Source organism: Zea mays, chromosome 10, assembly GCF_902167145.1.
Source record: "Zea mays cultivar B73 chromosome 10, Zm-B73-REFERENCE-NAM-5.0, whole genome shotgun sequence".
Lineage (NCBI taxonomy): Eukaryota > Viridiplantae > Streptophyta > Magnoliopsida > Poales > Poaceae > Zea > Zea mays.
The window spans coordinates 26,229,686-26,301,420 of NC_050105.1; the positions used below are offsets into that span (position 1 = coordinate 26,229,686).

Below are 71,735 nucleotides of genomic sequence, written 5' to 3' on the forward strand. Positions count from 1 at the left end.
AATCCATTGGTGATCCTAGCTATACATATAAATTTTGTTATTTTAATCTACCTGTTTCACCACTACATTGCAACCATCAATATCATGCAGACCTATATATATGATAGTTGGGTTGATTTGGAGTTGAAACAAAGAAGTTATGGATTTCACAAGATTTAGTAGACTTATTTCTATACCCATATTCATTATCTTTTATTTGTTTTGAATACCCTGTTCAGTCTGGACTGCGGACAATATTTTGAAGACTCCCAGGGTGCACTGTGAAAATTTTAGGACCCAAACGTGTTAATCTTTACAAAGCGCGCCCGTGGCCATTATCGAACCGGTACGCACCCGTGGCCAGAGGATCAGAGATCCACGGCCAACATATGCCACACCCAGAACACGTTTACCGGTGGCGGCGCTTCTTCTTGATTTCCTGCGTGCTTGGTGGCTCATGCTGTGTGGCTCACGGAATTGGGTGAGCAGAAGGGCAATGGGCTCGATCCTTTATATACCCGGCACTGCAGGTCGAAGGTCGACGCAGATTGTTGGGCAACGGTGGTGTCCGCGTGGAGTAAGGGGGAGGGTAGAGCGCCGACACTCCGGGCCCACAGGCAGCGAGGCGCGCACGCAGCAAGGCCAATAGCCGAGTCGCTGACCAAGCAGCCCCACGAGTCAGCGTAAAGGATCACACGACTCGGGAGTATGGGCTGAGCGTGCGGAAGGGGGAAGTGGGCCGACGGAGCACATTGGGCCCAGACGTAGGTTTGACCTTTCCTTTTCTTTTCTTTCCCATTTTCTTTTCTTTTTTAAAAAAATTTCAATATTCAAACTAAATTCTAACTTCTGTTTTGAATTTCAGATGCACAAAATAAAACTTTAGTCCGATGTGCACTTATTTGTTTATATTTATTTATTAGTGCTATTTTATTTAGGTAATGACACCATATTTTCATAAGTATGAGATGTCCACTCTTTTATGTGACTTTTTAATATCTTTAATAGGTGAGTGCCCGTGCGTTGCAACATAAACATATAATACTATAATAATGTATGTACAAATGTGTGTTATACTATTAAGATGGAGGACGACGTCCGCGACCCATCTGAGATGATGTTGAAGTGAAACTCGAGTCGCGGTCGAGCGCATCGGCGCCGTGACATGAGGTCGCCTGTCCGTGAGGAGCTCGGACTTTCATTTCTCATCATTTCGAGAAAAAAAGTCATTTCATAAAGATTCGTAACATGTGCTTGTTTACAACAAGGCACTGCATGACAATAGCAGTAGGGGTGTGCTGTTACTGTACAGCTATAGTGAATCGAGCCTTTTCTTTCCGTGAGAGATTTTTCAGTACTCGAAAACGAAGAACCATTTTCAAGTTTTTGTTTCAACTATTCTTTACTCAAAATTTGTCTGCTTGTTCTGTTCAGTGGCTGATGCAGGCGTTCTCATCCACCTCGAGAGGAAGCCTCTTCCCTTCGGTGACCTCTTCCTTCACATAATGAATAAAGAGTAAAGAAAGATTTACTAACGACAATGCTGAATGAGTGCACACGAGATGAGTCAATTAATTTCATACCTTTGCAGCAATGAGATATTTCTTGTGCGTGGCTTTAAGATTCCTGAGGCTCATGCTACTATAATCATGCGGTTGCTGCTTTTGCATCTCCTTTGATTCTACCTCTTCATCCAGGGACTTCACAACATTGTCAACCGCTTCCATTGCTTTTTCAGTAGCATCAGCCTCTTCAGGACCCTCCTCCTGCTGCCCTGTTTTTAAGGCAAACCCATCCAGGGACTTTGCAGTTTTTGTTGCAGATACAAAAGCATCCTTGTATTAAGTATTAAAAGGAAAAATGGAAGCATGAAGGCACTAACCAAATCTTTTGTTGAACAATATAGAGCTGCAAAGATGGGTGCAGGAATTGAGGCGAACACGACTCTGAATTTCCCTGGGTAGTCAAAATGAGACATGAATACATGATTAGTATAGAAAACATAAGTATTCACATTCTAAATTTTCATAGCAATGCCAAACTAAGATGACACAACTGCTATACAAAGATGACACTTTATTTATTTGACTATATTACATTTTAAAAGTACTCCTATATCACATACATGAGGTTTACACAAGTATTGCCATTAGAAGTGCAGATGCATACCCGTTCACATCTCCATGGGACATGAAACATAGTGTTGTACACCCGCTGCCGCTTCTTCTCATTGCCCACTGCAATTGTGCTTCCCAGTGAATTGCCACCATATAGTTCCCCAAGAAAGTATCTGAATGGTGATTTGTCAAGGCACTCAAATTCTGCAACAGCAAATGGTTTATAGAGGTGTGAATATGCATATCTAGGGCTTGTTAACTCAATATATAATAGCATGGTATTAAATCAGAATTCAATTTGAATCTACCAGTGCAATGAAAATTGGTCCACTAAATCCATTATTCTGTTTTGTGATCAGATCTCCCAAATTTAGTCAGATATCAAAATCCGCCAAGAATGGACCAGCAATTAGTATTTCAGACTGTGACGGTCTTTCCAGCCTAATGCTCTAATTCTAGGATGCAACAAACTTCACAGGCAGCGTGTCATGTAATACTTTGTTCATATCACAGAAATGAAACAAGACCATCTAAGAAATTCAGGGGTTCTCTAGAACGAGGAGTGGTGAAAGGACCATCAAATTATCACAATAAAAGGCATGTGGCTCTGCAGAATTACAGTGAACAGTGAGATCTGAACCTCCGAGAATTTTGTTATTGTCCTTCATGTACTTCTCCCAGTCCAGCGACGACTCCTCGAATCAGCTTCTTCTTCATGCCGCCATTTGCCACAGGTCGCCACGCCATGGTCGCCACATCCGCCACAGCCGCAGCAGCTGCGGCGCTCTCCCACGTGCTGCTTCCGCAGCTGCTGGTCCCATCATCCGCGGACGCTGCCACCACCCTCCTGCCCCTGGAGACGCTTTCGTGTTGTTGCTCCTCCGCCGCCTCGGCGGATCCACCGGCTGCGGGGCCATGCCGTGCGCCAGCGACGTGGAGGCATCGGGTGACACGTCGTCGATGTCCATGGTGGCAGATCGGGGCTGGTTCGGCAGCGGGGAGGTGTGGGGGTGGGGGTAGAGATTCGAGGATGGATGCCTAAGTGGGCCAGTGATGGGGAGACGTCGAGCAACACGTCGTCGTCATCCATGGCGGCAGATCGAGGCTGATTCGAGGAGGCGTGGGGGCGGGGGATCTCGGCCATTGCGGCAGTCCGAGCAGCGTCGTCGTCGAGGCGGGGAGCTTTGTTCTGCGGGCTTCCCTCCGCCTCCTCCCCTTCAGCAGCGTCTTCCCCGTCGGTCTCGGTGCCGACGCCACAGGAAGCGTAGTCCGAGCAGCGTCGTCGAGGCGGGGGGCTTTGTTCCACGGGCTTCCCTCTGCCTCCTCCCCTTCAGCGGTGTCTTCCCCGTTGGTCTCGGTGCCGACGCCACAGGAACCGTAGTCGGCAACTAAATGTACAGCCTTGACGGAAATATAGCGAATAACAGAATACTTGAGAACAGCGAAGATGACTAAGGCTAGAACCAATTTTTGTGTTCTAATATGCCCAAAGGTGTCTTGAACACCCACCCAAGGCACGAGGCTCGTCCAAGATGAGGTTTGAAATGGATTAAGTAATTGCTGAAATGTTCTAGAGCAAAGACGAGAGAGCATCCGAGCACACAATCAAGGCGGAAAACAAGGTGGATAGGGAAGCGATCCTGGGCTCTAAGCAAAAAAAACACAAAGTCCAAACTCCCAATCATCGATCGAGCTGGAGTAAGTTTCCCCGTCCGCAGATAGCTTGAAATCCAAATCCCATAGCAACCTGAGAAATGTAACCAGGTTGTAACCGGAAATCTGGAACCATTGCCACCTACCGGAGGACCTCAGCGTAAGCGTAACCGACCAGCAGGGCAAGCCCACGCGGAGCCTCATACTAACCCTTCGGCGGAGGAGCTTTGTTCAGCGGGCTTCCCTCCGCGAGAGAACACCAAATCCGGAGCAAGTAGGACTGGATCTGCACTTAGAGGCCTCGGATCCACACAACCACTGACCAGATGCCGCTAATGCTACAGGATGATCTAGAGCGGTGGGGGCTGATAAGCCTCTCCATGGCTGGCGCTGCGAAGGGTTTAGGGCGGTGGCAGATGGCTGGCACTGCAATGCCCTTTGCCTGAACAGATGGAGGGAAGCAGCGAGAAAGACGGGGAGGGAGCAGTGGAGCGCGGTGTGCGGAGGTGGGATCCATGAGCGGGCGCGGGAGGTGCGGCGCAGGCGACGCGATGCAGCAGCTCCTCGCGTCGATGGCGGCGAGTCATGCGGGCGGGCGAGGATGGATCACGGGGCGGGGGCACGCGAATCACGGGAGCGGAGCCACGGTAGCTGGTGGACGCCTACTTTGCTATCTTATAGAGTAGTAAAGATATATATATATTCCTTTGTTTGCAGCCTTGCAGGAGCTCTAATACTTGGCTGAGCAGAGAGGTTGCCCTCGGGCCCAAGCCATTGGTTATTAGGTGTTAGAGAAATAGACATTTTCAGTTTTAATTTAATCCAGAAAATCACAGTGATGTATGTGACGACATGTATGTGTATATGTGTATCACTACTCACATAGACAGTAAACAACAATAAAATATGCACAAATACAAAGAACAGGTTGTACCCTGCGGAGGGACTGATGCTCAAGGCATCAGTGGCTCCATTCACACGAGACATCTCGTGTGTATGTTCGATGTAGTCGTACGCAGTCGACGCAGGCAGATGTACGCAGTGCAGTCCCTCGAACAGCGCCGGCGACGAGGAACTTGATCAACGCTGGACGAGCGGACGAAGCGAGCAGTCGCGAGACGCTCCCCAAAAACCTGATCGTCCGCAAACCCGTGCAAGTGTCTCTCTGTGGACGGCAATTTCAGAGGCCTGCTCTCCCACACTGTCTGTGCTCGCAGAAGGTGGAATTGGGATGGGCTGTACGCAACGCGTTTGAGAATGTCATGTGTTCTCTCGTACTCTTGTCGTGACCAGAAGCAGCCTCCCCTCCTCGTATATATACACACGCAGAGGGAGGCCAACAGACAGTAACGATCGCAATCAGTGACGTCCGTTAATGGCTGCCATCAATGACAGTAACGGTCGCCATCAGTGGCGTCCGTTAATAGCTGCCATCAATGACAGTAACGATCGCCATCAGTGACGTCCGTTAATAGTTGCCATCAATGACAGTAATGGTCGCCATCAGTGACGTCTGTTACTCTAGGCAAAATGTGCAACCATTAGGACGAAATATTCAGACCAAGGTCAGATCTACCACGGCCACGACCTCGGCCCGGCCGGCGGCGCGCGCTCGTGTGGCAGTCCTTCATCCTTTTCTCAGCTTCTCAATAGATGCACCAATAGTCCACCTATTTAAGTTGAGTGAATTGTCCCTTGAACTTCTAGTATGATACTAAAGTACTAGTACATAGTAGCATTAAAGTGGGCCTCTAGCATTGACTATTATTGAATATTAATATGGGCCAGACCCACATTAATTCAATAATCCCCACCAAATGCTAAGTCACACTTAAATGATCTCATCATCTCAAATGTTTGATATACTGGTGTTTCGATGGATACTGTTAAGTTGAACATCCACCTAGAATCAAGACTACACTTGACCACAATTGCACAATGGACTAGGCCTTAAATTGGCAGTTTTGCATGGAATAAGTTTAATCTAAACTCTTTACCAGTACTAGGTTGCCGAGCGCATCCCCTCTGGTTGGAGCATATAAGTCAAACTCCATAGCCTTTCATGGGTATCTAGAGACCACCCAGATCTCATAAACTGTGACTAGCAGTTAACCCATATAGGTATGTTCCTCTAAAGATGTTCTATAGGACAACATCTTTGCTTCACAAAGCCACTTGGAACATATTAAGGTGTACACACCAACCTACCTTACAATAAGGAAAGATGTGCATCTAAAATGAACCTTATTAAGGGTCTTTCCTCTCAGTCTACCACTAGCTTGTTTCACCATTCTAATTCACACGATCTCCGATCACATAGAACAGGTTACCACTATGATAAACTTTAGGTGGGTCTCAGGCCCATCTCACTCGATGCACTATCTATCACACTGCGTGACAACCCCTTAGTAAATTGATCTGCCAGATTTTTAGACGTATGGACATAGTCCAACGCTATTACTCTGGAGTTTCTCAATTGCCTGACAGATTTTAAACGCCTCTTTATGTGCCTTGTCGACTTCATATTATCCTTAGAATTGTTTATCTTCATTATCACAGTCTGATTATCACGGTTCATAGAAATAGCCAGCACAGGTTTTTCACCCACCGGTAAATCCATAAGGAGTTCACGAAGCCACTCAGCCTCAACTGAAGCGGTATCTAATGCTGTGAGTTATGCTTCCATAGTCGACCTCGTTAAGATGGTCTGCTTGCAAGACTTCCATGAAACAGTGCCACCTCGAAGTGAAAACACATATCCACTTGTGGCATATATCTCATCAGCATCAGATATCCAATTTGCTTCACAATAACCCTCTAGTACTGTTGGGTACCCAGTATAATGGATGACTAAACTCATAGTACCTTTAGATAGCGCAGAACTCTCTTAAGAGCATGCCAGTGATCATCTCCTAGATTTGAATCAAACCGGCTAAGTTTGCTCACAGCAAACGAGATGTCAGGCCTCGTAGCGCTAGCTAAGTACATGAGTGAACCAATTATTTGAGAATATCTCAATTGATCCCTAGATATCCTTCGATTTTTCTTCAAAAGCTTACTAGGATCATAAGGTGTTGGAGCAGGTTCACATTCGCTATAACCAAAGCGACTCAAAACCTTTTCCACATAGTGGGATTGCACAAGTGTGACCCCACCATTGCCTTCTCTCAGTAGCTTAATGTTAAGAATAACATCAGCTTCTCCCAAATCTTTCATTTCAAAATTATTGGACAGGAAGTCTTTTGTCTCTTTAATCACATCAAGACTCGTCCCCAAGATTAGAATGTCATCAACATATAGGCATAAGATTACTCCCTCGCTCCCACCATACCGATAATATACACATTTGTCTGCTTCGTTCACAACAAAGTCGGCAGATGTCAAAGTTCTATCGAACTTTTCATGCCATTGCTTAGGTGCTTGTTTTAGGCCATATAAAGATTTCAATAACTTACACACCATGCCTTCTTGACCGTTTGCTACAAACCCAGCTGGCTGCTCCATGTAGATTTACTCATCTAGCTCTCCATTTAGGAATGATGTCTTAACATCCATTTGATGGACGATAAGACCATGAGAGGCAGCCAGAGAAAGTAGCACACGAATTATGGTCAATCGGGCCACGGGTGAATAAGTATCAAAGAAATCTTCACCTTCTTTATGTGAATAGCCTTTAATTACAAGCCTCGCCTTGTACCTTTCAATAGTACCATCAGGCCTAAGCTTTTTCTTGAACACCCATTTACTCCTAATGGGCTTACACCCATAAGGACGCTCAACGACTTCCCAAGTTTCATTAGACATAATAGAATCCATCTCACTCCTTATTGCTTCCTTCCAAAAGTCAGCGTCAGGAGAGGAATATCCCTCTTCAATGGTACTTGGGGTGTCATCCACAAGATATACAATGTAATCATCACCAAAAGACTTTGCAATCCTTGGTCTCTTACTCTTTCGAGTTGATACATTATCATCTTCCACATGATTATGTATATGGGATTCCTCATTGTGTTCTACCGGAATAAAATGCTCATGGGGTATCGTTGGTTCATCACTAGACATATTATGTGTAACTTTCATGGGAAATTCGTCCTCAAAGAACGTAGCATCTCTGGACTCCATAATAGTACCAACCAACATGTTCTGTACTCTAGAGTTTATAATTAAGAACCTATATCCAATGCTGTGAAAAGCATACCCGAGGAAAACACAATCAACATTTTTTGGACCTAATTTGCGCTTCTTGTTAATTGGCACATTCACTTTAGCCAAACAACCCCAGGTGCGCAAATAGGAGATGTTTAATTTCCTCTTTTCCCATTCCTCGAATGGTGTGATTTCTTTATTCTTTGTGGGAACTTTATTCAGGACATGACAAGCTGTCAAGATCGCCTCGCCCCACCATTCCTTAGATAGCCCCAAAGTATCTAACATGGTGTTAACCAAATCAGTTAGAGTACGGTTCTTTCTCTCAGCAACCCCATTGGATTGTGGTGAGTATGACAGTATCCTCTCATGAATAATACCATGTTCTACACAAAAAATAGAAAAATCACCTGAAAAATATGCTCCACCACGATCAGACCTTAACCGTTTAATTTTCCTCTCGAGTTGATTTTCCACTTCAGCTTTGTAGGTCTTAAAATAATGCAAAGCTTCATCTTTTGACTTTAAGAGATACACATAACAAAATCTAGTAGAATCATCGATAAAAGTAATAAAATATTGTTTGCCTTCCTTAGTCAATATTCCGTTCATCTCACATAAATTGGAATGTATTAAATCTAGTGGTGCCAAGTTCCTCACCTCCGCAGCCTTATGAGGCTTGCGAGGTTGATTAGATTGCACGCACACCTGACACTTAGAACCTTTGACTAAAGCAAACTTAGGGATTAAATTTAAATTTGCTAACCACGACACACAACCAAAATTGATGTGACAAAGTCGTGAATACCAAATATACGACTCGTTTGAAATCACATTGTTCACAGACTTATTACAAACATCATGCAAAGATAAGCGGAACAAGCCTCCACGTCATAGCATTTTCCAACAAATGTCCCATACTTTGATAGTATACATTTATTGGACACGAAAAACACAAGTTTATAGCCATCTCGACATAGCAACGAGCCACTAACAAGATTCTTTTTGATGGAGGGACATGCTGCACGTTCTTCAATAGCACTGTCTTTCCCAAAGTAAACTTCAGAATGACTGTACCAACACCAAAACATGCGCATGTGATCCGTTCCACATTAGCAAGTCTCTAGCCCCTTTGCACTGATAAGAAGAAAACAAAGAAATATCAGCACACACATGAATGTTAGCACCAGTGTCAGCCAACCACTCAGGGGATTGACACACTGAAAGAACAGTAGGTAAAAGATTACCATACCCCGATGTTCCTTCTGCGGTCTCGCTAACAACCATATTTGTTGTTTTCTTCTCTTGAACTGGTTTTTTTCTCTTGCTAGAATTTGCGGTCTGGAGAAGCGCTTGTCCAGTTATCAGTACTCCTGCAAACAAAGCAACCAGCTCCTTTATTTTTCTTTTATTATTATGTGACGCATTGGAGTTGTTCTTTTGTACCATATTGGCACTAGAAGTATCAACTCCTTTTCCACGAGTGTCTTTTGCTCTCACTCTCTCTTCAACATCAAGAAACCCAATAAGCTCAGCCACGCTAAACTCTTGTCTCTTATGTTTTAGAGTGGTAGCAAAATTCGTCCAAGAAGGTGGCAGCTTAGCGATAATACCGGCAGCCACGAACTTGTCAGGCAAGACACATGACAATTGTTCGAGTTCCTTAGCCTGTACCTGTATTTCATGAGCCTATTCAACTACAGGACGGTTCTCAACCATCTTGTAGTCAAACAACTGCTCCATGATGTACAGCTCGCTACCAGCATCAGAAACACCAAACTTCTCATCTAACGCATTCGATAACTCTTTTGCAGATGTGCACGTTAGATAAGAATCAACATACTTGTTGGCAAGAGTGCCAATCATGGCGCCTCGAAACAGGTTATCGGCAACGTCGAACATTATCTCCTCCTCAGGAGTGAACTGTTCGGGTTTCCCCTGTGCGGCGTGATAGCAGTTCATTGCAGTCAACCACAGTATCATCTTACTACACCACCTCTTCTAAAATGTCCCATCAAAAGGTTCACTTGGTTTTAACGCGGCAGCAAAGCCACTAACAGAAAAATGCCTAATATCATGTTTTTGGATTATTAGAGAAATAGGCATTTTCAGTTTTAATTTAGTCCAGAAAATCACAGTGATGTATGTGACGATATGTATGTGCATATGTGTATCACTACTCACATAAGCAGTAAACAACAATAAAATATGCGCAAATACAAAGAACATATTGTACCCTACGGAGGGATCGATGCTCAAGGCATCAGTGGCTCCATTCACACGAGACATCTCGTGTGTATGTTCGATGTAGTCGTACGCAGTCGACGCAGGCAGATGTACGTAGTGCAGTCCCTCAAACGACACCGACGACGAGGAACTTGATCAGCGCTGGATAGGTGGACAAAGCGAGCAGTCGCGAGTACGCTCCCCAAAAACCAGATTGCCCACACACCCGTGCAAGTGTCTCTCTACGGACGGCGATTTCGGAGGCATGCTCTCCCACACTGTCTGTGCTCGCAGAAGGTGGGACGAGGATGGGCCGTACGCAACGCGTCTGAGAATGTTGTGTGTTCTCTCGTACTTTTGTCGTGACCAGAAGTAGCCCGCCTCCTCGTATATATACACACACGCAGAGGGAGGCCAACGGACAATAACGGTCGCCATAAGTGACGTCCATTAATAGCTTCCATCAATGACAGTAGCGGTCGCCATCAGTGACGTCTGTTAATAGCTGCCATCAATGACAGTAGCGGTCGCCATCAGTGACGTCCGTTAATAGCTACCATCAATGACAATAACGATCACCATCAGTGATGTCCGTTACTCTAGGAAAAATGTGCAACTATTAGGAAGGAATATTCGGAGCAAGGTCCAATCTACCACGGCCACGACCTCAGCCCGACCCGACCGGCAGCGCACGCGTATGGCAGTCCTTCATCCTTTTCTTAGTTTCTCAATAGATGCACCAATAGTCCACCTATTTAAGTTAAGTGAATTGTTCCTTGAACTTCTGGTGTGGTACTAAAGTACTAGTACACCGTAGCATTAAAGTGGGCCTCTATTATTGAATATTAATATGGGTCAGGCCCACATTAATTCAACAGGAGGGATCCAAGGCCAGGGGCCTTGAAGGTCTAGGAATGACTAGGAGCGTCCTAGAAGTCCTAGAGTGCCATAAAGTCTCAAGAACCCTAGGGCCATGGAGACCCCAAATCTCATTCGTTCTGGCAGTCGCAAGAGGCTAGAAGAGCCTCAGAGATATGGTGGCCTCGAGATTGGGTCCTGTGGCATCATGGGCCCAAACCTTAGTTCTTTGTAAGGTGTCTTGGCAGCATCCGAGGGTATGGTGTTCATTGGACACTAACAGGGGCCATAGGATAATCATCGGCCTAGTGCGGCATGTAGATGGGCCTAAATTTCTCGCAAACTATGATGGAAATGGGGGTGCCCAAATGTTTCTCAAGTGGTGGATAACTCAATTTGATGGCACAAAACACACACGATTTGACTTCTAATTGACATATCATAACCCCACAATAACACCACCACATGCCCTCTAGTTATCAACTAGCACAACTTGGTTGACCTCATCAAGAAGGCTAATCCCTAAAAGTGAAATCAAGAACATGATGCAACTTAATTGGCAATTAAAGATGAAGCTCACAAGTTGGGGTCTCACAAACCGATGAACAACGACATTGTTCAATGACAGGATTATATCTCAACAAAACCTATCTTTTCCCTAGCAGTGGCTATTGTTTATATTAGCTAAGGGGTGTGCTATCAACCCTAGACGCGTCTGTGATGGACTCACACATGATACATGGCCCAACAGGCCAAATTGGTAATACAACATTGTGGGCAGATTTTATCTGCTAACTTGCGACCCGATTTCACACCGACTTCAAAGTCTAAAAGGTCCCAAACCAACGCCATTGTAAGCATTATATTTTTTATCTTTACAGGAATATGCGGATCATCAAAATTGGAGCCTATTTGTGGCCTTGGCATCAAAATTGGTGCACATTGGTCATGAAGGCCAAGGTGACTGACTCCAAGATGAATTAGGCCCCTAATTTGACTTGGACGCCTCTTTGCCTCCCTCCTTGTGCTTGCTAATTCCCAATGTCTTCGTGATCCTCTCTGAAGTTCCTAAGTACAATATAATCAACAATTTCATTAGGTACCAATGCTATTCTCATAAGTACATGCACTATTGAAAGGGAAATAAGGTCAAACCTTTTCCTAAATGATTTTGGTGGTTGAATTGCCCAACACAAATAATTGGACTAACTAGTTTGCTCTAGATTATAAGTTCTACAGGTGCCAAAGGTTCACAACAAACCAATACAAAGTTAAAAGAAAGGGTTCAAATCAAAGGAGCAAAGAAAACCGAAGGCTGCCCTGGTCTGGCGCACCGGACTGTCCGGTGTGCCACCAGACAGTGTCCGGTGCACCAGGGTGGATCAACTCCAACTTGCTAGCTTAGGGTTTTCGGAGAGCCACTCCGCTATAATTCACCGGACTGTCCGGTGTAGCACCGGACTGTCCGGTGTGCCAGCGGAGTAACGGCTACAACGCCAACGGTCGACTGCAAAAGTGTACAGTGAATAGTGAACAGTGCGGACTGCGTGCGCAGAGTCAGAGCAGGCGCCAGAAGGCGCACCGGACAGTGAACAGTGACTGTCCAGTGCACCACCGGACTGTCCGGTGGCCCCACTTGTCAGAGCTCCAACAGTCGAACCCTAACGGTTGGGTGACGTGGCTGGCGCACCGGACAGTGTCCGGTGGCGCATTAGACTGTCTGGTGCACCCTTCGACAGCAGCCTTCCCCAACGGCCACTTTGGTGGTTGGGGCTATAAATACCCCCCAACCACCACACTTCAAGGCATCCTTGTTTTCAGCCAACACATTCAATACAAGAGCTAGTGCATTCAATACAAGACACAATTAGAGTGAATCAAAATCTCTCCAAGTCCCAATTCCACTCAAAGCAATAGTGACTAGAAGAGAGAGTTTTGCCGTGTTCTTTTGAGCTCTTGCGCTTGGATCGCTTTTCTTCTTCCCCATTTCTTGTTCCCAAGTTCTTTGTAATCAAAGCAAGAGACACCAATTGTGTGGTAGTCCTTGTGGGGACTAAGTGTCCCAATTGATTGAGAAGAGAAGCTCACTCGGTCTAAGTAACCGTTTGAGAGAGGGTAAGGGTTGAAAGAGACCCGGTCTTTGTGACCACCTCAACGGGGAGTAGGTTTGCAAGAACCGAACCTCGGTAAAACAAATCACCGTGTCATTCGCCTTATTCGCTTGTGATTTGTTTTCGCCCTCTCTTTCGGACTCGACTTTATTTCTAACGCTAACCTCGGCTTGTAGTTGTGCTTAAAGTTTATAAATTTCAGATTTTTTCTATTCACCCCCCTCTAGGCGACTTTCAATTGGTATGAGAGCCCGGTACTTCATTAGAGCCTAACCACTCGAAGTGATGTCGGGAGATCACACCAAGAAGGAGATGGTGACCGGCGAGAAGCCCGCCACAAGCCACGGGAAGGCTCCATCAAGACAGTCGGGCAACAAGATGAAGGGATCCCCTTCACACAACAAGTCACATCGGAGCGGCGAGAAGAAAAAGAAAATGAAGAAGGTGGTCTACTACGAGACCGATTCTTCATCACCTTCGACATCCGGCTCCGACGCGCCGTCCATCACTTCTATGCGCCATGAGCGCAAGAAGTTTAGTAAGATCCCCCTACGCTATCCTCGCATTCCTAAACACACTCCTTTACTTTCCGTTCCATTAGGGAAACCACCGGTTTTTTAGGGTGAAGATTATTATATGTGGAGTGCTAGAATGAAAGGTCATCTAACCTCACTCCACAAAAGTATATGAGATGTTGTTGAGTATGGAGCGCAGGTACCACAGGTGGGGGATAAGGACTATGACTCGGATGAGGCCGACCAAATACGACACTTTAACTCCCAAGCAACAACTATACTCCTCGCCTCTTTAAGTCGAGAGGAGTATAACAAAGTGCATGGGTTAGAAACCGCCAAAGATATTTGGGACGTGCTCAAGACCGCGCACGAAGGAGATGAGGTGACAAAGATCACCAAGCTAGAGACGATCGAGGGGGAGCTCGGTCGATTCATGCTCAACCAAGGGGAGGAGCCACAAGCCATGTACAACCGGCTCAAGACCTTGGTGAACCAAGTGTGCAACCTCGGGAGCACAAAATGGGATGACCATGAAATGGTCAAGGTTATTCTTAGATCACTCGTTTTTCTTAGCCCTACTCAAGTTCAATTAATTCGTGGTGATCCTAGATATAAACTAATGTCTCCCGAGGAAGTGATAGGAAAGTTTGTGAGCTTTGAGTTAATTATCAAAGGCTCCAAACAAATCATCGAGCGAGGCGCCACCTCCACACCCGAGGTGCAACCCGTCGCCTTCAAAGCGACGGAGGAGAAGAAGGAAGAGTCTACATCGAGTAGGCTTCCCATCGACGCCTCCAAGCTCGGCAATGAGGAGATGGCTTTAATCATCAAAAGCTTTCGCCAAATCCTCAAGCAAAGGAAGGGGAGAGATTACAAGCCCCGTTCCAAAAAGGTTTGCTACAAGTGTGGTAAGCCTGATCACTTTATAGCAAAATGTCCTATTTCTAGTGATAGTGACAGGGGCGATGACAAGAAGGGAAGAAGGAAGGAGAAGAAGAAGTATTACAAAAAGAAGGGCGGCGATGCCCATGTTTGTCGGAAGTGGGACTCCGACGAGAGCTCCACCGACTCCTCCTCTGACGAGGACACCGCCAACATCGCCGTCGACAAGGGTCTCCTCTTCCCCAACATCGGCCACAAGTGCCTCATGGCAAGGGGCGGCAAAAAGAAGGTAAAATCTAGAGCCTCCACTAAATATGCAACATCTAGTGATGAGGAAAACTCTAGTGATGATGAAGATAATTTGCTTGCCCTTTTTGCCAACCTAAACATGCAACAAAAGGAAAAATTAAATGAATTGATAGGAGCCATTCATGAGAAGGATGAACTCTTGGACAGCCAAGAGGACTTCCTTATTAAAGAAAACAAAAAGCATGTTAAGGTTAAAAATACCTATGCTCAGGAAGTAGAAAAATGTGAAAAATTAACTTGTGAGCTAAGAACTTGCCATGATACTATTTCCAACCTTAGAAATGAAAATGCAAAATTAATTGCTAAGGTTGAGAAGTTAGATGTTTGTGATGATTCAATTGTTAGTCTTAGAAATGATAATACTAGTTTGATTACTAAGATTGACAAGTTGAATGCATCACTCTCTAGCCTTAAAATTGAGAATGAAAAATTAATTGCTAAGTCTAAAGACTTAAATGTTTGCAATGTTTCTATTTCCAATCTTAGATATGAGAATGCTATTTTACATGCTAAGATTGATGAATTAAATACTTGCAAACCCTCTACATCTAGTGTTGATCATGTTACTATTTGTACTAGATGTAGAGACATTAATGTTGATGCTATCCATGATCACCTAGCTTTAATTAAACAACAAAATGATCACATAGCTCAACTTAGTGCTAAAATTAATGAGCATGACTTAGAAAATGAGAAATTTAAATTTGCTAGAAGCATGCTCTATAATGGGAGACGCCCTTGGATTAAGGATGGCATTGGCTTCCAACAGGGAGACAATGTCAAGTTTAAAACCCCTAAAAGATTGTCTAATTTTGTTAAGGGCAAGGCTCCCATGGCTCAGGATAACGAGGGTTACATTTTATACCCTGTTGGTTATCCCGAGCACAAGATTAGGAGAATTCACTCTAGGAAGTCTCACTCTGGCTCTCAACATGCTTTTATGTATAAGACTGAGGCATCTAGCTCTAGGCAATCCACTCATGTTAAATTGCCTAAAAAGAAAACTCCTATTGCATCAAATGAGCCTATTGTTTCATTTAAGACTTTTGATGCTTCATATGTTTTAACTAACAAATCAGGTAAAGTAGTTGCCAAATATGTTGGGGCCAAACACAAGGGCTCAAAGACTTGTGTTTGGGTACCCAAGGTGCTTGTTTCTAATGTCAAAGGACCCAAGACCGTTTGGGTACCTAAGAACAAGGCCCAAACTTGTTTAGTAGGTTTATGCATCCGGGGGCTTAAGTTGGATCATTGATAGCGGGTGCACAAACCACATGACTGGGGAGAAAAGGATGTTCTCCTCCTATGAGAAAACCCATGATCCCCAACGAGCTATTACATTCGGAGATGGAAATCAAGGTTTGGTCAAAGGACTTGGTAAAATTGCTATATCACCTGACCATTCTATTTCCAATGTTTTTCTTGTAGATTATTTAGATTACAACTTGCTTTCTGTTTCTCAATTATGTAAAATGGGTTACAACTGTCTTTTTACGGATATAGATGTTACTGTCTTTAGAAGAAGTGATGATTCAGTAGCATTTAAGGGAGTATTAGAGGGTCAGCTATACTTAGTTGATTTTAATAGAGCTGAACTCGATACTTGCTTAATTGCTAAGACTAATATGGGTTGGCTCTGGCATCGCCGACTAGCCCATGTTGGGATGAAGAATCTTCACAAGCTTCTAAAGGGAGAACACATTTTGGGACTAACAAATGTTCATTTTGAGAAAGACAGAGTTTGTAGCGCATGTCAAGCAGGGAAGCAAGTTGGTGTTCATCATCCACACAAGAACATCATGACGACCGACAGGTCGCTTGAGCTACTCCACATGGATCTATTCGGACCGATCACTTACATAAGCATCGACGGGAGTAAGTATTGTCTTGTAATTGTGGATGATTATTCTCGCTTCACTTGGGTGTTCTTTTTGCAGGAAAAATCACAAACCCAAGAGGCCTTAAAGGGATTCTTGAGATGGACTCAAAATGAGTTCAGCTTAAGGATCAAAAAGATTAGAAGCGATAATGGGACGGAGTTCAAGAATTCACAAATAGAAGGCTTCCTTGAGGATGAGGGCATCAAGCATGAGTTCTCTTCTCCCTACACACCACAAAAAAATGGTGTAGTGGAGAGGAAGAATAGAACTCTACTTGACATGGCGAGGACCATGTTTGATGAGTACAAGACTTTGGACCGGTTTTGGGCAGAAGCAGTCAACACCGCTTGCTACGCCATCAACCGTCTCTACCTTCACCGAATCCTCAAGAAGACATCGTATGAACTCCTCACCGGTAAAAAGCCCAATGTTTTATATTTTAGAGTCTTTGGTAGCAAATGCTTTATTCTTGTTAAAAGAGGTAGAAAATCTAAATTTGCTCCTAAAGTTGTAGAAGGCTTTTTACTTGGTTATGATTCAAACACAAGGGCATATAGAGTCTTTAACAAGTCCACTGGACTAGTTGAAGTTTCTTGTGACATTGTGTTTGATGAGACTAACGGCTCTCAAGTAGACCAAGTTGATCTTGATGAGCTAGATGATGAAGAGGCTCCGTGCGTCGCGCTAAGGAACATGTCCATTGGGGATGTGTGTCCTAAGGAATCCGAAGAGCCTCCACATGCACAAGATCAACCATTATCTTCAAATCAAGCATCTCCACCAACCCAAGATGAGGATCAAGCTCAAGATGGTGAAAATAAAGATCAAGAAGAGCCACCTCAAGAGGAGGACAATGATCATGGGGAAGATGCCAATGATCAAGACAAGGAAGATGATGAGGGTCCAAGACCACCACACCCAAGAGTCCACCAAGCGATACAACGAGATCACCCCGTGAACTCCATCCTTGGTGATATTCATAAGGGGGTAACCACTCGATCTCGTGTCGCTCATTTTTGTGAACATTACTCCTTTGTGTCTTCTATTGAGCCATACAGGGTGGAAGACGCATTAAGGGATTCAGATTGGGTGTTGGCAATGCAAGAGGAACTCAACAACTTCACGAGGAATGAGGTATGGAATCTTGTTCCACGTCCTAATCAAAATGTTGTAGGAACCAAGTGGGTCTTCCACAACAAGCAAGATGAGCATGGTGTGGTGACAAGGAACAAAGCCCGACTTGTGGCCAAGGGATATTCACAAGTCGAAGGTTTGGATTTCGGTGAAACCTATGCACCCGTAGCTAGGCTTGAGTCAATTCGTATATTACTTGCCTATGCTACTTACCATGGCTTTAAGCTTTACCAAATGGACGTGAAAAGTGCCTTCCTCAATGGACCAATCAAGGAGGAGGTCTATGTTGAGCAACCTCTCGGCTTTGAAGATAGTGAGTATCCTAACCATGTTTATAAACTCTCTAAGGCGCTTTATGGGCTCAAGCAAGCCCCAAGAGCATGGTATGAATGCCTAAGAGATTTTCTTATTGCTAATGGCTTCAAAGTCGGAAAAGCCGATCCTACTCTCTTTACTAAAACAATTGCAAATGATTTGTTTGTATGCCAAATTTATGTTGATGATATCATATTTGGGTCTACTAACAAATCTACTTGTGAAGAGTTTAGTAGGATCATGGTTCAAAAATTCGAGATGTCTATGATGGGGGAGTTGAAGTATTTCCTAGGATTTCAAGTCAAGCAACTCCAAGAGGGCACCTTCATCAGCCAAACGAAGTACATTCAAGACATACTCACCAAGTTTGGGATGAAGGATGATAAGCCCATCAAGACACCCATGGGCACCAATGGGCATCTCGACCTCGACACGGGAGGTAAATCCATAGATCAAAAGGTATACCGGTCGATGATAGGATCTTTACTCTATTTATGTGCATCTCGACCAGATATTATGTTTTCAGTATGCATGTGTGCAAGATTCCAAGCCGATCCTAAGGAAGTTCACCTTAGGGCCGTAAAACGAATCTTGAGATATTTAGTTCATACTCCTAAGTTTGGCCTTTGGTACCCCAAGGGATCCACTTTTGATTTAATGGGTTACTCAGATGCTGATTGGACAGGGTGTAAAATTGATAGAAAGAGCACATCAGGGACTTGTCAGTTCTTAGGAAGATCCTTGGTGTCTTGAGCTTTAAAGAAACAAAATTCAGTAGCCCTTTCTACCGCTGAAGCCGAGTACATTGCCGCAGGTCATTGTTGTGCGCAATTGCATTGGATGAGGAAAACTCTTAGGGACTATGGTTACAAATTAACCAAAGTCCCTCTCCTATGTGATAATGAGAGTGCAATCCGCATGACGGATAATCCCGTTGAGCACAGCCGCACTAAGCACATAGCCATTCGGTATCACTTTTTGAGGGATCATCAACAACGTGGGGATATCGAGATTGCATATGTTAGCACCAAAGAACAACTAGCCGATATCTTTACCAAGCCATTAGATGAGAAAACTTTTACCAAACTTAGGCATGAGCTAAACATTCTTGATTCTAGGAATTTTGATTGATACTTTGCACACATAGCTCATTTATATACCTTTGATCATCTCTTTCATTTGCTATGACTAATGTATTGTCAAGTGTATCTTATACCAAGTCATAGATTGAAAGGGAAATGGAGTCTTCGGCGAAGACAAGGCTTCCACTCCACTCCATCGTATTATTTATCCTTCGCCGACACTCCGCATCGCTCTCCAATTTGGTATCATCTTCACTCATATATTGTTTGCCAAAGGGGGAGAGAAAGTAAAAGGGCTTATATTTCACTCACAAAGTATCCGTTTTTGGCGATTCATGCCAAAGGGGGAGAAAGTATTAGCCCAAAGCAAAAGGACCGCACCACCACCAATTTCAAAAATGTAGTCTTTCAATTTGTATTAAAGAAGTTTTTTTAATTGGTAACTTATTTTTCATATAATTTCAAATTGGTTTGACCTCCTTCAAAATTAATATCTAAAACTCTCTTGAACACTAAGAGGAGAATTTCATTTAGGGGGAGTTTTGTTTAGTCAAAGGAAAAGCATTTGAAACAGGGGGAGAAAATTTCAAATCTTGAAAATGCTTCTCGAAATCTTATTCATATATCCTTGACTATTTGCAAAAGAACTTTGAAAAGAATTTCCAAAAACATTTGCAAAAACAAAACAAGTGGTGCAAGCGTCGTCCAAAATATTAAATATGAAGAAAGCAATCCATGCATATCTTATGAAAATGTAAATTGGTTTAATTTCAAGCAACCTTTGCACTTACCTTATGCAAACTAGTTCAATTCTGCACTTGTACATTTGCTTTGGTTTGTGTTGGCATCAATCACCAAAAAGGGGGAGATTGAAAGGGAAATAGGGTCAAACCTTTTCCTAAATGATTTTGGTGGTTGAATTGCCCAACACAAATAATTGGACTAACTAGTTTGCTCTAGATTATAAGTTCTACAGGTGCCAAAGGTTCACAACAAACCAATACAAAGTTAAAAGAAAGGGTTCAAATCAAAGGAGCAAAGAAAACCGAAGGCTGCCCTAGTCTGGCGCACCGGACTGTCCGGTGCACCAGGGTGGATCAACTCCAACTTGCTAGCTTCGGGTTTTCGGAGAGCCACTCCGCTATAACTCATCGGACTGTCCGGTGTAGCACCGGACTGTCCGGTGTGCCAGCGGAGTAACGGCTACAACGCCAACGGTCGACTGCAAAAGTGTACAGTGAATAGTGAACAGTGCGGACTGCGCGTGCAGAGTCAGAGCAGGCGCCAGAAGGCGCACCGGACAGTGAACAATGACTGTTCGGTGCACCACCGGACTGTCCGGTGGCCCCACTTGTCAGAGCTCCAACGGTCGAACCCTAACGGTTGGTTGACGTGGCTGGCGCACCGGACTGTCTGGTGCGCCCTTCGACAGCAGCCTTCCCCAACGACCACTTTGGTGGTTGGGGCTATAAATACCCCCCGACCACCACACTTCAAGGCATCCAAGTTTTCAGCCAACACATTCAATACAAGAGCTAGTGCATTCAATGCAAGACACAATTAGAGTGAATCAAAATCTCTCCAAGTCCCAATTCCACTCAAAGCAATAGTGACTAGAAGAGAGAGTTTTGTCGTGTTCTTTTGAGCTCTTGCGCTTGGATCGCTTTTCTTTTTCCCCATTTCTTGTTCCCAAGTTATTTGTAATCAAAGCAAGAGACACCAATTGTGTGGTGGTCCTTGTGGGGACTAAGTGTCCCAATTGATTGAGAAGAGAAGCTCACTCGGTCTAAGTGACCGTTTGAGAGAGGGTAAGGGTTGAAAGAGACCCTGTCTTTGTGACCACCTCAACGGGGAGTAGGTTTGCAAGAATCGAACCTCGGTAAAACAAATCACCGTGTCATTCGCTTTATTCGCTTGTGATTTGTTTTCACCCTCTCTTTCGGACTCGACTTTATTTCTAACGCTAACCCTGGCTTGTAGTTGTGCTTAAAGTTTATAAATTTAAGATTTGCCTATTCACCCCCCTCTAGGCAACTTTCAACTATAACTTAGGAATGAGCTCACCTGTTGATTCAATTGTCGTGCTCATGCTCTTGTAATTGGACGAGCTGGATGAGTCTCGAACATATGCATAGGAGTGATGTCCTCATCGTCCTCCTCCTCTTGAAGTGGAGTTGTCCTCGACTCAAGCTTACCTTGACCTGCCAGGTCACAATCCAGAAGAAAAAGGAAATTACTGAAGCCAAGGCGCGACAAAATCAACCGAAGCAAGTCCTCCATACTGCTTCGTGCTATTCTCCATACATCCCAGAATACGTAGGCAATCAACAGTCTACGACTTCTGCAGCTTCAGTAAGTCACCCCCAAGCTTCCTGGGCCCAGTTGCCGCCACCCCCACCAATGGCACCTACCCCAAGCCATAATCAGTAGCCAGAAGGGCACCTTCGTCCCCCAACAACAACGTGATCTTCGGGAGCAGTCTGAGGCTCGCACAGTTAACAACACTATGCCTGAGTCCAGGCATATCTACTGAAGATAACACATCGTTTTAGTCAAAAGAAAGTCTTGATATGCCTAATTTCTACTATTGTTTTCATATTTCTGTTGCAAAAAACAATATAGTAAGGTTTAACCTTCAATTTGATGTAATAGATCTGTCGTTACACCGTCGAGGGTGACAAAACTAAGTTCCGAAGCTCCAAAGGCGTTCCTAAGGGAGCGCAGAGTAAGTACCGAAGCTCCAAAGACGTTCCTAAGGGAGCGCAGAGTAAGTTTCGAATCTCAAAAGTCGTTTCTAAGGGAATGCAGAGCCAAAATACCACCTAAGTAAAAGGTGAAGAAGCTACAAAGTCGTTCCTAAGGGGATGCAGAGCTTGAATGCCACCTAAATAAAAGGTGAAGAAGCTCAAAAGTCGTTCCTAAGGGGATGTAGAGCTTAGCTCCAAAGTCGTTCATAAGGGGATGAAGAGCTGAAATACCACCTAAATAAAAGGTGAAGAGACTCCAAAGTCGTTCCTAAGGGGATGCAGAGTCTGGGTGTGTATTCGCCTGGGTTTTTTATCTTCAGCATAAACATCATTTTGCATCATACCATCATAACATATCGCATAACATCGCATCATATATCATCTTGCATCAACAAAAGGCTGTGGAGAAGAAGGGAAATTGCTCCTTCAAAAATACTTGTCGAATTGCAAAAGAATGTAATATGCCACAACATATATCTTTGACAGATATAATTTATTATACGAAGCTAACCTTCGTCAACATTGGCATAAGGAAAATTCTCTTTGCGAAGCATGAAAAGAAGTGAAGGTGTTTTTTGCCAAAGGCTCAAAAATGGTACGCACACAGATTTCATGCATCACAAAGAAATATATTACATTAGTATACATACAAATATTTGATGTTTGTTCCGTATATATGACGATGACCATACACAAGCATTACATTTCCTAGCACACAAGAATTTAATCTTCCTTCAGTATTTTTTCAGCGGCTTCATGTAATAGTCTGTCGACGACTTCGTCAACGACTTTGTTAGCGACATTACATCCAAAGCTTCTTTCATGACCGGGTCAGCTTCGGGGTTGTATGGCTCCGGTGGTGGAGAAAGGCCGGCTGTAATAAAGTATATGATGGTAAATTTCGAAGCTAGAAACGAACAACGAAGCAAAAAGTTTTAAATAAAAATACCTATAATCATGACGCGTTCAGCAGATTCTTCAGCTTGCTTAACTTCTTCTCGGGCGTCGTGAGATTCTTTCTCGTTCTTTTTAATGGCTTCATCAGTCATCTCACGACCACCCTTCATCCACACATCGAAGTAGAATTTACCGCCCAATGTAGAGGCCTCAGTCGAAGGGTCTCTAGTGTCATCAACTGAGAGAATGGATTCTACCTGGGCTACGACCTTAACATGTTCACACCGGCTTTTTCTAAAATTGCCGCGGCCCCTCGGGCACCGGCAAAAGCACAAAAATCCCCACAATCGCTAAGTATCTCATCAAAAGCTTCAGCCTCTTCGCCTATCCACTGGACAACACCTTCGGGATCACCACGAATAAATTTCTGCTCCGAAGAATAAGCTCCCACGTTTGCAAAGCTATCTTTCAGTTTCTTCGTGCATTTCATGGATACTTCGTAGCATTTTTCCTTGGAATCCCGAAGTTCTTCAATGTTCTTCTGCACTCTGACTCTTTCCATTTCACTTATTTCTTGCTTAGCCTTCGCAAGTTCAAAATTTTCATTCATTTCGGCAAGCTTTTTTTTAAAATCTTCAACCTCGGCTTTGTAAGCTTTGGCTTGTGCGTTAAGCTTGGCTTCGCTGGTTTTCAGCCTATCCACTAAGGAGAGCAGTATTTTGTCTTTTTCAAAAGCAGAATATTCCTGGAGCAGCTTTTTTCCTTTGGCGAGCAAATCACGGAGAGAAACGAAATCGAGGCTATTTTCCTTGCTGAGCAAACCACCAGGAGATGTTGGCCCTATTAGGTTTAGTTTTTTTCTGATCAGCTTTTTTGACAATCTAGCTATGAGGAGAATGTAGCTATGGGAAGAATCTAAGTATTGTGAGGATTACGTGCGAAAAAAGATAAAGATGTTCATAAGGCTCAGGGTCTTGAAAGTGCAACGATTTGATAAATTCTCTGTTCACGTTAACTTTAAATGATTTTTATCGAATCGATTCTTATAAAACAGTGCTGAAAATCTGAGTATTTGACTGTCCGTAGTAGATTCTAGTTGACACAAGTTAAAAAAAAGCTGAAACAAAAGAGCCGTTGTGTCTTCGCATGGGCTCATGGCCCCGTTCTTTTTCGTCCTTTGGTGATTTGGTGGCACCGACAGAGCAGACCTCCATATGTATTCCTTCTGCGATTAGCTCATTTAGAATACAAATTTCTTGGTCGAGCAAACCAGCACTCTGCCCAATTCTTGGTCCTTTTCTATGCCCCTTCTGCGATTAACTCTGATGGTTGTATAGATGCGTCATGTTTATACATCTCATAATCTTTATTTATAATTGTCATTTTAAGATATAATAAATGGTTGTATGAATGTATGATGTTAGAAAATTATCTAGTTGCACTCATCAACTAAACACATAGAGTCGTCACATTCTATTTCAATATAGAACCAAACATAGAATTAAACCACTCCATTTTACTCTACTCTAAAATCAAACAAAAATAGAATGACTTTATTCTAACTGACAAACACAGAACAAAAATGTTGTCAAAGATTTTGCATTTTAGCCGTATAAACAAAATGTTGTCAAAGATTTTGCAAGTTGCTGCGCTGCTAAAGAACAGACATTTTTTTTTTACTTCTGGGTAATTCCTCCGAGAAATTGACGAACCACTTCGGTTTCATCGCAGAATTTAGGATCTTTTTGACCATTTCATCGCGCATTTCGACGCCGTGCCCATGTGTTCCGTGCACCTACAACCCAAACCAGTCAAGACGGGCCACGTCGTATTCCGCCGCCCAGCAGTGCGAACGATAGTCCACCTCCACCAGTACTACCACCAACCAAAACCTCCACTCTTCCTCCCACCAAGGCACCAACCCGACGCAAAGCCGCCGGCTTTCCCCGATGGCGACGGCGATGTCAGTTTCGGCGGTGTCCCCGCCCGCCGCGGCGGTCACGCGGCCGCGGACGATGGTCTGCGTGCCGGCGACGGCGCGGGCGCCGCGGGAGATGGCGGCGGAGCTGGCCGCCGCCGCCGCGCTCGGCGCTGACGTGGCGGAGCTTCGCCTCGACTGCCTCGCCGGGTTCGCGCCGCGCAGGGACCTGCCCGTCATCCTCGCCAAGCCCCGCCCGCTCCCCGCCCTCGTCACCTACAGGTGAGTTCGTTTCGTCAGCGCCTGGTTTCCCTGCCACAGGGTTGGTGGGCGTGCGGGGGATTAGGTTCTTCCTTCTCGGAGACACCTTTTTGGCGCATTCCGGTTCCAGATTCGATAGGCAATTCCAGAGGTTTAGTTTAGATGTTTAGCATAATTCAGTGGAGCAAAATGGGGGCTAGTTTTGGTATCAACATTTAAACTGTTAGTGTTACTAAGCTAAGTGACTGTTGCTTGATTTTTGTTGCACAGGCCCAAGTGGGAAGGAGGCGAATACGAAGGCGATGACGAATCACGGTTTGAGGCTCTGCTATTGGCAATGGAGCTGGGAGCTGAATATGTGGATGTCGAGCTTAAGGTTGGGTCCTTCCCTATTTTTCACTTCATCAAGTCAATATTTTATTGCACTGCTGTTCTTTGTGGCTTATTGTCTAAGCCTCTAAGGATAAACCCAAGGCTATAGGCTCTCACTTGAGTAGGGTCGAAGGAAAAGATAAACCGAGACAAGACCTTCTTCGTGGCTCAGTGTCGATGAATATAATCTTGTAATCTGGATGTAGTGCAATACTAGTTCATTAAGTATGTGAGAATTTGATATTCTTGCAACTTTCAACAGTAAGGGCGTCTCCAATGATCTAGCTCAGGGAATCAATTTTTTAATCACTGAATAGTGCATAGTGCAGAAAAGCAAGAGACTAGCACGGACTCAAGACATAATCTTGCACATTTCACGATGTATCCATTTCTCACAGCGTGATTTTGAAGGTTGCTTGCTGTGGTCTCTTTGCCCTCCATATTTATCAGCTTAGAAATTAGATCTAGTGCTAGCTCATACTGTTGGAGACACCCTAAGTGACACTGCCACTGATTTGGATCCTTGTCAGAGCCGATCAATTGTGAAGCTTGATTAGTTATCATGTATCATTTACAATAATATTCTTCTCATAACCATGATAACTACTTGAAAAAAAGTAATGATATAAAATATGTACTACAATATTAGTAAAAGAAGCTCGCTATTTATGTACTGGTAGTGTCAATTAGCCCTGTCCTTTAAATTAGTGAGGGTGAGTCTGGAGTTGATCACTGAATTGTATTGTGCAGGTGGCTGACAAATTTATGAAACTTATTTCTGGGAGGAAACCTGATAACTGTAAACTTATAGTTTCATCCCACAACTATGAGACCACTCCATCGTCCGAGGAACTTGCAAATTTGGTGGCTCAGATTCAAGCAACGGGGGCTGATATCGTGAAAATAGCTACAACCGCTACTGAAATTGTTGATGTGGCAAAAATGTTTCAAATACTTGTTCACTGCCAGGTGATTTAGCACGTTACTATTCTTTATCGCTCCATCACATGTGATTTGTTGCCGATAATTTGGTGTCATATTATATTGTTTGTTGTCGACAAATACATACTATTCATAACCTCCTAGAATTCTGCTACTTTGAGAAAAAAGGTTGTTAAGTAACATTTTTATCAAGTGAGTTGTACTATAAAAAACTCGTCCGGGGAGAGAAAGACCGCTCTCCCGGTATTATATTAAGAAGAGACCGAAACATGGTCCTGGCTGAGAAAATCCCTGAACCCTGGCTCATCACTAGCGGGCTGTCACTGCCCACTCTGCGACGATCCAGCCGGAGGGAGGCGCGCAAGACGTAACCCGGGAGCGGGCGGCGTACAACGAGGGAATTTTTTTAACCAAGCCAGAAATTTGCCCCCGACTGGGATCGAATCTAGGACCTGAAAGTGCTACTCAGAAGCCTTAACCATTATGCTAGAGGTCCTTTCGCAAGTAAGTTGTACTATGATAAAGATATTGTTACTGCTGGCCATTAAACTTGAATTTTCAATGGGAAAATAGACTGAAATTACACACTTCGTATCTAACTTAGCCAAAATTTCAATTTTTATGCTGTGGTGCAAAGATCTGATTTATCACCTCAAAAAATGAAAGGTCATTTCCTTGATGCTTTGTTTCTACAGTAATATCTGTTAAAAGTAATTGCATATTTTGATCACATAATCTTTAGCACAACAGCACAAGATGATTGGTGACCTTCTTAATTAGGAACACACTTATGATGCACAAATATCGGTTTAGAGCTTTCTCTTGAAAAAGTTTTGTGCTGTGTGTTGATTTACACGCTTCATTTCTATGTTGCCTTTACATAACTCATAGCTCATGTTATCTTGTATCTGAATAATGAATTAGGAAAAGCAGGTGCCAATCATTGGGCTGGTGATGAACGACAGAGGTTTTATTTCTCGGGTTCTTTGCCCAAAATATGGTGGATTCCTTACTTTTGGGTCACTCAAGAAAGGAAAAGAGTCTGCACCTGCACAGCCAACTGCTGCAGACTTGATAAATCTGTACAATATTAGGCAGATAGGGCCAGACACTAAGGTCTTTGGTATAATTGGTAAACCAGTTGGCCATAGCAAAAGCCCAATTTTGCATAATGAAGCTTTCAGATCTGTGGGTTTCAACGCTGTGTATGTGCCATTTTTGGTGGATGACTTGGCTAAATTTCTTGATACATACTCTTCACCAGACTTTGCTGGCTTCAGGTAGTTAATTTTTTGGAGAGCCAAATCGTATGTTGGAATGATGTTTGTTTTAGCCAAATCATATGCCTCATATCTGATCAGACCTTTTTTTTTCTTTCCATCCAATAAACTGGCCCACAGTTGCACAATTCCACACAAAGAAGCTGCTGTTAGGTGCTGTGACGAGGTCGATCCCGTTGCCAGGGTAATTTTCTTTAGCTTGTCACATATAGAATTGTTGAACCTTTTGACACACCTAGGGTAACATTCGAAAGCATGATGCTTTATCCAGGACATTGGAGCTGTTAACACAATTGTTAGAAGACCTGATGGAAAGCTTGTTGGCTATAATACTGACTATGTTGGTGCTATATCTGCTATTGAGGATGGAATAAAAGGTTTGTATATGCACTAGTATTGGTAAATTATTGCTGATCGATATTAAGTTCTAATTGGCTCATATGCAGCATCAGAATCAGAACCAACAGATCCAGACAAATCACCACTGGCTGGAAGGCTTTTTGTTGTTATAGGGGCTGGTGGTGCGGGAAAAGCACTAGCATATGGGGCAAAAGAGAAAGGAGCAAGAGTTGTAATTGCAAACCGTACCTTTGGTATATGATTCTTCCGGACACTTCTGCTTCATCAGTTTTATGATAATTTTCCACACACACTGATTATTGTGTTGTGAAAATGTGATTGATAAACATGTATATGCTGAGAAATGAATCAACTCTTCCACTTTCCAGCACGAGCACAAGAACTTGCCAACTTAATTGGTGGGCCTGCATTGACTCTTGCGGATTTGGAAAACTACCATCCAGAGGAAGGGATGATTCTTGCAAATACAACAGCCATTGGAATGCATCCAAATGTGAATGAAACTCCTCTATCTAAGGTCTTAATCTCGCTTTCCTGGTTTTCTGCCATTTGTAATCGAGATATTATGTCATTTCTGCTATTTTCTAATGGCTAAATATAATCTTGCAGCAAGCACTCAGATCTTATGCTGTTGTGTTTGATGCGGTCTACACACCAAAAGAGACCAGACTTCTCCGAGAAGCTGCAGAATGTGGAGCCACAGTTGTTAGTGGTCTGGAGATGTTTATACGCCAAGCTATGGGCCAGTTTGAGCATTTCACGGGCATGCCAGGTACTTTGATTGGCCTTTTCATATTTCATTTCATTATTAAGCGATAGTCATAAGTACATCTTACACCATTTCTCACGTGGCTCGCCGTACAGCTCCAGATAGCTTGATGCGTGATATTGTTCTGACAAAGACATAGTGAGGTTTGTCCAAAGAGCAAGCTTCCCTTCCATCGTAATTTCTGCGCAATTGATTCCAGTTGTGTCCCCTCCTCGTCCTTCCCGCATCTTCCTCAACCTGTAGAATCCACATTTTTTTTTATCTCAGGTGTGGACATAGGTTTCATCTTATAACATGTTTCTTATTACCTACCAAGATTCAGTTTCATTCTCTTTGAAGTATTTGAATGTTGTTTATTCAGCAAACAATACACCATTTCAACAATGTTTAAGAGTTCTTACTCCTCTCATCAAGGCTGCAAGGATTGTTAGATCTTTGATTTGTGCAAACAGTGTGTGACGCAGTCAGTTTTACGTGGCCAAAGTATGCGCATCCACTGACTAATCATAATGAATGGCAGCTACTTCTACTTAATAGTTCTTCCCTTACTTTCAGTGGACGATTACAAATTCCGAGCAATTGCAAGTTCATTGGACAATCCTAACACCATGAAGCCTCGTCTGTGAGAGATTCATCCATGCCCACAAACTTCCTTGTTTTTCCTTTTTAGATTCGGATTCAGTGATCAGTTTGCCTCTCAGCCATTGTAAATTAATTTGATGTTCCGAGCTGAAACATTTTGGTGTGCCTTATTTGTATCAGCATGAACAGCAGTCATCGTGGGTTTGAATCAGTCTCTTAGCATTTGCGTTCCAAGACTTGTCTCGATTTGTCCCTTTTCTAGGTATCACTAAGGACTTATTTAGTTGTGTCTGGATCAAAACGATCAAAACGCGGATTGAATTTCCTTCTATTTAATTTTGATTTAGACCCCGTTCGGCAAGCTAAGATTCAAGTCAGACGGGTAACCAAACCAGCCCATAATTGAATGTACACTCGTTCCTGGTCTCCATGATGTTTCTAGACCAAGAATCACCACCAAGAACAAATCCGGATGGTAGGCTACCTGGACTAATTCCAGGCCAAAGACAGGGAAGAAAGTCAAAATCAGCCTGTTTGTATCTGGCTCCTGTCAGGTTGGACTGATAGGGAAGAAAGTCAAAATCAGCCTGTTTGTATCGGGCTCCTGTCAGGTTGGACTGGATTTTAAACTGGACCAATTTATTCCACCTGAAATAAGGACAAAAATGGATCAATCTGGTGGCCAAAACGAACGAGCTCTTAGAGGCTGTTTGGTTTGCTGCTTAACTTGACACATTATGCATAACTTTTTCTGTTCAAAGTTAGTTCTTCAATTCGGATGACTAAGATTAAGCAAAGTGTGATACATAGTTAGTCACGAACTAAGGCCCTGTTTCAATCTCGCGAGATAAACTTTAGCAGCTATTTTTTAGCTACTTTTAGTCATTTGTAATCTAAACAGGAGAGCTAATGGTGGTAATTGAAGCTAAACTTTAGCACTTCAATTCATATAGCTAAAGTTTAGCAGGAAGCTAAACTTTATCCCATGAGATTGAAACGGGGCCTAAATATGACCTTAATCCCTTTCAATCTAGATGCAACCGAATAAGCCTAACGTGGAAGCCTCCGCTCCTAGGTCTACTATTTTTTCTGTTCATATCAGCATAAAATTTGCGTTCCCTTAGGCCTCCGCTCCAAGGAACGGCTCTTCTTAAAGCAACGTATCTTGCCCGCCGTTCGAGACTGAGAAACGTGCTGTTGTTCCGTTGTATGGATGGCTGAGTACGTGTTTAGTTGTCTTTTTGAGTAGAAAACATTAATTAATATAACAGACTTTAGATACACTCCTTTATATTGATCAGTGTCTTAGATGTGTTTTATGTTTAGAGAACTGTGTTATGATATCTATATTGTACATGCCGTTATAGTGCACATCAAAGAACAACGAGAAAGCTTTGCATGGGATTTTGTGCCAGTAAGAAATATGCAGGTAAGCATAATGTTCCGTATAAGATTCGATTTGCATGTGTCTTGGGACGTTGTGCTTCTCGCATTTAGGCTATGTTTGATACTCTAGTATTTATCTCAATACATATTGATTTAAGGGGATTGAGGTGTAAATTAAACGCACCCAAACAAGCCCTTAGGTGTTGTTTGGTTCATATATTTGTATGTGGTGGGTATCTGATAACGGTAAATCATGTTTGTTTAAGTCCAACGTAATTAGATACCACACTAGGAAGTGATACCAGCTTATTCAAACTTATTACCGCTAGTATTAGTATTCGAGTGTGAATCATTATCATTGTCATTTACGTTACTGTCGGTGCCCTGAATCAGGGGTACCCTCTTCTACAGTATGAAGGCGATGCACCCGTACTACGCCTCCAGGTCGCACGGAGAGTGGCACCTAACCCCACCACGTGGACAGGCCTAAGGGTGCCACGTGGCGAGGAAGGATAATACATCCCAGGAAGCACCGTCGGGTTCGGACCTCCGTAGAGGAACACCGGACACCTGTACGTACAGGTCCGGAGCTCTGAAGAAGGCATGTCGGGCCCCCCAGGTGGGTCCCAGGTCCCCCGAGTGAGGTCCGGGCCTTAGCAAGGTCCCGGGACGGAGAGGACCCCAGCACAGGCAAGGGTCCGGTGCCAACACGTGTCGAGGCCTGGCCCTACGCTCCCCGCTCAGGTGGAGACCCGCCGCAGCCGCGTGGCTTGTGGCTCATGACATAAGCCAACAGGCCGAGCCTGACATAAGGCTCGTACGACTGTGCAGTCTTTGTATTTATTGCGGAGAGGACGCGCCGCCTGCCACCACGCTAATGGGTGACGCACCCTCTCAGCATTTAATGTGTCCTGTCCAATCCACCGACAGACGGCGTCAGGGTCACCCAGCAGACGGCACGCCTGACCAGTCTGTTGGTGAACAGTGCGCCCGTGCCGAGCGGCGCACAGTACTCATCATCACTTCTACAAGAAGCTTCCCCTGCACGCCGAGGATACGGAGATCTCGGGCGTCAGGGCACAAGAAGATTGCCCCAGCAACAAACATTTGTGGCTCCAAGCGCTATATTCTTTATGTCCCTGGGCCCACCTGTCGGGGCACAGTACCTTTGTGCATGCCCCCTTCAGCTATAAAAGGGGAGGCATGCGACGTTACACACAAGCTCAATCTTTCAGGCTCACTCAGACACTCACAAGTTCATACAAGCTCTCAAGCAATACATCTCACAGTGGAGTAGGGTGTTACGCTCCGGCGGCCCGAACCACTCTAAATCCTTGTGTGTTCTTGTGTTCTTCCCACTTTTCGAACTAACAAGCAAAACGCTTAGGCCCCTCCTCATCTTAGGATTTAGGGCGGGTGCACTCCGCCACCCGGCCGGAGATTTGCTCTCTGACATTTGGCGCGCCAGGTAGGGGACTAGGCTTTAGGTTTTTGCTTGTCTCCTTGCTCAAGCATGATGGTGCAAATTATTGAGCACCGCACCGAGACTTCGGTGGATTTCGCGGCGGAGGAAGAGGATGCTTCCTCCACGCCACAAGTTCTCAACTGCCTCGTGCCAGGGACTGCTGTTGTGCACGCCGCTCGGCAGCACACGGCTGCGCAGACATCCTGGACTCCATCAAGGGCAACTCCGGGAGCATTGTCAGCAGCCAGGGAGTTGTTGCGACACCCTCCAAGCTCCATGGCCTCACCAGGGGCCATGAAGCAATGGCGGGACGACGTCGACCGACTACTCGGTATGGCACATTCTACCGCGTATAGGTCGAAGACGCGGTCATCCCGCGTCAACACGAGGCGTCAGCATCTGTGCGCTCGCCTTCAGTAAGGGGTGCATAGACCAACGACCTCTGGGCAGAACTCAACCGCAGGCGTGCGGGAGAGGATGCCCGGGTCTCTTTGGAAAGGGCGCGTGAGCGCCGCCAAAACATAGATGGTCGCAACCTCGACCAATACTTCGCTGCAGTTGCAAACGGGTGTCCCCTTGGCCGGTGTGGGTTGCGCCGCCCTCGCGGATCATCTCCGCGCGACGTCATGGCCGCCCAAGTTCCGGCCGCACCTGCCGGAAAAGTACGACGGAACATCGAACCCGTCGGAGTTCCTGCAGGTGTACGTCACCGCCATCACGGCAGCAGGTGGAAACACCGCTGTGATGGCGACATATTTCCATGTGGCCTTGTCTGGACCAGCCCGGACCTGGCTCATGAACCTCACCCCGGGGTCAGTCTACTCCTGGGAGGATGTAACACCCTGAATTTGGGGGTATAAAATTTCTTTGCTCATATTCACAAATTCAGGTGTTACTTCCTTTTCTCATCCTTCCTCATTCTTTTCTTTCTCATTTCTATAGGAGCTAAGTGCTTATTTTATTTGTAATTATAGTTTATTATGTTAAACCCTAAGGGAGTATGAATTGTTGCATCATGTTGAACCCTAGATTTCACTTTTGCTTGGTGCATAATTCTTGGAAGGTTTGGTTTGAATTTGTGGCTTGTTTGAATTTGAATCAAATAGGGAAAGTAAAAAAGAAAAGGGAAAAACAATTCAGAATAAAAGAAAAAGGCAAAGCAGCCCACGTCCCCGCCCCCCCTCGGCCTTTCGGCCCAGTCGGCCCACCTCGCGCGCGCGCCTCTCCCCCCTCCTCTCTCTGCGCAGCGGGCCCGGCCTGTCGGCGCTCCCGCTTCCCTCGCGCCCGCACCCGCTTTCTTCTCTCTCTCTGCGCCGCGGGCCCGGCTTGTCAGCTTCTCCGTCTTCGCGTAACCGCCGCCGTGCGTGCCGCGGTCTCCGCGCCCACGTCGCGCGTGGGGCTCGCCCCACCTCGCCCTCGGCCACTTGAGCCCCGAGCCTTGCTCGCCATCTCCCCCTCCCTCATTTGCGCACCAACCGGCCCCCCTCTTCCACCTCTCCCTCACTGTGCGCACGCCAGAGCGCCGCCGCCGTAAACCCCGCCGTTCCGAGCTCGGTTCCCGGCCGCTGTTGGAGCTCCGCCGTGTCCATTGCCACGGTGAGCTTCGCCCCGACGTCCGCAACCCGGAACGCGCACCAATTTCCCCTTCCCCTCCCTATTTCTCTCTGCCCGCGCTCACCCGCCGTCCGCCGTGCAGCCGCCACCGTCGACCCGGGCCACCGTCGCGTCTCCGTCGCCGCCGAGGAGTCCCCGGAGCCCGCCTTGAGGTAAAGAACCTCTCCCGCCCCTATTGGCCTTTATTTTGCTCTCTGCTGCGTTTGATTGCTCGTCGGAGTTGCTTACCGCCGCCGCCGAGCCACTCCGCCGTGAGCCACCCCCCTCCGGTGCCCCTGCCCCGACCCAGACCCCACCAATGGATTCCCCGTGCCCTCCCTAACCTCCCCGGCCACTCGGATCGCCCCAAGGACCCGCAGGGCCCCCGCGCCCCTCGTCTCCGGCGAGCTCCTCCGCCGCGGGGACGAGCGCCGCCGCCCCAGCTAGCCGAAGGAGACGGGAGCCAGCCACCCCATCCCCGCCGTCTATATTAGATCGGACGGCACGGATTCAAATAACCCGAACCCAACCTCAACCGTCCGCCCAAGATCCAACGGCCCAGAGCCGTTTCCCCCGCGCCCCGCCTCCCTGCCAACTGGGCCCCGCCTGCCAGTCGCCCGCGCCCGCGCTGCCCGCCCGGCCCCGCCTGTCAGCCGCTCACGCCGCCGCGCGCCCGCGCGCCCGCCGCGGGATCTAATCCTGGCCGTCGATCTGAGGTCCAACGGCTGTAGGCGCCCGATACCCCTTCGCCCGCGCATTTTCTTAAAGAACCCCCCTGTTTTCTGGAAATTGCGCCCGCCGTCCCTGGTTTCTCGCAGTTAGGTCCTCGGACCTTTTATTTAATTCAAAATAGGTCCTTAGGGTATAATTTTAACCCCTAAACTTGTAAAATTCATAACTTTGTCATATGAACTCCAAATTAGGTGCTTCAAATTGCAAAATGTTCATAATATTATTATCTATCTGTTTATGCAATGTTTCCCTGCTGTTTCCATGTCCCAATTAATGGTTAATCATTTGGATAAAGTTAATGTTATGGGAACCCTATTTGAGATAAATAAAAGATAGTAGACTTTAATAAAAGTTGGAGCACTTAAGTTTATGGACTCAAACACTTAAGTTTAGGAACTTAAACCGGATAATTATTTAATTCCATCACTGGCTTAAACTTTATTAGTGGATAATGAATCACTTTGTATAGTCCTCTACCCCAGACCTAGGGAACACCAGAGTGCCTATCCCTTTTCAACTATGAACTTGTGATCTCTCTGCTGCATATGTTTGGCATGTTGCTTTTTGTTTGTTATCTTCCCAAGTGCATAGTGTGAATGATTGCTTTACATAGACAACGAGCAGTCTGTGTTTCCCGAGGAGGTTGCAGAGGAAGTCCCTGATCAACAGTTTGGTGAAGGCAAGTGTCCTCTGTCCCACTATGTCCTATTCATTTATAACTTACTACCCCGCATTACTTACTTGAAACCTAAGGATTGACTAGCTTTACACTTTACTTTGTCCTTGATGACCTATTGGGTTGTTATGGTTAGCACTCTGCTTTTGCCTTAACTTAATCAATGAACATGATGTGACTATTTATGATACTGTTATCCTGATGATGTGGATGATCTTGTGATACTCTAGGGGGCTCAGGCTGTTTCCTGAGTACCTCTCCGTAAGGACTGGTTCGTTGAGAGACCACCCGGGATAACAGTGCAACCATGAGGGTGAAATGGGATGCCCTTAGCTGATTAATTAGATGAACTAGAGGTGTAGTTGCTTAGCCGTCGTGCCGTCAATGGGGTCCAGGCACAGTGCTTGCTCTGCCGAGGCTGAGTGCCGAGGTTCTTTCGTTTTGCTCTTTGTTAGTCACTCTCCTGCGGGGAGGGGTACTGTGTTTATCAAACTGGAGAAACCTAACGGGCAGCTATGATCTCTAGGGAATCTTTGTAAAAGCTACGTAGTGATGCCCTGCCGGACCACCTAGGTAGTGGTCAATGGGGATTAGCTCTCCCCGGGTAGAAAGGGAATCATGGCTCATGGGTAAAGTGTGCAACCTCTGCAGAGGGTAGTGAAACTGGTATATCAGCCGTGCTCACGGTTAAGAGCAGCCTTGGGATCCTCTTTGATTAGAGATACAGATGGTTCGAGATACAATGACTATGATATGGTTTCGGTTCGACTATGATGATGATGTTCCTCGATGAGGAAATGGTTACGGGTTGGTTAATGCTAAAATCTGGCTTCTACTAATGATAAATACCTGACCAACTAAAAGCAACTGCTGGAGCCTAACCCCACATAAAGCTAGTCCACTTCAGCCAAACGGGACATTTGCTGAGTACGTTGATGTGTACTCATCCTTGCTTTACCACAAAACACCAGGTTGTCCGCATTGTAATCACTGCTCAGGAGAAGGCGAAGCCGTGGAAGGAGACTTCCAGGAGTTCCAAGACTACGATGAATTCTAGGTGTGGGTTGGCGGCAACCCCCAGTCAGCTGCCTGTGAAGGCCTTATCTTTACTGCGTTTCGCTAGTACTTTGATTTACTTGTTAAGACAATGACTATGTGGATGTCTATGACTCTATGATGTAATAAGTACTCTTTTATGTTATTATTCGAGCATTGTGTGATGATGTTCATTTATGTAATCGCTGTGTACGTGAGTTCTGATCCTGGCACGTACATAGTTCGCATTCGGTTTGCCTTCCAAAACCGGGTGTGACATAAGTGGTATCAAAGCCCATGCTGACTGTAGGACCGCTGACCTAGAGTAGCACTGGTCGTACTAAGGACTATTGACCCTCCCCCTCACCTTGACATCTGATGTTACTTCAAAAAGTCGGTCACCTCGACCAACCCTATATTTTACTATCTATCTATACAATACCTTGTTAAAATTTTTATCTTATTCTGTCTTTGGTTTATTCACTTGTCATATTAGTTCTGCTCTTACTCTTGTGCTTACGGTGTCTTTTGTAGATGGCTCGTCTTAGACACACTGCACGTAAGTCGGTGATTCCTTTCCTGCCGTCTCGACTTGCGGAGCGTCCTCTGCACCGCACCGTGTCCGGTCAGTCGAGTCACCTGGAGAGACTGCACCACCGCCTGCGTGAGGAGCAGGAACGCCGGCGCCAGCACAGAGAGCAGCAGGGCTCTTCCTCCCCACCCCAGCGAGAGGTGGAGTCCGTGAGGCCCCGTTCCTCTGTGGCCCAGCTGGAGGCGCCCCCTGCACCGCCGCGGGACGTCCCGGCTGTTGAAGGAGCTACTGGTGGAGATCCTGGAGGAGACCCCGACGACGACGACTCAGACCACAGCACGGAGTCTTCTGAGCCGCAGGAGGCGGAAGGATGGGTCGCCCGACCCATCACCCGTGACGCCGCTCGCGGTTGTCACTTCCACGACGCACTCGACACCTTGCTGCGCCAGGCTTTCGACCGGCACACCTGGTCGATCGAGTATCGTTGTGTAGTCTACCAGCACAGTCGCGGGAGGTACCCGGACCGCTGGGAGGCTACCTGCCTAGTTCGCCGTCCGGAGGATGACCTCCGGGGTGCGGAGGCCGTTTCGGAGCACTATTCCATCTCCGAGAGGGACACTGCAGAGGCGGCTATGCAGGATGCAGCACGGTGTGCACTCTCCCAGTACTGTTCTTTGTTCGGTGGGGTGGCCGACGGTCTTAACCTTCGGTACTACCCCCGCCGCCCTACTGGCAGCACCGAGAGTGTGGTTGTCTCACCTGTTGGTGAGGCTAACCCTAGGTTGAGCAGCACAGTCAACCTAGTCGCAGTGCTTAACACGGAGCTGGACCACTCTCTGGACGAGCTAAGCAGGGCTCGAACGGAGATTGCGGAGTTGCGTGCTGAGTTGGCAGAGCGCCATCACCAGGAGGGTGGTTCCCCCGCCCCTGTCGGGACTCAGCACCCATACCGCTCACCGCCACGTGGTCACCACACTTATGGTTCCCCTGTCTGTAAGACCAGGATAGATTTGGATCCTTAGATCGTTAGCGTCGAAGTTTGTAATAATTCTTAAGTCAGATGCCTCAGTCTCAGGTAGTCAGTTTAGTTTGCTTATCAGTTGCTTCCATTTAGTTTAGTTTGCTTATCAGTTGCTTTCATGCTTGTTATGGTGAACTTGTACTGGATTTGAATCTTTGTAATGACTGTTGCCAACCTGCGGGTTTCCCCTGCAGTTTGGCTTAGCTAGTAATATTAATGAAGTCAGTTGTTTAGTTGGGAAACCATTTACTCTTACTTTCCTTTCTTATCTGAGAAGCTGTGTTGAATCATGAATGAGGATCAGTGAGGCTCTTTGTTCACTCAGTGTCATGAAGAATTTTGTATTCTCTTTTCTTATGCTGAAAGATTGTAAGATCAATGCTGATATATGAATGTCTTCCACAGATGTCTGACAACAGGCGCCGATGCAACAGGCGTGCTCAGCTAGAGCAGCATGACCAGCAGGAGGAAAATCAGAGGCAGCCTCCCCCACCACCCCCGATGTCAGTGGAGCAGATGTTCTTGATGCAGACCCAGGCAGTGCAGGCCATTGGGCAGACTCTGGCAGCCATGCAGCAGGCTCAACAGCAACCCCAACCCCAATTGCAAGTGCAGATGCCCCAGATACCACGAGATAAGCGTGGTGAGTTCATGAGAGGGCACCCTCCTACCTTCGCCCATTCTGGTGACCCCATGGATGCAGAAGACTGGCTGCGCGCAGTGGAGAGGGAGCTGCGCACCGCCCAATGCGACGATAGGGAGAAGGTTCTGTATGGTCCCCGCCAGCTGAGGGGAGCAGCCCAGTCCTGGTGGGAGTCCTACCTCGCCACCCATGCTGACCCTGAAGCTATCACTTGGGAGGAATTCAGCGAGAGTTTCCGTCGGTACCATGTGCCAGAGGGACTGATGATCGTGAAGAAGGAGGAGTTTCTGGCTCTGAAGCAGGGACCCCTGTCTGTTAGTGAGTACAGAGACAAGTTTCTGCAGCTGTCTCGTTATGCACCTGAGGATGTCAACACTGATGCCAAGAGGCAGTACAGGTTCATGAGAGGTTTGGTGGATCCCCTGCATTACCAGCTGATGAATCACACCTTCCCCACCTTCCAGCACCTGATCGATAGGGCAGTGATGACTGAGAAGAAGCGTAAGGATATGGAAGATCGGAAGCGCAAGATGAGTGGACCCCAGTCCGGAGGCATCAGCCGTCCACGTTTCTCAGGCAGTTCATCTCAGCAAGGCAGACCTGGTCACCCTCAGGGATATCAGAATCAGAATCAGCGTCCGCATCAGCAGCAGTTTCAGAGGCAGTACCCGCAGCAGCAGCAGTATCGCCAGCACAGCCAGCAGGGAGGTAATCAGTATCAGAAGCAGAACAACCAGGCACCTCGCCTTCCTGCCCCAGCAGCGAATCAGAGCAACCAAGCAGCCCCAGCACAAGGAGGAGGCAGAGGATGTTTCCACTGTGGAGATCAAGGCCACTGGGCGATGCAGTGCCCAAAGAAGATGGCTCAGCAGTAGACCAACCCCAATGCTCCAGCAAGGCAAGGTGTACTGTAGCCGGCAGCAGGCAATCGTAACCAAGCGTACAACCGTGGAAAGGTGAACCACTTGGAGGCCGAAGCAATCCAGGATGCACCAGATGTGGCCGTAGGTATGTTCTCAGTCGAATCTCATCCCGCGAAAGTGCTATTTGATACTGGTGCAACTCATTCATTTGTCACTGCAACATGGGTAGAATTGCATAACATCTCAGTAGAGGCAATGATGCCGCCCATGAGGATTAATTCGGTTGGTGGCAAGGTGCAAACAGATAAAATATGCTCAAATGTAAGGGTGGAAATAAGGGGGATAGGGTTCCCCAGTGACTTAATAGTAATAGACACCCCCGGGATAGATGTGATTCTAGGGATGAACTGGTTAATGAAGCATGAAGCAAATGTTAGTTGTGACAAGAGGACCATAACATTGAAGTCCCCGTCAGGAGAAGAGGTAGTGGCCGAGCTAAGGATGCCTAAGTCAGAAGAGGGAGTCTGTCACCAGATTTCTGTTGATAGTAAGGAGCCCAACCCGCTCGAGGCTATCAAGGTTGTGTCGGACTTTCCGGATGTGTTTCCCGAGGAGCTAACGGGCATGCCCCCCGAGAGAAAAGTCGAATTTGCCATAGAGCTTATCCCTGGTACCGCCCCCATTTCAAAGAGAGCCTATCGAGTGTCTGGACCAGAATTGGTGGAACTCAAGAAGCAGATAGACGAGATGTTAGAGAAGGGTTACATTAGACCAAGCACCTCGCCTTGGGCCGCTCCAGTGTTGTTTGTAGAGAAGAAAGATGGTACCAAAAGGATGTGCATAGACTACAGAGCCTTGAATGAAGTCACTGTCAAGAACAAGTACCCCCTGCCAAGGATAGAAGATTTGTTCGACCAGCTCAGAGGTGCCAGCGTATTCTCGAAGATAGATCTGAGATCTGGTTATCATCAACTCAGAATCCGACCCTCGGATATACCGAAGACGGCATTCATCACCAAGTACGGGTTATATGAGTTCACAGTTATGTCCTTTGGTTTGACAAATGCGCCAGCCTTTTTTATGTACCTGATGAACAGTGTGTTCATGGATTATCTGGACAAGTTTGTGGTAGTGTTCATCGATGACATTCTCATATACTCTCAAAGTGAGGAAGATCATGTAGAGCATTTGAAGATGGTATTGCAAAGACTTCGAGAGCATCAATTGTATGCCAAGCTGGGCAAGTGCGAGTTCTGGATTCATGAAGTCTTATTTCTGGGTCACATCATAAATCAAGATGGGTTAGCAGTGGATCCAAAGAAAGTAGCAGATATCCTGAACTGGAAAGCACCGAAGGACGTTCGTGGGATCAAGAGCTTTATTGGAATGGCCGGATACTATAGGCGTTTCATTGAAGGCTTCTCAAAGATTGCTAGACCAATGACAGCGTTGCTAGCGAAGAAAGTTGAGTTTAAGTGGACTCAAAAGTGTCAGGAAGCATTTGAAGAACTGAAGAATAGATTGACTACAGCTCCTGTGTTAGTCCTGCCTGATGTCCACAAGTCATTCTCAGTGTATTGCGACGCTTCGTACACCGGATTGGGATGTGTGCTAATGCAAGAAGGAAGAGTGGTAGCATACTCATATCGACAGCTGAAGATCCATGAGAAGAATTACCCCACACATGACCTGGAATTGGCAGCAGTGGTTCATGCCTTAAAGACCTGGAGACATTACCTGTATGGGCAGAAGTGTGACATCTACACAGATCATAAGAGTCTGAAGTACATATTCACCCAGTCAGAGTTAAACATGAGGCAGCGAAGATGGTTGGAATTGATCAAAGACTATGAGTTGGAGATACATTACCATCCAGGCAAAGCCAATGTTGTTGCAGATGCTCTGAGCAGGAAGAGTCAAGTTAATATGTTGGCCTCGTACCCGATGCAGTACGAGTTAGCCAAAGAGTTCGACAGACTGATCCTCGGTTTCCTGAACAGTACGCAAGGAGTAACAGTGGAATTAGAGCCCACCCTAGAGCGGGAGATCAAAGAAGGGCAGAAGGATGATGAAAACATCAACAAGATCCGGCAGCTGATCCTAGAAGGAAGAGGCAAAGACTTTCGAGAGGATGAAGAGGGGGTAATCTGGTTCAAGGACCGATTGTGTGTTCCCGACCTCAAACCTATTCGGGAACTGATCCTCAAGGAAGCTCATGAGACAGCCTACTCCATACACCCAGGGAGTGAGAAGATGTACCAGGATTTAAAAAGGAGGTTTTGGTGGTATGGCATGAAAAGAGAGATCGCAGAATATGTCGCCATCTGTGATAGCTGTCAGAGAACCAAAGCAGAGCATCAGAGGCCTGCCGGATTGTTGCAGCCATTGCGGATTCCTCAGTGGAAGTGGGATGAGATCGGGATGGATTTCATAGTTGGCCTACCTCGTACCCGGGCCGGCTACGATTCCATCTGGGTGGTTGTGGACCGCTTAACAAAGGTGGCCCATTTCATACCTGTGAAGACGACATACACCGGAGCAACGTTAGCTGAGTTATACATGTCACGGATAGTCTGCCTTCATGGTGTGCCGAAGAAGATAGTGTCAGATCGAGGAACACAGTTCACCTCTCATTTTTGGCAGCAGCTACAAGAAGCTTTGGGCACACATTTGAACTTCAGCTCAGCTTATCACCCGCAGACAGACGGTCAGACTGAAAGAACTAATCAGATCCTAGAAGATATGTTGAGAGCCTGTGCGTTGCAAGACAAGTCAGGATGGGACAAAAGGTTACCTTATGCAGAATTCTCCTACAACAATAGTTATCAGGCCAGCTTGAAGATGTCGCCGTTTCAGGCACTCTATGGGCGGAGTTGCAGGACTCCGCTGCATTGGGACCAGCCTGGAGAGAGACAGGTGTTTGGCCCCGACATCTTGCTTGAAGCCGAAGAGAATATCAAAATGGTTCGGGAGAACCTGAAGACAGCCCAATCAAGACAGCGAAGCTATGCGGACAGAAGGAGAAGGGAACTGAGTTTTGAAGTGGGAGACTACGTCTATCTGAAGGTGTCACCTATCCGAGGAGTCAGAAGGTTCGGAGTTAAAGGCAAGTTAGCACCTCGGTACGTTGGACCATATCAGATTCAAGCAAAGCGTGGAGAAGTGGCTTACCAGCTTGACCTACCAGAGAGTTTGTCAGCAGTGCACAATGTGTTCCATGTGTCGCAATTGAAGAAGTGTCTGCGAGTACCAGAAGAACAGTTGCCAGTGGAGGGTTTGGAAGTCCAGGGGGATCTGACATACATAGAGAAGCCAACGCAGATTCTGGAGTTTGCAGACAGAGTCACCCGGAGGAATACCATCAGAATGTGCAAAGTCAGATGGGGTCACCACTCGGAGGAAGAAGCAACCTGGGAACGGGAAGATGACCTGAAGGCCAAATACCCTGAACTCTTTGCTGACCAACCTTGAATCTCGGGGCGAGATTCTTTTAAGGGGGATAGGTTTGTAACACCCTGAATTTGGGGGTATAAAATTTCTTTGCTCATATTCACAAATTCAGGTGTTACTTCCTTTTCTCATCCTTCCTCATTCTTTTCTTTCTCATTTCTATAGGAGCTAAGTGCTTATTTTATTTGTAATTATAGTTTATTATGTTAAACCCTAAGGGAGTATGAATTGTTGCATCATGTTGAACCCTAGATTTCACTTTTGCTTGGTGCATAATTCTTGGAAGGTTTGGTTTGAATTTGTGGCTTGTTTGAATTTGAATCAAATAGGGAAAGTAAAAAAGAAAAGGGAAAAACAATTCAGAATAAAAGAAAAAGGCAAAGCAGCCCACGTCCCCGCCCCCCTCGGCCTTTCGGCCCAGTCGGCCCACCTCGCGCGCGCGCCTCTCCCCCCTCCTCTCTCTGCGCAGCGGGCCCGGCCTGTCGGCGCTCCCGCTTCCCTCGCGCCCGCACCCGCTTTCTTCTCTCTCTCTGCGCCGCGGGCCCGGCTTGTCAGCTTCTCCGTCTTCGCGTAACCGCCGCCGTGCGTGCCGCGGTCTCCGCGCCCACGTCGCGCGTGGGGCTCGCCCCACCTCGCCCTCGGCCACTTGAGCCCCGAGCCTTGCTCGCCATCTCCCCCTCCCTCATTTGCGCACCAACCGGCCCCCCTCTTCCACCTCTCCCTCGCTGTGCGCACGCCAGAGCGCCGCCGCCGTAAACCCCGCCGTTCCGAGCTCGGTTCCCGGCCGCCGTTGGAGCTCCGCCGTGTCCATTGCCACGGTGAGCTTCGCCCCGACGTCCGCAACCCGGAACGCGCACCAATTTCCCCTTCCCCTCCCTATTTCTCTCTGCCCGCGCTCACCCGCCGTCCGCCGTGCAGCCGCCACCGTCGACCCGGGCCACCGTCGCGTCTCCGTCGCCGCCGAGGAGTCCCCGGAGCCCGCCTTGAGGTAAAGAACCTCTCCCGCCCCTATTGGCCTTTATTTTGCTCTCTGCTGCGTTTGATTGCTCGTCGGAGTTGCTTACCGCCGCCGCCGAGCCACTCCGCCGTGAGCCACCCCCCTCCGGTGCCCCTGCCCCGACCCAGACCCCACCAATGGATTCCCCGTGCCCTCCCTAACCTCCCCGGCCACTCGGATCGCCCCAAGGACCCGCAGGGCCCCCGCGCCCCTCGTCTCCGGCGAGCTCCTCCGCCGCGGGGACGAGCGCCGCCGCCCCAGCTAGCCGAAGGAGACGGGAGCCAGCCACCCCATCCCCGCCGTCTATATTAGATCGGACGGCACGGATTCAAATAACCCGAACCCAACCTCAACCGTCCGCCCAAGATCCAACGGCCCAGAGCCGTTTCCCCCGCGCCCCGCCTCCCTGCCAACTGGGCCCCGCCTGCCAGTCGCCCGCGCCCGCGCTGCCCGCCCGGCCCCGCCTGTCAGCCGCTCACGTCGCCGCGCGCCCGCGCGCCCGCCGCGGGATCTAATCCTGGCCGTCGATCTGAGGTCCAACGGCTGTAGGCGCCTGATACCCCTTCGCCCGCGCATTTTCTTAAAGAACCCCCCTGTTTTCTGGAAATTGCGCCCGCCGTCCCTGGTTTCTCGCAGTTAGGTCCTCGGACCTTTTATTTAATTCAAAATAGGTCCTTAGGGTATAATTTTAACCCCTAAACTTGTAAAATTCATAACTTTGTCATATGAACTCCAAATTAGGTGCTTCAAATTGCAAAATGTTCATAATATTATTATCTATCTGTTTATGCAATGTTTCCCTGCTGTTTCCATGTCCCAATTAATGGTTAATCATTTGGATAAAGTTAATGTTATGGGAACCCTATTTGAGATAAATAAAAGATAGTAGACTTTAATAAAAGTTGGAGCACTTAAGTTTATGGACTCAAACACTTAAGTTTAGGAACTTAAACCGGATAATTATTTAATTCCATCACTGGCTTAAACTTGATTAGTGGATAATGAATCACTTTGTATAGTCCTCTACCCCAGACCTAGGGAACACCAGAGTGCCTATCCCTTTTCAACTATGAACTTGTGATCTCTCTGCTGCATATGTTTGGCATGTTGCTTTTTGTTTGTTATCTTCCCAAGTGCATAGTGTGAATGATTGCTTTACATAGACAACGAGCAGTCTGTGTTTCCCGAGGAGGTTGCAGAGGAAGTCCCTGATCAGCAGTTTGGTGAAGGCAAGTGTCCTCTGTCCCACTATGTCCTATTCATTTATAACTTACTACCCCGCATTACTTACTTGAAACCTAAGGATTGACTAGCTTTACACTTTACTTTGTCCTTGATGACCTATTGGGTTGTTATGGTTAGCACTCTGCTTTTGCCTTAACTTAATCAATGAACATGATGTGACTATTTATGATACTGTTATCCTGATGATGTGGATGATCTTGTGATACTCTAGGGGGCTCAGGCTGTTTCCTGAGTACCTCTCCGTAAGGACTGGTTCGTTGAGAGACCACCCGGGATAACAGTGCAACCATGAGGGTGAAATGGGATGCCCTTAGCTGATTAATTAGATGAACTAGAGGTGTAGTTGCTTAGCCGTCGTGCCGTCAATGGGGTCCAGGCACAGTGCTTGCTCTGCCGAGGCTGAGTGCCGAGGTTCTTTCGTTTTGCTCTTTGTTAGTCACTCTCCTGCGGGGAGGGGTACTGTGTTTATCAAACTGGAGAAACCTAACGGGCAGCTATGATCTCTAGGGAATCTTTGTAAAAGCTACGTAGTGATGCCCTGCCGGACCACCTAGGTAGTGGTCAATGGGGATTAGCTCTCCCCGGGTAGAAAGGGAATCATGGCTCATGGGTAAAGTGTGCAACCTCTGCAGAGGGTAGTGAAACTGGTATATCAGCCGTGCTCACGGTTAAGAGCAGCCTTGGGATCCTCTTTGATTAGAGATACAGATGGTTCGAGATACAATGACTATGATATGGTTTCGGTTCGACTATGATGATGATGTTCCTCGATGAGGAAATGGTTACGGGTTGGTTAATGCTAAAATCTGGCTTCTACTAATGATAAATACCTGACCAACTAAAAGCAACTGCTGGAGCCTAACCCCACATAAAGCTAGTCCACTTCAGCCAAACGGGACATTTGCTGAGTACGTTGATGTGTACTCATCCTTGCTTTACCACAAAACACCAGGTTGTCCGCATTGTAATCACTGCTCAGGAGAAGGCGAAGCCGTGGAAGGAGACTTCCAGGAGTTCCAAGACTACGATGAATTCTAGGTGTGGGTTGGCGGCAACCCCCAGTCAGCTGCCTGTGAAGGCCTTATCTTTACTGCGTTTCGCTAGTACTTTGATTTACTTGTTAAGACAATGACTATGTGGATGTCTATGACTCTATGATGTAATAAGTACTCTTTTATGTTATTATTCGAGCATTGTGTGATGATGTTCATTTATGTAATCGCTGTGTACGTGAGTTCTGATCCTGGCACGTACATAGTTCGCATTCGGTTTGCCTTCCAAAACCGGGTGTGACATCGAACCCGTCGGAGTTCCTGCAGGTGTACGTCACCGCCATCACGGCAGCAGGTGGAAACACCGCTGTGATGGCGACATATTTCCATGTGGCCTTGTCTAGACCAGCCCGGACCTGGCTCATGAACCTCACCCCGGGGTCAGTCTACTCCTGGGAGGAGCTCTGTGCACAGTTCGTTGCGAACTTCGCCAGTGCTTACCAGCAGCACGGTGTGGAGGCCCACCTCCATGCGGTGAGGCAGGAGCCCGGGGAGACTCTCCGGAAGTTCATCTCCCGCTTCACTAAGGTGCGAGGTACTATACCTTGTATTTCTGATGCTTCCATCATCACAGCCTTCCGACAGGGAGTACGTGATGAAAAAATGTTGGAGAAGTTGGCCACACACGACGTGGAAACTGTCCCCACACTCTTCGCTCTGGCCGATAAATGTGCCAGATCTGCTGAGGGTCGTGCATGGCACTCAGCCCCGCAAACCGGAGCTGTCCAGTCGTGTGGCTCGGGTGCCATCGCCCGGGAAGGAAAGAAGAAAAAGAAGAAGGAACGCGACTACCAGAGGCCGCGGTCCACCGCTCTAGTGGTCGCAGCCATGGCCGAGGGCCAGGGCGACCGCAACAAACGCCCACGGTCGTAGAGGGGTAACAGCGGCTCGTGCCCTGTGCACCCCAACGGTCACTACAGCGCCACGGAGTGTCGCGAGATCATTGACCTCGCGAAACGTGTCAGTGAGCGGCGCGAGCAATCTTCCAAAGACGGCTCTCCACCTCGCCGCCGACCTGGCAAAGAAAAGGTGGACGATGGTGAGGTGGCCGCGGCAGAGCAGGACCTCGGGTATCAGTCGCCCGAGGGGGACCTGAAGGATGTCTTCGCTGGAGGCTCCTACTCCGGTGAAGACAACTAGGCGGACCCCAGGGGGACCCCGTGCTCCCAAGTCTACGGAGCTGAAGCATGCCTTCCTCCAGAAACTCTTCTGGATCCCCCGCGGGTCCAGGCTTCCGACAGGTACATACAAGAACAGTCGCAGCCAAAGACGGGGGCTCCCGTGTCAAATGCAGATGGGGACCCAGGGTCGGGACCTAGCCTTGCGGCAAGTACCAAACCAAGAAGGGCTCTGCAACTCTCCCCCAGCTGGGAAGGACCCTTCAAGGTAACAAGAACGCACCGACCCGAGGGTAACCATCTAGCTACGACTGAAGGAGTGCCTTACCCCGACGCTGAAACATCTCTGTAAGTTCTATCCATAGAGCAAATCTGAGGGGTCGAATCTGTTTCCCTTTTTTGTAACTAGGTAACGCATACATGTACGACAATCCGGTGGGGTATGTCCCCGTAAGCCCGGTCTATTGGTCTGCACACATGCATGACGAGTTATAAAGAAAAACTGCTCCCTCAGTTGTGCCCCTATGATAGTTCCATCTTGCTGCTCCATGGTCCTACCTTGCAGTCTTTCAGATAGTACTTTTTAGCTAACCCACCCGTACGGTTTCCATCTGCCTGACACGACGACATCCGAATTGAGCAGCTAGGCTTGCAGTTTAGGGCCCCTGATACGAAAGTAGGGAGGTCCGACAGCCTGGGGGCCGGCCCTAGAGAACAGGACCCCATTCCATGGGGTGGTCCGGAGCCCGTGTAGCCGCTCAGCCTGGTCCCATACCGTGGGCCTGCATGCTCCGCCACTCCGTGACGGGGACTTAGTATCTAGAGCTATAAGTCCTACGGGTCCAACGATCTTGGGACCGGAACTAGAGAATGGGCATTAGTCTCCTGGGGTGGTCCCGAGCCCGTGCAGCCGCTCAGCCTGGTCCCGTACCGTGGGCCTGCACGCTCCATCGCCCTGCGACAAGTGTCCTAGTATCTAGAACCGCGACCCAAGGGGGTCTGGACACGCAACTTGGCCACTCGGACTAGGCCTGCAAGTCCTGAGCATGTATCAAAGGACGGCTAATGTCAGACAGGGAACCCTATGAGGTGTACTACTAATGCTTCCTAGTTAAAGCTGTGTACAGATCCAGATCCCGGCGAGGCTGCCTCCCGAGGATTGTTGACAACCTTTTTCAGAAACACTGGCATCCAATCTCAACACATCAAGCCTGCATCCCAGGTGGGGGGCCAGATACTAAGGAGGAGTCAACAATATCGCACATAGCAGGAACAAGTTGAAAACAGATAAGTGATAAATACTGCTTAATAAATAGTACTCAGTAGTACCTTACAAAAACATGAAAAAGCCTGGGGCCAGTTCTAAAAAACGGTTACCCGTTCCATAGGGTGGTCCGGAGCCTGTGTGGCCGGTTAGCCTGGTTCCGTACCTAAACCCTGCACACTCCACCACTCCATGACGGGTGCCCTAGTATTTGGAACTATAATCCTGTGCGTCCAACAACTTGGAGGTCCGGCTCTGGAGAACGGGCACTTGTCTCCTGGGGGGGTCCGGAAACCGTGTAGCCGCTCAGCCTGGTCCCGTATCGTGAGCCCGCACACTCCACCACCCTGCGGCAGGCGTCTTAGTACTTGAAGCCACCATCCAGGGGGTCCGGACACACAACTTGGCTTTCCAGACTAAAATCCTGCGTACATATGTTATTACATTCTGCTTTCAAGCAAACATATGTTCCCTTACAAGTGGGGCCCTAGCTCCATTTCTACAGGAATGAACTACGCTGCACCAGCAGGAGTCATGCTGGAAGCTGGCTCCGGGCAGCCTCACTAGCGGCGGCGACCACCTCTGCATCGACGGATCGCCGGCGACAGCGACCACTTCTGCACCAGTAGCGACAATGACCTCCGCTCCGAGTGACTCGCCAGCAGTGGCGACCGCTTCGGCACGTGCGCCACTGCGAAAAGGTCCTCGCTCCCGTCTTCCTACGGGGGGCGACAATGAGGCCATTAAAGCCAAAGAGTCGGGGGCCCGGTGGCAGGTGGCACTGATGGTCTCGCCAGCGGAGGCAACCACCTCTGCAGTGGGGAGCCTCACTAGCGGCGGCGACCACCTCAGCACCGACGACAGCGGCCACCTGCGCACTAGTGTCGTACCGGCGAATGGCGGCCACCCCAGCGCGCGTGAAGAGGTCCTCGCTCCCGTCCTCACTCGGGAGTGAGGACAAGACCATCCAAGAATGCTGCCGCCGCCCCCGTGGCGTACGACGTCTTGTACGTCCCCCGGTAAGGCCGGTGGCGCGGGGGAAGCCGTGGATGTGGCCGACCTGCGCACGGCGCAACCGTCGCCCGTGCGGTGGACGGGCAGCCATGCCCCGTCCAAGCGGCAGGAGGCAGCGCCGGAGGCGGCACCAAAGCCATCCAGGCCGAAGAGCCAGGCACGCGGCAGCTGACGGCGCCTTAGACGGCCGGCCCTGCGTACCCGGAGTTTGCCTCCTTCGCAAGGCTAGCGAACGCCCTTCTCCCCTGAATGCTGGAGGAAGAAGTGGGCCGCCAGCCCATGCGGAAGGCAGGACCCCAACTCGACTGACCCTTCTCCCCAGCACGGATGATGAACATCCTTGAAGCTGAGGGCAGGGGGAGGCCGCAGCCCGGCTCGCTTCTCTCCACCACAAGGCTGGTGGTCATCCCTCTAGATGACCACCGGTGGGGGGTTGCAGCCGGGCTGCATGATGAAAATCCTTGAAGCCGAACGATGGCGGAAGAATGCCAACCCCCATAGGGTTGCACTCCTCTAACAACAATAAGAAGGAGACAAGATCGGCGGCACCACCGCGAGCGCAAGCTCTTCGACGATAAGATCGCCGGAGGAGACGGCCCTGACGCGGATCCCTCCAGAGAACACCGGCGCACCCCATCTGGAGGCCCGGAAGGCGGAAGGGCGCGATAGATGCAAAAGGAGTGAGGCATGGCTACTACCCGGGAGATCGACCCCTTTTTAAAGGCAGATCTCCCCACTCGCGCCCCCGAAGCGTCACGGGCGAAGTCTCCCTCGATGTGCACCAGGGTTCCCACCTTATGACACGGGGGCCAGGCCCCACATGTCATACAGACTGACCCGAAGAAGGAGCGTGCAACTGCCCCGCAGTTATGCGCCCCTTCATTTTTGGGGCAACCGGCAGTCTGGAGGGCAAACCGCCGCTCAAGGAGCATGCAACCACCCCGCGGTTAAGCGCCCCTTCATCTTCGCCGTAACCAGCGGTCAAAAAGGCGAACCGCCACGCAAGATGCGTACAACCGCCCCGCGGTTGTGCGCCCCCTCAGCTCTGCTGCAACCGGCAGACCAACACGGGGGCTTAGGCCCATATGTCATGCAACCGGCGCACCGGTTACTGAGTGCGGAAAAACTGCAACGCCGCTTGCGCCAATGCCACGACTTCTCGAGGCCGTCACGGAAGTCTGAAAAGTTAAGTTTTTTTAGAACCAGTGCAGCGACTCGAGGCACCCCGCGCATGGCCCAACAGTGACATTAAGTACGAAGGTCATGGGCTAGTCAGCCGCGGGAATAGGCATGGCAGACGACATAGGCGGGCCAGCGGTAATTGCGCCAATGGGCGCACAGGAGCAGCAGGACAACCAGACTCTGGCCCCACCTACAGGCTCGCATCCTCCCCTGAGGTGGACCCGGGAGCCACTGTCGGTACCCTGAATCAGGGGTATCCTCTTCTACAGTATGAAGGCGCTGCACCCGTACGACGCCTCCAGGTCGCACAGAGAGTGGCACCTGACCCCACCACGTGGACAGGCCTAAGGGTGCCACGTGGCGAGGAAGGATAATACATCCTAGGAAGCACCGTCGGGTTTGGACCTCCGCAGAGGAACATCGGACCCCTGTACGTACAGGTCCGGAGCTCCGAAGAAGGCATGTCGGGCCCCCTTGGTGGGTCCCAGGTCCCCCCCGAGTGAGGTCCGGGCCTTAGCAAGGTCCCGAGACGGAGAGGACCCCGACACAGGCAAGGGTCCGGTGCCAACACGTGTCCAGGCCTGGCCCTACGCTCCCCACTCAGGTGGAGACCCGTCGCGGCCGCGTGGCTTGTGGCTCGTGACATAATCCAACGGGTCGAGCCTGACGTAAGGCCCATACGGCTGTGCAGTCTTTGTATTTATTGCGGAGAGTACGCGCCGCCTGCAACCATGCTGACGGGCGACGTGCCCTCTCAGCATTTAATGCGTCCTGTCCAATCCGTCGACAGACGGCGTCAGGGTCACCCAGCAGACGGCGCGCCTGACCAGTCTGTTGGTGAACAGTGCGCCCATGCCGAGCGGCGCACAGTACTCATCATCCCTTCTATAAGAAGCTTCCCCTGCACGCCGAGGATATGGAGATCTCGGGCGTCAGGGCACAAGATTGCCCCAACAGCAAACATTTGTGGCTCCAAGCGTTATATTATTTATGTCCCTGGGCCCACCTATCGGGGCCCAGTACCTTTGTGCATGCCCCACTTCAGCTATAAAAGGGGAGGCATGCGACGCTACACACAAGCTCAATCTTTCAGGCTCACTCAGACACTCACAAGTTCATACAAGCTCTCAAGCAATACATCTCACAGTGGAGTAGGGTGTTACGCTCTGGCGGCCCGAACCACTCTAAATCCTTGTGTGTTCTTGTGTTCTTCCCACTTTTCCAACTAACAAGAAAAACGCTTAGGCTCCTCCTCATCTTAGGATTTAGGGTGGGTGCACTCCGCCACCCGGCCGGAGATTTGCTCTCCGACAGTTACATTTCGTGAACCAAAGGTACCTTAAATTGTGAGATGTACTCTCATTTATTGGAGTGAATTGCTGATACGGCTGATGTAGAAGCCTTAGCCTCAGGTCCAAGCTTTACAAAATCGGTGGTAACTGGCGGTAAACCGCCCTGTCTACCTGTCGGCGTTTCGGACCCGCGAGGACCGTCAGCCGACGAGTGAATTTGTTGCTGCGTGCCCCTACCCAGATGGTTGATGCAAGATGGAACACAAGCGGGGAAACGAGGCTTATATTATCTTGCACCGGGGTGCTCGTAGTAGGGGCTACAAGCATCGCGAGGGAGCGAGGGCGAGAGCGAGAGAGAGAGAGTCCCTGCGCGCGTTCGTCTCTGCCTATCTCGTCTACCCTGCGCCCCTGCGTTCCCCCTATGTCGACGTCCTGCGTCAACGTATCTCCACGTCTTTGTGTGTCAACGTGCCTTAGGAAGGCCCTGGACATCCCCCTTTATAGATACAAGGAGATGCCCAGCTGTACAATGGGGTGTAGCTATGTGCTAACATGGCTGGCGGAGAGGCACCTTGAGCCCTGTGTGCTAACGTGGCTATCGGAGGAGCACCTTGAGCCCTGTACAGGTACAAGCGTGCCCACCGGAGAGGCGCATTGAGCCCTGTAGAAGCATAGCTGGCGGTGCGGCATGGATCCTGCTGATGTTCCCTTGCTTCCGTAGGAGGTTGGGAGCAATCCGACGTCATGGGCGCACGCGGGGAACCATCATTACCTGTTACCGGAGTAACCTTAGATGGGACACCGGTCTTGTTCCTTCGTAGCCTGAGGCAGCTAGCTAGGACTAGTGCAATGATGTATCCCCTGTAGCATAGTCGGCCAGAGGCCGAGGTCGGGCGAGGCGGAGACTTCTTCCTGAGGCCGAAGCCTGGGGTCGGGCGAGGCGGAGACCTTCTCCTGAGGCCGAGGCTGAGGCCGAGGCCTGGGGTCGGGCGAGGCAGAGACCTTCTCCCGAGGCCGAGGCTGAGGCCGAGGCCTGAGGTCGGGCGAGGCGGAGCTCCCTGTTGCGCCCGAGGTCGAACTCGGGAGAGGTCACGACTTGCTGTTGCTAGTCTTATCCTGGTGACTGGCACAGTAGTCGGAGCAGGGCGAACATCGCTGTTTTCCTGTCCGAACGGTCAGTGAAAGGGGCGAAGTGACTGCGGTCACTTCGACCTTGCCGACTGAGACACGCGTGTCAGGATAAGGTGTCAGGCGATCCCCGCATTAAATGCGCATGCGATACGGTCGGTTGGTAGGGCGATCCGGCCGAGGTCGCTGTACGACAAAGCCTACTCGAGCTGGGCTTCGGGCGAGCCGAGGGTGCGTCTACTGATGGAGGGGACCCTCGGGCAAGGCGTGAACCCGTCTGGGACTACTGTCCTTGCCCGAGGCTGGGCTCGGATGAGGTCGCGTCCCTTGGTAGACGAGGCCTGCACTTTATCAGTCGCTTACGGTTTGTTCTGAAGATGTTTTCTAGCTGGATTAAGGAGCATTGGGGGTACCCCTAATTACGGTCCCCGACAGTAGCCCCCGAGCCTCGAAGGGAGTGTTGGTACTCGCTTGGAGGTTCTGCCAGGATTTTTTGCAACGGGACCGGCCCTTCTCGGTTATATTTTGTTCCGGTGGGTGCGCGCGAGCGCACCCGCCGGGTGTAGGCCCCGAGGCCTCGGAGGAGTGGTTTGACTCCTCTGAGGTCTTAATTCTTTTTGCGATGCCTAGGTCGGCCTTGTTGTTCCCTCATGCGGCCTGGTCGTAGCCCGGGCGCACGGTCGGGCTCCGAGTTTTTACGCTGGTTTGTTGACGTGGTCAACAGTTTGGTCGTAGCCTGGTGCGAGAGCAGCCCCCGAGCCTCTACACGGAGCGAGAGGACGATCAAGGACAGTCTTGACTTTTATTGTACGCCCCTCGTCGCCTTTCCGCAAGGAGGAAGGGGGGGACAACGCCATGTTACCCTCGGGGGGCACCGAACATGGTGTTTCCGGTGAGTTGCTACCGGGTGATCCGAGTGGACGCCCGAGCCCCGTTCGATAAGGGTCGGCTAGTGGCCCAGAGGCGCGCTCCAAAAGTACCTGCGGGTGATTTGCCGGACCCAGACCCATTCGATAGGGTCCGAGGGCTCGATGCCTCCCTCCGGTGGGATTCCGTTACAAAATCGTTCCCGCTGGTCTCGGAAATGTCCTAGGGTACCTCAGGAGCGTAGCCCGAGCCTCGGCCATGTAACGGACGTACCCAGGGTCATCCCTGACTCTGCATGCTTTGGGGCGGCTGTCGAACCCTTCCGAGGGGCCAGCCTTCGAACCCCTGATCAGTAAGGGGCTCGGAGCCCGAGTGCTCTGGGGCGGTTGCCGAACCCCGGAGGGCACAACCTTCGAACCCCTGATCAATAGGAGGGCTCGGGGCCCGTTTCCTTCACTGGGAAGGATCCTTTTCAAAATATCCCCTTTCCCTGTCCCTGTGGCAAGAGAGAGAGAGAGAGAGAGAGGAAAAGGATATGAATTTAAATAAGGTGGCACACCTTTTTTTTACGCGGTCATCATGACGGAGGTGAAACGGCGCCCGCTTCTCCTGCCGGAGGTGTCGCTTGCCCTGCCAAGGAGTTAATGCGACGGGACGTGCAATTCGCGGGACGTCTGCTGCGCGTGTGCGAGTCGTTTGAGGGACGGAACACGGGTGCGTCGTCTTTACTTTGTGGGAGAGGGCTCCCCTGCTATTTCAGGAGAGGATGCGAGCCTGTAGGTGATTGGACCGATGCTTCTGCCCGTCTGTTGCTGCAATTACTGCCGGTCCGCTTTTGGCCATATCGACCGTCGCGCCTATCCCCGCGGCTGACTGACCCGTGATCGTTGCACTCAATTGGCACTGTTGGGTCACGCGCAGGGCTGCCTCGAGCCGCGGCACTGATTCCGCAGTCGAGAAGACGCGGCATTGGCGCGAGTGGTGGTGCGGTTTCCTTGTACGCAACAACCGTTGCGCCGGTTACATGACATGTGGGTCCGGGCCTCCATGCTAGACCACCGGATGCGACAAAGCCGAAAGGGTGCACAACCGTGGTGCGGTTGCACGCTTCCCGCGTGGCGGTTCGCCCTTTTGACCGCTGGTTTCGGCGAGGATGGGGGAATGCTTATAACCGCAGGGCGGTTACATGCTTCGCGTGCGGCGATTTGCCTTCTTCGCGTTTCAAGTCAGCTCGCATGACGTGCGGGACCCAGCCCCCGTGACGCTTGGAGGCGCAAGTGAGGAGATCTGCCTTTAAAAAGGGATCGACCCCCCGGGCGGTAGTCATGCCTTCACACTCCTCGCATTCATCGTGCCCTTCCACCTTCCGATCCCTCAGATGGGGTGCACCTGCGTTGCCTGCTGTTTGAGGAGCGTGACCCCATGGGGGTTGGCGCTCTTCAGTCACTGCTCGGCTTCAAGGATTTTCATCATGCAGCCCAGCTGCAATCCCTCACCAATGGTCATCCGTAGGGATGATCACCAGCCTTGTGGTGGGGAGAAGCAAGCTGGGCTGTGGCCTCTGCCCCACCCTCAGCTTCAAGGATGTTCATCATCCGTGCTGGGGAGGAGGGTGCACCGAGTCGGGGCCTTCCTCTGCACGGGCAGCAGCCCGCTCCTTCCCTCAGTGATTGGGGGAGAAGGGCGTTCGCCGTCCGTGGCGCTGGCAGCTGCCGCGTGTCTGGCTCCTCGGCCTGAGCCGCTCTGGCGCTGCTTCCGGTGCCACCTCCTACCGCTGGGGCGGAGCACGACTGCCCGTCTGCCGCTCGGGTGTCGGTTGCGCCATGCGCGGGCCGACCACATCCAGGTCCTCCTTGCGCCGTAGGCTGCACCGGGGGGTCGCACAACACGTCGTACGCCGCAAGGGCGGTACTCGTGTTCTGGGACGGTCCCGTTCTCGTTCCTGTGGCGAGGACGGGAGTGAGGACCTGCCGATGCGCTTTGGGGCGACCGTCGTTCGCCGGCGCGGTGTTGGTGGGCAGATGGCTGCTGTCGTCGGTACGGAGGTGGTGGTCGCCATAGGTGAGGCTTCCTCTACCGAAGCGGTTGCCTCCGCCGACGAGACCGTCAGCGCCACTGCGCTCCGGACCTCCGGCTCTTTGGCTTTAAAGGCCGGTTCTCGTCCCCCGTGAGGGGACGCGAACGAGAGCCTTTTCAGCAGCGTTTGCCCTGAGGCCGTCGCTGCTGCTGTCTAGCCGCCCGAGGCGGAGGTCGTTGTCGTGCTGCTGGTGCAGTGGTCGCCGGCAAGCCACCTGGGGTTTGTTATCCCGCAGGCCTTCTGGTGTGGAGGTTGTTCATTCCTACGGGAATGGACCCGGAGTCCCGTTTGTAATGGTACCCTCTTGAGAGCGAGATGTAATAGCCTTTAAGTACTAAAACATCTGCTGTAGGTCAGGACAACCGCCGAGGGCGCTGCCGACGTCTAAGTCTAGGTACCATTGTTACCCCAAGTACGTGTGTTTGTTCTTTGTGGTTGCCGAGGCCTGAACATTTGGGTATAAAGTCGTGCTTCTTTCCTCTTGTTTCGAGCATTAGGACTTGTTCGTCGGTAGCAGAATCACTTATCCGAGCGTGAGCTACCTTTCGCGGGAGGTGACGAGTGAGGTATCCGTATCCCAGAGGCGTAGGAGTCCCTCGGCTCGGTCGGCCTCGCCGTTCAAGGTCTCTCTTGCTCGTCATTAGGATTTCGTTATCAACACAGTCAAAAGGCACAAAAGTCATTTTGGCGGAAAACTTTTCCAAGGAAAGATTTGACGCAGTGGGGGCTTCCCTCTTTCTAGACCCGAGGCGACCGCCCGGGCCAGGACCCTTGCCGAGGGCCTGGCTGTGGTCGTCGGGTCTGCCCGGTCTGCCCAAGCTATGGCCCCACAACAGCGTGTTCGGGCCGAGGGTATGTTTTGCCCGCTTTGTGACTTTGTTTATGTCTCCATTCTTCTCCTTGCGTCTGAAGAATGTTGTCCTGCTGTCTGCAGGGTTTGAGACGGCTCTTAACGAGGCCATCAAGAACTGCAAGGCGCTTGCCGAGGCGGCTGAGCAGAAGGAGGCCGACCGTGTGGCCATGTCTGAGGCCATCTCGGCTTTCTGCCAGGCCTTTGGCCTCGACGACGTCCCCTCGGGTAGCTCCCCCCAGAGTCATCTGCGGGCCTTGGGCGGCCATGTGCGCAACAGACTCTGCGGGGCGCTGCACCACAGCGTTAGGCGGGCTTTCGCCGTGCTCGCTTCCCACTACGACGTGGATCTGGAGCGGGTCAGCGAGGGGTATTGCTTACCCGACGAAGACGAGGCTGCCTTAGCCGAGGTCCATAGGCTTGACGAGGCTGTCGAGGGCCCAAGCGCGGCGCTGACTTCCTCCTTTGAAGTGGAGATCCTTCCGCCCGTGTCGCCGTCTGAGGCCGGGCCGGATTCTGCCGAGGGTGGAAACGACGCCGAGGGTGCCGCTCCTCCCCATGCCGATGTCTGAGCCTGCAAGAACAGTTTGCTTGAAGTATGCGTATGTTTTTCGTGGCCCCTGAGGCCTAAACATTTTAATTGTCGGATCATAAAGCTGCGTTTCCTTTCCTCTTGTTTCGTGCGTTCGGACTTGTTCGGTAGCAGAATCGCTTATCCGAGCGTGAGTCACTTTTCGCGGAAGGTGATGAGTGAGGTATCCGTATCCCGGAGGCGTAGGAGTCCCTCGGCTCGGTTGGCCTTGCCGCTTACGTGTTCTCCCGTCGTCTTTAGGATTCTGTTATCGATATAGTCGAAAAGCACGAAAGTCATTTTGGTAGAAGAGTTTTCGAGCGTTAGGACTTGTTCGGTAGCAGAATCGCTTATCCGAGCGTGAGCTACTTTTCGCGGAAGGTGATGAGTGAGGTATCCGTATCCCGAAGGCGTAGGAGTCCATCAGCTCGGTCGACCTTACCGCTCAAGGTCTCTCTTGCTCGTCTTTAGGATTCTGTTATCGACGCAGTCGAAAAGCGTGAAAATCGTTCTGGTAAAAGACTTTTTCGAGGAAAATTTTGACGCAGAGGGGGTTTCCCCCTTCTAGCCCCCGAGGGAGGGTCGGGCTTTGCCGAGGCAAGGCTGATCCTTCCTTGATGGTTAGACTTTATTTATGCATGTGAAGAAAGCGAGATACATGAACGACTTGAAACATTTTAAGGGTAAAAGCGATGTAGCTGTTCAATGTTCCAAGCGTTGCTGTAGACCTCGCCTTGATCGTTGGCCAGCTTGTATGTCCCGGGCTTCAAAATCTTGGCGGTGATGAAGGGTCCTTCCCAGGGAGGAGTAAGCTTATGGCGTCCTCGGGCGTCTTGTCGCAGCCGAAGTACCAAGTCTCCCACTTGGAAGTCTCGGGGCCGAACCCTTCGGGCGTGGTAGTGTCGCAAAGACTGCTGATACCGTGCCGAGTGTAGTAGGGCTACGTCCCGAGCCTCTTCCAGCTGGTCCAATGAATCCTCTCGGCTGGTCTTGTTGCTTTGGCCGTCGTAAGCCTTTGTCCTCGGGGAATCGTATTCCAAGTCCGTGGGTAAGATGGCCTCGGCCCCTTAGACTAGGAAAAACGGTGAGAAGCCCGTGGCCCGGCTCGGCGTCGTCCTCAGACTCCAAACCATCGAGGGTAGTTCTTTTATCCATCGCTTGCCAAACTTGTTGAGGTCGTTGTAGATCCTCGGTTTTAGTCCCTACAAAATCATACCATTAGCGCGCTCCACCTGCCCATTTGTCATTGGTTGAGCTACGGCGGCCCAGTCCACACGGATGTGGTGGTCTTCGCAGAAGTCCAGGAACTTCTTCCCAGTGAATTGTGTACCATTGTCGGTGATGATGGAGTTTGGGACCCCAAAGCGATGGATGATATTTGTGAACAATGCCACCGCCTGCTCGGACCCAATGCTGGTTAAGGGTCGGACCTCGATCCACTTGGAGAATTTGTCGATGGCGACTAGTAGGTGCTTGAAGCCCCCGGGTGCCTTCTGCAAGGGACCGACGAGGTCCAGACCCCATACGGCAAACAACCAAGTGATTGTTATTGTCTGCAGGGCTTGAGCGGGCAGGTGTGTCTGTCTTGCGTAGAATTGACACCCTTGGCAGGAGCGTACAATCCTAGTGGCGTCGGCCACCGCGGTCGGCCAGTAGAAACCTTGTCGGAAAGCGTTTCCGACGAGGGTCCGAGGTGCTGCATGGTGACCGCAAGCTCCTGAGTGTATTTCTTGTAACAGCTCTTGTCCTTGGGCGACAGATATGCATCGTTGGAGAATGCCTGAGGGGCTACGATGGTATAACTCTTTTTCATCACCCAGCAAAACGAATGACTTGGCGCGCCGAGCTAGTTGCCGAGCTTCGGTCTTGTCGAGGGGTAGCTCTCCTCGGAGGAGATATTCCAGGTACGGGGTCTGCCAGTTTTGGTTTGGCGCAACCCCGTTATGTTCTCCCTCAACGCACAGGGCTCACCCTCGGCGGCCGAGGGTACCTCGGGCTGGGCCGAGGTCTCCTCAGGTTCGGGCGCGTTGTTGATTTTGATGGATGGTTGATATATGTCCCTGGAGAAGACGTCCGGGGGAACCGTCGTCCGCCCCGAGGCTATTTTTGCCAGCTCATCTGCAGTCTTGTTGTACCATCGAGCAACATGGTTGAGTTTCAGCCCGTAGAACTTATCTTCCGAGCGTCGAACTTCGTCGCAATAGGCCTCCATTTTTTGATCGCGGCAGTGGGCGTTCTTCATGACCTGGTTAATGACGAGCTCCGAGTCGCCACGAGCATCGAGGCGCCGAACCCCTAGCTCGACGGCGATGCGTAGTCCATTAACCAAGGCCTCGTACTCGGCCACGTTGTTTGACGCCGAAAAATGGAGGCGCAGTACGTAGCGCACATGTTTCCCGAGGGGTGAGATGAAGAGCAAGCCAGCACCTGCTCCTGTATTCATCAGAGACCCATCGAAGTACGTGGTCCAAAGTTCGGGTTGGATTGGAGCTGTCGGCAATTGGGTGTCGACCCATTCAGCCAGGAAGTCTGCCAAGACTTGAGACTTTATGGCCTTCCGAGGGGCGAATGAAATTGTTTCGCCCATGAGTTCCACTGCCCATTTTGCTATCCTACCCGAGGCCTCTCGGCACTGGATGATCTCTCCTAGGGGGAAGGATGACACCACAGTCACCGGATGAGCCTCGAAGTAGTGTCGCAACTTTCGCTGTGTCAGAATTACCGCGTACACTAGCTTCTGGATTTGTGGGTGGCGGATCTTGGTCTCAGATAGCACCTCGCTGATGAAGTAGTCCGGCCTCTGGACGAGCAGTGCATGCCCTTCTTCTTGTCTCTCGACTACGATCATGGCGCTGACCACATGAGTGGTTGCGGCTACGTAGACCAAGAGGGCTTCTCCCTCAGCGGGGGGCACCAAGATGGGCGCATTAGTAAGGAGTGCCTTTAAGTTTCCGAGGGCTTCTTCGGCCTCGGGGGTCCAAGTGAAGCGCTCAGCCTTCCTTAAGAGGCGGTAGAAGGGCAATCCCTTCTCGCCGAGGCGCGAGATGAAGCGTCTCAGAGCCGCAAGGCATCCCATGACCCTTTGTACTCCTTTTAAATCTTTGATTGGTCCAATGTTGGTGATGGCCGCGATTTTCTCTGGGTTGGCCTCGATGCCTCGCTCGAAGACGATGAACCCCAGGAGCATGCCTCGGGGGACTCCGAAGACACACTTCTCGGGATTGAGTTTTACTCCCTTTGCACGCAGGCACCCGAAAGTTACTTCGAGGTCGGAGAGGAGGTCGGAGGCTTTCCTTGTCTTGACAACGATGTCATCGACGTAAGCCTCGACTGTTCGGCCGATGTGTTCTCTGAACACATGGTTCATGCATCTTTGGTAGGTTGCACCTGCATTCCTCAAGCCAAATGGCATAGTAGTATGACAATACATGCCAAAAGGTGTGATAAAAGAAGTCGCGAGCTGGTCGGACTCTCTCATCTTGATTTGGTGATAACCTAAATAGGTGTCGAGGAACGACAGGGTTTCGCACCCAGCAGTGGAGTCCACAATTTGATCGATGCGAGGCAGAGGGTAGGGAACCTTTGGACATGCTTTGTTTAAACCAGTGTAGTCTACGCACATCCTCCATTTCCCACCTTTTTTCTTTACAAGCACAGGGTTAGCTAACCATTCGGGATGGAATACCTCTTTGATGAACCCTGCAGCCATCAGCTTGTGGACTTCCTCACCTATGGCCCTGCACTTTTCTTCATCAAAACGGTGTAGGGACTGCTTCACGAGTCGGGCACCGGCTCGGATGTCTAGTGAGTGCTCAGCGGCATCCCTCGGTATGCCGGGCATGTCCGAGGGACTCCACGCAAAAACTTCGGCGTTTGCGCAGAGAAAGTCGACGAGCACTGCTTCCTATTTGTGGTCGAGCTCGGAGCCGATCCTGACCTTCTTGCCAGCGTCGTTGCTGGGGTCGAGGGGGACTGACTTAACCGCTTCGGCTGGTTCGAAGTTGCCGGCGCGCCACTTCGCGTCGGGCGCCTCTTTGGAGAGGCACTCTAGGTCGGCAATGAGGGCTTCGGACTCGGCGAGGGCCTCGGCGTACTCCACGCATTCCACGTCGCACTCGTAAGCGTGGCGGTATGAGGATCCGACGGTGATGGTTCCATTGGGGCACGACATCTTGAGCTTGAGGTACGTGTAGTTGGGGACGACCATGAACTTGGCGTAGCACGATCTTCCCAACACCGCGTGGTAGGTCCCTCGGAACCCGACCACCTCGAACGTGAGAGTTTCCTTGCGGAAGTTGGAGGGAGTTCCGAAGCAGACGGGTAAATCAAGTTGCCCAAGGGGCAAGACGCGCTTATCGGCGACAATCCCATGGAATGGTGCTGCACCAGCCCGGATCGTGGATAGATCGACCCCCAGGAGCCCTAGGGTCTCGGCGTAGATGATGTTGAGGCTGCTGCCTCCGTCCATGAGGACCTTGGTGAGCCTAGCGTTGCCGATGACAGGGTCGACGATGAGCGGGTACCTTCCAGGGCTTGGCATGCAGTCGGGGTGGTCATCTTGGTCGAAGGTGATGGGCTTGTCGGACCAGTCTAGGTAGACCGGCGCCGCTACCTTCAACGAGCAGACCTCCCGGCGCTCCTGCTTGCGGTGCCGAGCCGAGGCGTTCGCCACTTGCCCACCGTAGATCATGAAGCAGTTGTGGACCTCCGGGAACTCCTCTTCCTTGTCGCCCCCCTTCTTGTTGTTGCCTTGGTCCTTGCCACCTTCTGCCGAGGGTCCAACCTTGTTGAAGTAGCGCCGGAGCATGTCGCACTCCTCAAGGGTGTGCTTGACGGGGCCCTTGTGATAGGGGCACGTCTTCTTGAGCATCTTGTCGAACGCGTTGGCCCCTCCGGTAGGCTTTCGAGGGTTCCTGTGCTCGGCAGCGGCGACGAGATCCGCGTTAACGACGTCGCGCTTTGCTTGCGCCTTCTTCTTGGCCTTCTTCTTCGTGCCACACTGGACGGATGCCTCGGTGGCGTCTTCCTTCTGCCCTCCCTGAGGCTGTTTGTCCTTCCGGAAGATGGCTTTGACCGCCTCCTGACCAGAGGCGAACTTGGTGGCGATGTCCATCAATTCGCTCGCCTTGGTGGGAGTCTTGCGCCCCAGTTTGCTCACCAGGTCTCGGCAAGTGGTGCCAGCGAGGAATGCCCCGATGACGTCCGAGTCGGTGATGTTGGGCAACTCGGTGCGCTGTTTAGAAAACCACCGGATATAATCTCGTAGGGATTTCCCTGGCTGCTGGCGGCAGCTTCGGAGATCCCATGAGTTCCCAAGGCGCACGTATGTACCCTAGAAATTTCCAGCGAAAGCCTTGATCAGGTCGTCCTAGTTGGAGATCTGTGTAGGAGGCAGATGCTCTAGCCAGGCCCGGGCAGCGTCGGAGAGGAAAAGGGGGAGGTTGCGGATGATGAGGTTGTCGTCATCCGTTCCTCCCAACTGGCATGCCAGCCGGTAATCCGCAAGCCACAACTCCGGCCTCGTCTCCCCTGAGTACTTGGTGATGGTAGTCGGGGCTCGGAACTGGGTCGGGAACGGCGCTCGTCGTATGGCCCAGCTGAAGGCTCGCGAACCTGGCGGTTCGGGCGAGGGACTCCGATCCTCCTCACTATCGCAGCATCCCCAGCGCCTGGGGTGGTAGCCTCGGCGCACCCTTTCCTCGAGTCGGGCTCGACGGTCGCGGCGGTGTTGCTCGTCGCCGAGGCGATCCGGGGCTGCAGGCGTCCCGTCCCGTGTGCGCTCGGTGTGGACCGAGGCCTCCCTCACGCGTCGGGAGGGCGTTGCACGATGCTCCGAGGGGTCTCCTCGCCTCCGGGAGGTAGAGCTCTCGGCTTGTTGGACAACGGCGTCTTCCAGGAGGCCCTTGAGCTCGCCCTGGAGACGTCGCCCTTCGGTGGTGGACGGCTCCGGCATCGCTCAAAGTAGCATCGCTGCTGCAGCTAGGTTCTGGCTGGCCCCGCTGAAGGCCGGGGGTAGCCCTGCCCTGGCATCGTCAACGATACGGCGCTGGACGTCCTGGGCCCGATGACACGCTCCTCCAGCAAGTGCCCGGCCTGCCCACTCCTGCTCAATGTTTTGTCGGAGCTGCACAAGCCGTCCTGCTTCTTCGTCGAGCTTGGCCTGCACCTCGCGGAGTTGCTCAAGCTGTGTGTCCTGACCCCCCGCAGGGACTGAGACAACAGCTAGCTCCCGCGGGATCTCAACGCGAGACGCAGGCACAGGGGTGTCATCATCTCCTGGCATGTCGAGGTGGTTGCCTTCGTCGTGATCCCCCTGATCGATGTGGAAACACTCGCGACTTGGGCCACAACCCTCGTCATCGAGGCTGTGGTCATCGTCAGAGTAGCCAGAGAGGCAGTGGTCACATGCGGACATGAAGTCTCGCATGGCACTAGGATCACGGAGCCTGGAGAAATCCCAACCGAAGTCGGGATCGTCCTCTTCCTTGGAACCCGCGAGTCCAGAGGTTGAGACGGCCGTCAGTCGGTCCTAAATTGTCCACATATGGTACCCGGAGGGTTAGGATATGCCCTCGCGAAAGCGCTCACCGAAGCGGGGTCGCTTAGTGGATCGAAGCTGAATCTAAAAGGGACAGGGTGGAAAACAGACGGTACCTTTTGGTCGATGGACGGTGGCGAAGTCGCGTCGAGGACGGACTGCACCGTTATCTCAGGTACGAGGCTAAAGCCCAGCAAGTCCTTCGCGAGGGTGGTGGCGTCATCAGTCCGCTTGGGGTTGGCACGTTGCGGGGAAGCGACACCCGTCGTTGTCTCAGGTGCGAGGACAACACCCGACATGTCCCCCGCGGGGGTGCCGGCGTCGTCGACTCACTCTGGTCCGACAGCCGACGAGGTGCCGCCTCCTGCCTGGCCACGATTGCCCCGTCTCCTCCTCCGGCGAGGAGGGTGGCAGGGCAAACCTGGGCGTTCCTCTTCTGCCACAGGGGGAAGTCGTCGTCGAGTTCGCCGCCGTCGGGCGAGCCGACGACCGTCGTTGCTGTCGCGCCGCGAGGGGACGAGTACCATGTCGTAGCTGCCGTCGAGGGACATGAACTCGAGACTCCCGAAGCGAAGCACCATCCTGGGCTGAAGAGGCTGCTCAAGGCTACCCATCTGGAACTCAACGGGAAAGTATTCGCTAACACGCAGCGAGCCCCTACCTGGCGCGCCAACTGTCGGCGTTTCGGACCCACGAGGACCGTCAGCCGACGAGTGAATTTGTTGTTGCGTGCCCCTGCCCAGATGGGTTGATGCAAGATGGAACACAAGCGGGGAAATGAGGCTTATATTATCTTGCACCGGGGTGCTCGTAGTAGGGGCTACAAGCGTCGCGAGGGAGCGAGGGCGAGAGCGAGAGAGAGAGAGAGAGAGTCCCTGCGTGCGTTCGTCTCTGCCTATCTCGTCTACCCTGCGCCCCTGCGTTCCCCCTATGTCGACGTCTTGCGTCAACGTATCTCCACGTCTCCGTGTGTCAACGTGCCTTAGGAAGGCCCTGGACATCCCCCTTTATAGATACAAGGAGATGCCCAGCTGTACAATGGGGTGTAGCTATGTGCTAACGTGGCTGGCGGAGAGGCGCCTTGAGCCCTATGTGCTAACGTGGCTGTCGGAGGAGCACCTTGAGCCCTGTACAGGTACAAGCGTGCCCGCCGGAGAGGCGCCTTGAGCCCTGTAGAAGCATAGCTGGCGGTGCGGCATGGATCCTGCTGACGTTCCCTTGCTTCCGTAGGAGGTTGGGAGCAATCCGACGTCATGGGCGCACGCGGGGAACCATCATTACCTGTTACCGGAGTAACCTTAGATGGGACACCGGTCTTGTTCCTTCGTAGCCTGAGGCAGCTAGCTAGGAGTAGGGCAATGATGTATCCCATGTAGCATAGTCGGCCCGAGGCCGAGGTCGGGCGAGGCGGAGACTTCTTCCCAAGGCCGAGGCCTGGGGTCGGGCGAGGCGGAGACCTTCTCCCGAGGCCAAGGCCTGAGGTCGGGTGAGGCGAAACTCCCTGTTGCGCCCGAGGCCGAACTCGGGAGAGGTCACGACTTGCTGTTGCTAGTCTTATCCTGGTGACTGGCACAGTAGCCGAAGCGGGGCGAACAACGCTGTTTTCCTGTCAGAACGGTCAGTGAAAGGGGCGAAGTGACTGTGGTCACTTCGACCTTGCCGACTGAGACACGCGTGTCAGGATAAGGTGTCAGGCGATCCCCGCATTAAATGCGCATGCGATACGGTCGGTTGGTAGGGCGATCCGGCCGAGGTCACTGTATGACAAAGCCTGCCCGAGCTGGGCTTCGGGCGAGCCGAGGGTGCGTCTGCTGACGAAGGGGACCCTCGGGCGAGGCGTGAACCCGTCCGGGACTACTATCCTTGCCCGAGGCTGGGCTCGGATGAGGTCACGTCCCTTGGTAGACGAGGCCTGCGCTTTATCAGTCGCTTACGGTTTGTTCTGAAGATGTTTTCCAGCTGGATTAAGGAGCATTGGGGGTACCCCTAATTACGGTCCCCGACACTACCAAAATGGGCGGTGAGAGCTACCGGTTTACCACCGGTATGTTTTTGAAATTCACTCAAAATTTAAAAGTTATGAAAAAATATAAAAAATATGTATGATAAAAAATTACATGTTCTAGTGAGTAATTTGGTATACAAGATATCTAAATTTCATTCAGTTTAGCACATTAAAAAACAGAGGACAGTATTTACCTGTTAGTATTAATAAAATATCTAAAATAAACATTACTTCTTCTCTTCCCCTCACTTTCCGCACTCTACCTCACTCTCTCCGTTCACCTCTCACTCCAAAACTGTCACGCCTAGGCACAAACCGTCGTCGTCGTCGCATTTACCGGCTCCTAGGCGCAATTTACTAGCCTGGAGGCGGCGGATCTCGCTCGCACGCTCGGTTTACCAGCCTCGCCTGCGTGGGGTCACCTTTTCCTCGCGCCCTTGGTTAACCATGCCAACTGCCGGTAAACTGCTCTGTTGAGCCGATAAAATGGCTTTTCTAGTTGGTTAACCACTCCAAATCGACGCCCTGTTGGGAGCCAGGCGCCAAACCGATAGTAAACCGTCCCGAGCCGGTGATTAACCGCGACTGGCATAAGGTAAACTGTGTTTTTGACCTGGTAAATCGGATTTAGTACCCTATTTAGTTCTACACTACATATTTGTTATTCAGAATTAGTTTGGTGATGTTTAGGGTTTCAAATTTAGTCTTAATAATATTTTTTAGATTTAATGTTTCAGATTTGTGTATGTTAGATGCTATATGTGAAGATGATTTACTGTTAGATACTAGTTATATATCAGTATTGTTAATGTGTAGTTAGTATTAGTTGTATATGTTAGTATTGTTAATGTTGAGTTATATATGTTAGTATTTAGTTGTATATGTTAGTATTGTTAATATTTAGTTATATATGTAGCTGGTAATAATATTTGCTATTTGAAAGTCGCCTAGAGGGGAGGTGAATAGGCGAAATCTGAAATTTATAAGCTTAAACACATACTAAAGGTCGGGGTTAGCGTTAGAATTAAATTCAAGTCAAAAGAATGTTTCTCTTGCTAAGAGTTGCTCAAGGAATGCAGATAACGTATGGGAGCCAACTCAAATTAATATTAGCAAGGAAACGTTAGATAGGGAAAACAAATCAAATGAGAATCAAAACGAGTGAACACGATGATTTGTTTTACCGAGGTTCGGTTCCAAAGAACCTAGTCCCCGTTGAGGAGGTCACAAAGACCGAGTCTATTTCAACCATTTCCCTCTCTCAAACGGTCACTTAGACCGAGTGAGCCTTTTCCTTAATCTCACGGGTCACTTAGACCCCGCAAGGACCACCACACACTTAGGTGTCTCTTGCTTTGATTACAAGTCTCTTGAGAATAAGAAGTGAAAGTCTCCTAGGGGGGTGAATAGGCAAATCTGAAATTTACAAACTTTAAGCACAACTACAAGCCGGGGTTAGCGTTAGAAATAAAACCGAGTCCGAAAGAGAGGACGAAAACAAATCAACCAAAGAAATAGAGCGGATGACAAGGTGATTTGTTTTACCGAGGTTCGGTTCTTGAGAACCTACTCCCCGTTAAGGTGGTCACAAAGACTGGGTCTCTTTCAACCCTTTCCCTCTCTCAAACGGTCACCTAGACTGAGTGAGCTTTTCTCCTGAGTCAATTGGGTCACTTAGACCCCGCAAGGACCACCACACAATTGGTGTCTCTTGCTTTGATTACAAGTGTTTTGAGAACAAGAATGGGGAAGAAGAAAAGCGATCCAAGCGACAAGAACTCAACACGAAAATCTCTCTCTCACTAGTCACTAAGTGTTTGGAGTGATTTTGGACTTGGGAGAGGATTTGATCTCTTGTTTGTGTCTTGGAGTGAAGTCTAGAGCTCTTGTATTGAATGCAATGGCTGAAAACTTGGATGCCTTGAATGATGGTGGTTGGGGGGTATTTATAGCCCCAACCACCAAAACAGCCGTTGGGGAGGGCTGTTGTCGATGGGCGCACCGGACAGTCCGGTGCACCACCAGACACTGTCCGGTGCGCCAACCACGTCACCCAACTGTTAGGGTTCTGACAGTTTCGACCTTTGGAGCTCTGACAGCCTGGACCACCAGACAGTCCGGTGTTGCATCAAACAGTCACTGTTCACTGTCCGGTGCGCCTTCTAGCGCTGCTGTGACTCTACGCGAATTGTCTAAGCACTGTTCAGTTGTCAGCCGACCGTTGAAGTCGACTGTTGCGCTTGGGAGCCGTTGCTTCGCTGGCACACCGGACATTCCGGTGAATTATAGCGGAGCGCGGCCCCAGAAACCCGAAGGTGAAGAGTTTGAAGTCGATCCATCCTGGTGCACCGGACACTGTTCGGTGGCGCACCAAACAGTCCGGTGCGCCGGACCAGGGTTCACTTCGGTTTCTTTTGCTCCTTTCTTTTGAACCCTAACTTTAATCTTGTTATTGGTTTGTGCTGAACCTTTGGCACCTGTAGAACATATAATCTAGAGCAAACTAGTTAGTCCAATATTTGTGTTGGGCAATTTAACCACCAAAATATTTATAGGAAAAGGTTTGACCCTATTTTCCTTTCAATCTCCCCCTTTTTGGTGATTGATGTCAACACAAACCAAAGCAAATATATAAGTGCAGAATTGAACTAGTTTGCATAAGGTAAGTGCAAAGGTTTGCTTGGAGTTAAACCAATTTATACTTTAATTAGATATGCATGGATTCTTTCTTTCTTTTAACATTTTGGACCACGCTTGCACCACTTGTTTTGTTTTTGCAAAATCTTTTGGAAAATCTTTTCAAAGTACTTTTGCAAATAGTCAAAGGTATATGAATAAGATTGCAAGAAGCATTTTCAAGATTTGAAATTTTCTCCCCCTGTTTCAAATGCTTTTCCTTTGACTAAAACAAAACTCCCCCTGGATGAAATTCTCCTCTTAGTGTTCAAGAGGGTTTTACCAATTGAAAGAAGATTTTATACCAATTTGAAAAATGCTAACCAATTGAAAAATCCTCCTTTAAATATTTCATCATAAGATACCAATTGAAAACTTCATTTTAAATTTTGAAATTGGGTGGTGGTGCGGTCCTTTTGCTTTGGGCTAATACTCTCTCCCCCTTTGGCATTAATCGCCAAAAACGGAGACATTTAAGAGCCCGTTTTACTTTCTCCCCAATGGTACAAATGAATATGAGTGAAGATTATACCAATTTGGAGAGTGGTGCGGAGTGACGGCGAAGGGTAAACGATACCGATAGAGTGGAGTGGAAGCCTTGTCTTTGCCGAGAACTTCATTTCCCTTTCAATCTATGACTTAGTAGAAATTCACTTGAAAACACATTAGTCATAGGCATAAAAGAGATATGATCAAAGGTACATAAATGAGCTATGTGTGCAAAGTATCAATCGAAGTTCCTAGAATCAAGAATGTTTAGCTCATTCCTAAGTTTAGTAAAGGTTTTCTCATCTAATGGTTTGGTAAAGATATTGGCTAATTGTTCTTTGGTGCTAACATAAGCAATCTCGATATCCCCCCTTTGTTGGTGATCCCTCAAAAAGTGATACCGAATGGCTATGTGCTTAGTGCGGCTGTGTTCAACGGGATTATCCGACATGCGGATTGCACTCTCATTATCACATAGGAGAGGGACTTTGCTCAATTTGTAGCCATAGTCCCTAAGGGTTTGCCTCATCCAAAGCAATTGCGCGCAACAATGTCCTGCGGCAATATACTCGACTTCGACGGTAGAAAGAGCTACATAATTTTGTTTCTTTGAAGCCCAAGACACCAGGGATTTTCCCAAGAACTGATAAGTCCCTGATGTTCTCTTTCTATCAATCTTACACCCTACCCAATCAGCATCTGAATAACCTATTAAATCAAAAGTGGATCCCTGGGGTACCAAAGACCAAACTTAGTTGTATGAACTAAATATCTCAAGATTCTTTTCACGGCCCTAAGGTGAACTTCCTTAGGATCGGCTTGGAATCTTGCACACATGCATACCGAAAGCATAATATCCGGTCGAGATGCACATAAATAGAGTAAAGATCCTATCATCGACCAATATACCTTTTGATCTACGGATTTACCTCCCGTGTCGAGGTCGAGATGCCCATTAGTTCCCATGGGTGTCTTGATGGGCTTGGCATCCTTCATTCCAAACTTGGTGAGTATGTCTTGAATATACTTGGTTTGGCTGATGAAGGTGCCCTCTTGGAGTTGCTTGACTTGAAATCCTAAGAAATACTTCAACTCCTCCATCATAGACATCTCGAATTTTTGAATCATTATCCTACTAAACTCTTCACAAGTAGATTTGTTAGTAGACCCAAATATGATATCATTGTTGGGGACTTGTTCTCAAATGCTATGAGTTAAGAACAAGACAACATAGAAAATGTTAATCGTTAAAGTCCTTCGCCCTCCGAAACATTATTTCCCTTAGGATATAATGGTTTACGGACGAAGGTTATGAAGGACGTACCTTCATAAATCCATTAATCAATGACGAAGAATGAAATGTAAAGAATATAAAAGACGATATAAACAATTATATATTATTATTAGGCATAAACAGAAATGTCATTGAATTACAAGTGTACCTTCAATCGGAAGGAGATGACAGTACAATCGTGACGCAAAAAGCGAATGTCCAGTCAGCGTGAACAGTACGGGGGTACTGTTCACCTATTTATAGGCACGGGACACAGCCCATACAAAATTACATTCATGCCCTTTACATTTGATAATAGTTCTATAGTAATCTATCGAGGTCTAAATAGCCTTTTCATCTTTAAGTCGGTTTCATTTTCTGTAACCACGCCGAAGCTTTCCTGCTAACATCTTCGGCGTTGTACCAAGACCTTCGTATTATCCTGGTCTTCTCTCTGCCGTGATACCGACTTGAGTCCGAAGGTACCTGCTCACACATTATACTTCCAGAAATACTGTTAAATTCTGTTTTTGAGGACCTTCGGATGCCGAAGGTCCCCAACAGTAGCCCCTCGCAATATTAATTTGTTTTAAATAACGAATTTAAATTGCGACATGGACGAAGGCTTTACGCCGAAGGTCCGAAAAAACACCTTCCCTTTGCTAGAATAGCAACATTCACTGACAAGCGGGGTCTTTGAATTTTCAACGCTCTTGGCGTATAAATACGGCCATACCGCAAACTCATTTGTCACGCTTTCTGGCCAACTACTCCCGCTCACTCAATTTTTAGCTCTTGTGCGCTGCGATTTGCTAGGCTTTTAGTTTTTGAATCTTCGGCTTTGAAAATAGTTTTTTAGCGTCTCCGAAGATGTGTGAAGGTAAGAAGACTGTTGCTGAGATGAAGCTGAGCCTTGACGAAGAGAAAAACTTGGGGTTTCTTATAGCGATGTCAAAGACAAATACAGAAAAAATTACCAAGGAGATTCTGGAAGGTTTGTCTGAAGATACTGGTGACAGTGACAGCTATGATGTGGACAGTGGTGGTGAGGACTCCGAAGACCGTCCCTGGCGACCAAGCCATTCAGTTTATGGTAAATCAACTATCAAAGAGAATCATCTTGTCAACATGAGAGGAAGGTATTTCCGGGATTTGTCCATTGTGAGGGCCGACGAAGGGGAAAAAACTTGCCCACACCCTGAAGAGAATGAAGTCGTAGTGTTCCGAAGCTTTTTGAAAGCTGGACTGCGATTTCCTTTGAGCAGCTTCGTTGTGGAGGTTCTGAAAATATTCGAAGTCTATCTCCATCAACTTACCCCCGAGGCAATTATAAGGCTAAATATCTTCGTGTGGGCCGTGAGAAGCC

General features: G+C 49.4%; 1 protein-coding gene across 19 annotated transcripts; it reads left to right on the plus strand.

Moving 5' to 3' along the window:
* The first annotated feature begins 24,637 nt into the window (after nt 1-24,637).
* On the plus strand, nt 24,638-29,569 carry LOC100191894 (shikimate dehydrogenase 1). Of its 19 annotated transcripts, none has more exons than XR_004852965.1 (12): nt 24,638-25,051; nt 25,301-25,406; nt 26,153-26,371; nt 27,269-27,624; nt 27,745-27,808; nt 27,896-28,001; nt 28,071-28,217; nt 28,353-28,501; nt 28,594-28,756; nt 28,849-29,020; nt 29,115-29,236; nt 29,309-29,569. XR_004852965.1 is itself a non-coding variant. In XM_008663106.4 (11 exons), the coding sequence occupies exons 1-10, from the start codon at nt 24,801-24,803 to the stop codon at nt 28,890-28,892; spliced, it is 1,605 nt and encodes a 534-aa protein (XP_008661328.1). In that variant the 5' UTR covers nt 24,638-24,800; the 3' UTR covers nt 28,893-28,896; nt 29,309-29,569. The 19 variants fall into 19 exon arrangements, 12 of the variants coding, with proteins under 12 accessions (XP_008661328.1, XP_008661330.1, XP_035818755.1 ...); XR_004852966.1 differs by having other exon boundaries at nt 28,849-28,896; XR_002265394.3 differs by having other exon boundaries at nt 24,651-25,051; nt 27,706-27,808.
* Nucleotides 29,570-71,735: the final 42,166 nt, after the last annotated feature.

Bases quoted from the DNA above. Each gene is read 5' to 3' on its own strand.
- LOC100191894 (XM_020544849.3), top strand. From the start codon at position 24,801: ATGGCGACGGCGATGTCAGTTTCGGCGGTGTCCCCGCCCGCCGCGGCG. The intron at 28,218-28,352 runs GTATATGATTCT...TCCACTTTCCAG, and splicing joins AATTGCAAACCGTACCTTTG to CACGAGCACAAGAACTTGCC. The intron at 28,502-28,593 runs GTCTTAATCTCG...ATAATCTTGCAG, and splicing joins ATGAAACTCCTCTATCTAAG to CAAGCACTCAGATCTTATGC.